Here is a 72,089-nt window from a genome sequence, read left to right on the forward strand (position 1 = left end):
TTATTATTATTAATATGTACATTTGTATATACACATATGTATAGTAATAAATAATCAATAAATAATCAAAGATCACTAATTCGTAGTTAGAAATCACTAATTAATAAGTTCAGTTCAGTTCAGTTCAGCTCAGTTCAGTTCAGTTCAGTTCAACCGAGTTCAGTCAATCGGAACAGGCCCTTAAAGTAAGCTAGCAAATAAACTTCTTATTGTGAAAGGTAAAACTATAAAAGCAATCAAACCATTCTTTTCTCACAAGCCACAAGCCACACAAGGTACACTACTTTTTTCTCTTGAACTGATGAAAATGACCCATAAAAATATATTTTTCATTTTATTCTGCAATCTAACTGCTTCATTATATGTTAGTTGGAGGATGAAAGTTACACAAGTGACTCACCACTATATTCCTAATTTTGACATTATATAAAGACCTTATAAATTTTATCTTCATTTTATTATTTAAATGGCTGAAATTTTTCATCCCATCTACTTCAAGATGAATCATGCCAAGAGACTAATAATGCATCTAAGATATTCTAATATTCAATTGAATCAATTCTTTAATTTTGACATGTGTCCTATTATTACTAAAATGAACTAGAAGTATTTATCTACTTACGCTGAAAATCCCAATATGCAAAAAGAAGCACGAGGATCAAATTGACTTAAAGGTGAGAGAGGCAGAGGAGTGATAAGTCTATTATGCGTAGTCTATTATTTTTTTAACCATCGTATTATGGTTATATTTGTGCTTATTTGAGCTTTGCGATGCTATTTTTATTATTGATACACAGTTTTTAGTGTTTTTATAGATTTTGTATTGTTATATAAGAATTGGTAGATTTACGACAATTCTTGAACTTATTAAAACTACAATTAAATACAAATTATATTTTTGACCGAAGATTAAAAGCTCCAGAATGAATAATTTGGTCCGGTGATTAAAGGCTGGATTGAATTGGTTACAAAGCTCCAAGCTGAACCAATTAAATGAAAGTTCGGCCCAAAAAAGATGAGTCCATGATAAATGAGAAGCAAAGGAGCGCAAATGTTTAGATAGACTTTTGTCCAGCCACCACTTATTGGTCCATTTACTGTTTAGGATGAGCATTTGGATTTGACAATGAGTAATTGATTATCTATTGATTTAAAAATTAACATTTATTAATTTGGAAATGAACATATTGTATACACCTCTTTGTGTTTTTTAAGTGTTACAATTTAACCGGCACATAGTTTTAGGCAATTTAATTGACTTAAATAAAATAAGAGGTAAGTGGGGTAGTTAGAGTATTAAAAAATTGTAAAAGAAAGATAGTGGAGTTAATAGTTTATTAAAAAGTAATGAATGTAAAAGAAAAGATATAATAAAAAAAAACAGTAGTGGGTTTGGGTAAGGACCATGAGAGGAGAGAGATATAATATTTTAATGTATCTTTTTGCCAAAAAAAAGGAAGTGTAACACTTAAAAAAACACGGTCGGAAATGACAAGTGTAACACTTAAAAAAACACGGAGGGAGTAATTATATTAGGGCTGGTAAAAGCTGACCCAACCTGACAACACCACTCGAATTCAACTTGAAATAAATGGGTTTTGATTGAGATTTTCAACCTGTTTATCTAATTGGGTCACTCACTCGATTTGAAAATAAATGGGTTAGGTTCAAATTTATATGTGTTTTAAAAAATGAATATTTACAAATTTGGAAATGATCATTATATATATAAAGTACATGATTTAAAATTGAATATATATAGATTAGAAAATGAACATATTGTATAATTATACAATTAAATGGATTAAAATAAATTTTACGCAAATGAAGTATATCTTTAATACGAAGTATGTTTTATAACAAATTTCCCTATTAGAAATTCTCAAATAAAATGAAATTTTATTGAACAAAAGAAATGGCATACAGATTACTGTACAATTGGTTTAAGCTGCACCCGGGTGCAGCTTAGATATGTGCAACATCGGCCCAAAAGCCCAATTACACACGCTCCATTAAAAAAAGCCCTAAAACAAAACTAGACAACACAGAATTGCTGCCCTCCACACCCAATTAAAAACTGCTATAGTTTTATTTCAAAAAATTAAAAAAAAATTGTCAATTCATTTTTCTATGTCTTCAACTTTTCCCAATATCTTTAATTCTTTATACTTCACTTCTCTCTCCTCTTATAATTTTCTCTCTCTAAAAAACTAAAAATTGTCATGGTATTTGAAATGAGGTAAAAAAATCAACCGAATTTCCCAAAAAAAACTGTTTAGTTATTTCAAACATTTTTACAATTAATTTATGCTTTTATTTTCTCACTCTAACAAAGATCCTTCTCGCTCCTCTACATGATTTCACTTCACTAAAAAACTGAAAAATAACAATGAATATTAGAGAAGAATGAAAAATAAAATGATTCTCTCAGTAAAAGGAGAATTTTTATGAATATCAGTGACTTTCGTCGTTAACTTTCGTCCGAATTTTTCGATGCTCTATTCGAATTGTTTGTTTCGTAATTATATTTGGAAACCAATGCATGTCCATATTTTGATTGGTTATGTTCACTCTTTGAAATGCATATGTTCATATTTTTTATGCCTATTTTCACTTTCTGAAAAGCTAATGTTCACGTTTAAAGGAACCTATGCATATGCTCATATTTTGCATGATTATGTTCATTTTCTGGAATTCATATATTCACTTTTTTTTTTTTTGAATATGTTCATATTTTTAATACTTATAATGCATATGTTTCATAATCATATTATTTTTTATTTTTTCAAATTTTTATGCTCATAATTAAATGCATTATATTCATAATAATATTTTATATGTTCATAGATAATTTCAAGGAAAAATTGCCCGGAATAATCCGACCTTTGCCTCATCCGCCCAAAATAATCCCACCTATCGATTATTTTTTAATAATCCGACCTTTATAGCTCTTCCGCTTTAAATGGTCCCAACCGGTTGTTTCTTAGCACATTATGCGAAACAATGAACATTGCTCAGGTCAGGAAGCTAAGCAAGTATGCAATGTTTCTTCTACTGAATGTTGTCTTTAAATATGATGAAGCATGCACAGTGTTGAAACAAGATTTCATGATAAAGGGCTCTTAAAGGGAAGGATGATTGATATGGATATGGATGTGTGAGTGAAATGTGTGAATGTGATACTAAGGCTGGCTGCAAGGGTTATAGCGATGGAAAGAGATGTGAGAAGAGTTAAAGATGATGACTCTTCAGGCTGGGTAAGCTAATGTGATTTGGGTTCAAGCCCCCAAGTCTAGCTCTAAATGGGTAGGGATAAGCATTGGATATTCTTTGACTCGATCATGCATGGATATGAATATGAATGTGGCCGCACCTCGATGTGAGGTTGCCTACGTATCCGTTAGGAATCAGGCCGAACGTAGCTCTAACCGAACTTTGCACAAGTGTATGTACACCTCAAAGAGGTCTTTCAAGGGTTGTAATGTGGTTAAGTTGATGGTTTAAGGAAGAAAGGGGTAAAAGGATCAAGACCCGAGAGAATCCCCAAGATATGCAATTGTGTATTTGAAAATTTTGAATTTTGCAAGTTTATTTTCAACATATTTTTTTTGCTTTGAACTTTTTTTTTTCATTCTTTTGAATCAATGTAGGCAATCTCAGATCATGCGGTCCATCACTCACTTAGCATTCATGTTTCTCAGGCACGGTACCGAGCACTCGATGAGAGACGCAATTTGAGACGTGTTCATATCAAAGACATTGGAACACTTGCCTTTAGACATTGTTTTATTGTTGCTTTGCTGCTTTCTTTTTTTTTTTTTTACTTGCTTTTTGAATGTTATACTATTACACATCTTCCAATCCCAGGGTTAAGTGAATGTGGGTTGAAGAAATGAAGGCCAAACGTTAGACGAGGCTCAAAATGGTTGATGAATAAATGGAATGTGATTGAACGGTTAACAGGGAATGACATGGTTGCAAAGGTGCCTCAAGTCATTGGTGTACCTTGGGTTTAGTTCGGTAATTGAATTATTATTTTTTTTTTTTTTTTTTTGAGAATGAATGAATGAATGAAAAATTCTATGATCGAGATGTAAAGGAAAATTGCTCATTTTATTAATGGAAAAGGTGAACGAAACACATGAAACATATAAAAAAAATTCAAAGTGGAAAACCTATGCTAGACATGAATGGGGGAGTGGAGAAGAATGATAAAGAAAGAAATCATGAAATCTTGCACGAAAGATCTGTGTGCCTTGTATTCATTACTTCTTGCCGCCTGGAGGGACAGGAAGTTTGTTTGCATCCATCAAGTCTTGAATGACGTCCTTCAAATTCCAACATTGCTCCGTAGTGTGGCCCCTTCCTTGATGGTACTTGCAATAGGCATTGGGATTCCATTTGGCGCTCCTTTCTTCAGGTTTTGGCTCTGGAAATGGCCCAATAGGTGTGATCAAGCCTTGACTGTAAAGGCGATCAAAGGCCGCATCATAAGTCATTCCTAAAGGAGTGTAAGTTCTTTTCTTCTTGGGCAATGGAGTATCAAGAGCTAACACTTCATTGAGATCAACTTGACTTATATTGTTGGTAGTATTTTCGTGCTTAGAAGACGAAGAAGAAGGATGGTCGTTCTTCTTGTTTTTCCAAGTGTTATTATTGTTACTACCAGCAGTCTTTATTAACTCATCCTCGATATTGATGCCGATGTCGTATACAGCTTCGAAAGTGTTCAGTGGAAGAAATTTGAGATGTTCCCTATATTTATGAGTCAGATTTTGAATAAAGAGGCGAACAATCTCTCTTTCTTTGGGTGGATCTACCAAGAGTGAAGCTGTTTCCCTCCACCTGTTCAGGTAAGCGGTGAAGCCATCATTCTCTTTCTGTTTGAGAATGGAGAGTTCACGTTCAGAAGTTTTAGTTTGAATGTTACATTTGTAACGATTCATGAAACTGTCGGTGACATCTTGCCAAGTCGCAGTATGCTTGACATCTAAGGAATAAAACCATTGTTGGCAAGCATGTTCTAAGGAGAGAGGGAACACCGTAGGGAAGAGTGTTACGTCCAATCCCTTAAGAGCCATGGTTGCAGAGAACGCCTTCAAATGGAATATTGGATTGTCAGTAGGCTTGAACTTTGGAATATCAGCAGTGGAGAACTTTTCAGGGAGTCTATCATTCACATCCAAAGGAGTAGGAGGCCGTTCCACATAAGTGAAATCCTCAGAGATCTTACTCATTTGTTCCTTCAGTTTGTCAAGGGTGGAAACAGTGACCTTGTTTTGTTCCATGGTAGTGACCCTAGTGGTAAGGGTTTGCATCATGGAACACAGTGCCTCAATGGATTTGTTGATGTTCTCAATGTCTTCTTTAGTGGCCATTGAAAGGTGATGAGTAACGGAGATGGCAAAGTTCTCTTTGAACGCCTATTAGATCTGAGAGATTGTTGCGGTAATGGCTCGAACCGTATTGATCTATCCCTGTTCCTTGACCAAGTACTGTGAAATAAAATAATTCACTTAATTGTTTGACTCATTGCTCAAGATAGGAAAGGAAGGAAAAAAAAAATAGACATTTGAAAACAGGTGAGAAAACTCCACTCATTTTTTATTATGACGAAAAAAGGGTGCATGAACCTAATATACGATCATAAACGACCTAGTGCACGACTCGAGTCGGAACATAAAGAGAGTGTGTGGACTATACTTGACTCGTGAGTGACTAAGTGATGTTATAAGACTCGTGGTATGATCGTATGGCTAGACATGTGAACAATAACCAAAATGACTGACGCGAGGACCAAATTAACACGGAAGACTTGACTGACGCTTTCTTTTTTTTTTTTTTTTTTGGAAAATCCACCGTGTCACGGTGGAAATTGCCACGACACGGTAGAGTTTCCCGTGACACGGCAATTTTTTTTTTTTTTTTTTTGGAAAATCCACCGTGTCACGGTGGAAATTGCCACGACACGGTGAACTTTCCCGTGCCACGGTAAACATTCCCGTGCCACGGTACGGTACACCGTCAGACGGTGCCCTGTACCGTGACACGACAATTATTTATTTATTTATTTTATTTTTTTTTTTGGAAAATCTACCGTGTCACGGTGGAAATTGCCACGACACGGTGAACTTTCCCGTGCCACGGTACGGCACACCGTCAGACGGTGCCCTGTACCGTGACACGACAATTTTATTATTATTATTATTTTTTTTTTTTTGGAAAATCCACCGTGTCACGGTGGAAATTGCCGTGCCACGGTACGGCACACCGTCAGACGGTGCCCTGTACCGTGACACGACAATTTTTTTTTTTTTTTTTTTGGAAAATCCACCGTGTCACGGTGGAAATTGCCGTGCCACGGTGAACATTCCCGTGCCACGGTACGGCACACCGTCAGACGGTGCACTGTACCGTGACACGACATTTTTTTTTTTAAAAAAAAATCCATAATTTTGAAATTCTACTTGTTTATTTTTAAAGGGAGGATACCATCCGACTTACTCCGAAAAAAAAACGACACAAAAAACAAGACTACCCTAAAATACGGTCAAAAAGTAGTGCACGACTAAAGAAAAAAGTGTGTGAACACGATATGTGATTGATTAGGTGAGGTTATGGACGCGTGTTTTAACCGTACAACTAGACATGACACCAAACCGGACACAGCATCCACATACGTACGCACAAGAATAAAAAAAAGACTGACAGGACACTTTTCCTGGGCACCGTGTCACGGTGCAGACTGTCGTGACACGGTGCAGTCTACCGTCAGACGGTAGTGAGCCCCGTGTCACGGCACTGTTCACCGTGGCGCGGCAGAACATGCCGTGACACGGTGCGCAGTTCCAGGTCAGTTTTGTGGTTTTTCCAGATTTTAACCGATTTTAGGTCCGTACTAATTACTATGTGAGAATAAAAACCCTCGATCATGGGTTAAACAAAAGAGTAAACACATGAAGGTTAGCACCAAACAACCACATAGCATTTAGGCACGATGATGTAAAAAAAGTTCGCAACCTAGAGTCAAGATCTATGTTCAACTATTGGTCAAGCTTTGGGTGTCAAAAGGGTACCATGGTTAAGAGTTTGGACGCGTTAGCAAGGCAGCCTCCTTTGAGGGTGTATGCCAACGGGCGGCTCCGCGAGTTCGTGATGAAATCGAACTCGACTCCATGGTTTGGGTGGATTTAATAACTCGGATGAACCCTTATTGCCATGAGCGTTTTTGGGTCGATAGAGCTTAAATCCCCCGGGGCTAAGACGCATGTAGAACACATACGTTTTTTCAGAAAAATCGAAGGAAGTCGATTGTGAGGAAAGAAAATAAGCCACCGGACTGATTTTAGGACTGCCGTGACACGGCAAAAATTCCCGTGTCATGGTACTGTGCACCGTCAGACGGTGCGCTGTACCGTGACACGACAGATTCTTCCGTGGCACGACAGTCAGAAAATCTGACTAGTGCCCTGTTTTCCTTCGCGCGCAACCAAGTTATCCAATTTTTCCTACGGGACAGACCTGAACGCGACGTTAAAACGTCTATGCAGATGCAAAAATGCCAAATTAATCACAGGAATATTTTTTCAAGAATCTTTTAAGTCTCATCCACTCATCTTAATTAAATACCGATCACTCAAATCGATAAATAATTAAGAATCCTCCCCAGTGGAGTCGCCAAATTGTAGGCGTCGTTTGAAGTGCGCCTACGTTTAAGCATGTGGTGAATATGCTTGGCACTCATAGGAAGTGGGAATTGACATTACGATTAGGGACACCGATTAGGGACAAATAAAGAAGGGAGCCGCCAACAAGTTTTTAAGGAACTTATAAACCGTTCACGGATCATAAAAGGCAACCACGATAAAGGGACAACGAAGGCAACAACGATTGACCCGTGAAGGTTACACCCCATTCATAATCCATGAGATTACTAACTCCATATGGTTCGGAACCACGAAAGGAGGATCGAGGATGATGGTACGAAGTGAGTCATGGAGTCACATTCGCCCGTATTGGCCTCTACTCGATTCTTATAGTGAAAAGCATTCCTGTGATCTCAAAGGCATACAAACAAAGATTCAATTCGCTCCAAACTATTATTTAACTAAATTGGTTTAATATTAATGCACACATAATTCTAAATATATTGGTGATCACTTCAATTAATAATAAGATTAAAAGGGATCCTAAACCGGTTGTCCAAATTATCTTATTAGGCGTGATTTTCAATTACATATTCCCTTTAAACATGCAATATGGTGATCAATAAAAAAATAATAGAACAACATTAATATTAAAATCAATTTAATCACAATTCCAACAACATAAAACCGTTAGAAAAATAATAAAAATAAAAGGAGCATGATCCTTACTTTGATTATGTTTGTTTGCAACTACAAAATAATAAACGAGTTAGTAACTTCAAGGAAATAACTAAACAATAATTAAATTAAATTAAATAAGATAAAGTTGATTTTGGGGCCAAACCCTCAAACAGTTCTACCTTTCACGCCTTGGCTTAAGGACAGAACCTCGAGTAAAATATGGACTCCTTTGAGTGCTTGAAGAAGGAATTTTGAAGTGAAAAGGGTAGGCTAGTGTTTAGGCTAAAGCATAGAAGAGAGAGAATAAAATAAGAGAATTACTCGGTGCCCCGTTCATCAGAAATGAGGGGGTATTTATAGGGAAAATGTGCTGAGGGAGCACACGGAACCCTAAAATGATAAAAACCCTAAAAAAGTATCCCGTGACACGATCAAACTGTACCGTGACACGGGAAGCTCCACCGTCAGACGGTACACTTTCCCGTGACACGGTACATAATTGATGTGACGCGGGAAATTTTCAGAAAACGGGATAAAAAACGCGTTAAGGGTTTACGCGGAAAAGACACAGAATGTCCCGTGTCACGGCAGACCTCCCGTGTCACGGGAAATCCCACCGTCAGACGGGAAGGATTCCCGTGACACGGTAGGTACCTGCCGTGGCGCGGGAAATTCCAGCCTGTTTTTCCGTCTAAATACATTTTTAACCCTAATTTCCTTCGGCATTTTAAGTGCCGATTGATAATTTCGGGCCTTTTATGACTTTTTATTATTCGGGCTAAAATAAGAAAATAATCAAATAAAAATAAATAAAGGGTTTGGGCCAAAAATAAATAATAAAATAATAAAATAAAAAAGGTTTGGGCTAAAAATTAATTAATAAGTTTGGGCTGAAATTAAAACTATGCTTTTACCAAACATCAAGACTAATCCATGGACTGTTCAAAAATATGAATTTAATAAAATACGATTTTTTAAGCACTCTCGGGATTAAATACTAAACCCGACCAATAGTGACGGTGAAAGGTTGTTCATCATCGGGTTTGGTTTTGGGGAGACATTTTTAGGTGTCTACAATTGGGAAGAAGGAAACCAAGAATTTAAAAAAGGAAACAAACTAATGCGGAAGAATGTTAGCTAGGTTTTTTTGATATGACTTTGGGCTGCGTGCGTTTCATGCGGAATATCTTGTGTTTCATGGTTGTTGCATCTAATCCTATATACATGAGGTTGCAACTATCCTATATACATGAGGTTGCAGCTAAGAATATGTGACAAACATAATAAAAAAATCACATATTGTAGACTTAGACCTGTCAATTTGGGTCAATGAGTCAGGTTCGAGTCATATTTTGGATTATTTAGTTTGAATCGATTGGATCATTACAGAATACGAAATTGTGCCGGATGAAGTTATCGGGTCAGGTAAGAAATTAACAAGTTTAAACGTAGCCTTTTTTTTTTTTTTTTGAAAAGAAGTCTAAATGTAGCCTATTGACTCTATTCCTTAAGTCCATTACCCAATGAATCCAAAAAGTGTAATGGGCTGGGCTAGTAACACAACCCCTCAACAAAACCCTAATTTCCCCCAAATAAAAACCCAATCAATCCCCAAAAACCCTAACCCTCACCCTCCTCCCTCATTTCATCAGCAGCCTGAAAAACCAGAGGAGAGAGAAAGAGAGCACAAAAATGCAGATCTTCGTGAAAACCCTAACGGGTAAAACCATAACCCTAGAAGTCGAATCCTCTGACACAATCGACAATGTGAAAGCCAAGATCCAAGACAAAGAAGGCATCCCACCCGACCAACAACGCCTCATCTTCGCCGGAAAACAGCTCGAAGATGGCCGCACTTTAGCCGACTACAACATCCAGAAGGAGTCAACCCTTCACCTTGTTCTTCGCCTTCGTGGTGGTGCCAAGAAGAGGAAGAAGAAGACTTACACCAAGCCTAAGAAGATTAAGCACAAGAAGAAGAAGGTTAAGCTCGCTGTTCTTCAGTTTTACAAGGTTGATGATTCTGCTAAGGTTCAGAGGTTGAGGAAGGAGTGCCCTAATGCTGAGTGTGGTGCTGGTACTTTTATGGCTAATCATTTTGATCGCCATTATTGTGGTAAGTGTGGTCTTACCTATGTTTACCAGAAAGCTGGAGGTGATTGATTTCATTCATTCATTCATTTCCAGTTTTTGGAGTTTAATCCAATGAATTCTGTTAACTAGTTTTTAGTTTTTGTTATCAAACCTATGTTTTGTTGAGGATTGGTTATTATAATTACTCTTATTTGGAAATGTTGAATCTACAATTTTGAATCTTTGTGTTTTCTTATTATGTGTTTGATTGTTGATTGTTTTTAGCATATTTTTTAAAATGTACACCCTCCGCCCCCAAAACTTCGACCTTTTGGCCTAATTTTAGTCCCAAAATGATACCCATTTGCATTAAAATACCCACCAATTTACAACAATATTTGTGCAAAATTAGCTTTCTCATATAAAAATTTGTTTTTTTTTAATGTATTTTTAATACTTTATTTGGGGACGGAGGGAGTAGTAAAATGGCTTATGTACAGTTCTAAGCACATTATTTCATACAGATTGTTGGTTGTTTATTGTTTTTATCAAAGTTGAGGGAGTATAAAAGTAAAGTGTTCATCCCATGTTTTGACTACAAAAATTGAAAGAAACTGAATTTAGGAAAATGAATTTTGAGTTTTTGACAATACCAACAGTAGTTGAGCAACTGTTATACATTGTGCTCTGCAACAAAATATTTAAAGCAGTTGAATTTGAGTATAACCCAGCTTATATTTGTGTAAAACATCATGGCCTGCCAGAATTTCTAAGTTAGGGGCCAAGATTATACCTCCGTATTACATTTACTTTAAAAAAAACAATTTAAGATTTGATCCTTGACAACTTGCATATTACTACACCAAAATTAATGACAATGAACAGCAAATTTAATTAACCCCTTGGCTCCGCCCCTGCATGGCCTGACTGCCCCGCCCTCCGATACAAAGCACAGTTTAAATTCTCCACACTAATATATTTGAACCCTATAGCATTTTAATGCATCAACTCGAGTAAATAGTTTTGCTCGGGGACACTTTTCAGATACTGAAACATAATCTTATACATGGGAGGTTATCATCAGAGTAATCAAGAATTTGTAAGGAACTCACCTTTGTTTTCTTTATTTTACCTCTGAACAGTCTAATTTGCATCAATATGAAAAATTATACTAGTATATAAAAAACTATATATATACAGACTTGCATTTTGATCTATTGGAATGAACACAAAATACTATTAGTGGAGTCCAATTTTGGCCACACACGAACTCGTGTAAACAACAGATAGAATTTGATACTTTTTTTTAAGACTAATAATAACAATATGGACTTGTAAAGTTGAAAGCAAATCTCACTCCCTTGTCAAGGCCTTCAATGTAAGTATTGGTTCTCCAGTAGTGAAATCAATTAATCAGTTGTGCAGTACATGTATCAATGGAATATGATGTACAGCTCCAAATACTTTATTTTCGCTTGTAACAAATTGATCAATGGACAAAAAATCAACCACGGGAAGTTTTTGGATAGGATAATCCTGTCAAGACTTGGATCATTTTATTGAAATCTATACTTTACCATCTTTTTGTTGAGGTTGTCGAGATTTCATGGCCTCACAAGGCAAAATGTATGTACGATAACGTTTGTTGTTCGAGTAAATTTTTTGAAATCATATCGTCTGCCACACCAACTTAACATGGACGATTCCGTACTCAGAATCAATCAGATTGTATTTCTCATTGACACGTCCATTGTTCACTACATCAGCCAGACTGATCTCCACAAACCCAGCTGAATCCTGCACAATATAAAGTTTCACAGTTAATCAACAAGAAATAGTATTAGCAGATGGCTTTAAGATACTATAAATGGGGCAATTGAGGAGCATATTTTTACTTTTCTTGTAAAACCACAAGTTCTACATTCGCTGAAAATTTTGATGTACAACTTTTCATGCAAAAGTGGCTCATCAACTATATATGTAAAGTGTTCATCCCACCATGGATTCCGATTTCTCTTGATAGTCTGCAAAAACATTGATGAATCAGAAACAAATTGAGTTTCTGACTATAAAAATTAGTGAGAGATGAATTTTGATAATACGATGAATATAGGTGAGCAGTTGAGCAACTGTAATACATTTCTACAATGAAAAACAACTTTAATATAAACAATTCGTATTAACGAGCACTTAAGCCATTTCAGAAAGAAATGATGAATTCAGATGAACTTCAGTATAACGCCACTTAAACTTGTCTGAAACTTCTTACATTGAATGATTTGATGATTCAGAAAAATTATGAATACCAAGAAGCTTACGAAGAAGTACATTGTTTATATTTCATCCATCATAAAAAATACTCCGTACATTTTCAATTGCACCATGCAAACTGTCTGAACTCTGAAGGCAGAAACATAGCCAAGCTGCCCTCAGTCAGTGTTACAATACTTTGAAGTATAAAGCAAGTTGTTCACAGAAGTAATACAAGGTATAATACACACTTATTTGCATTATGCAAAATAGTTGCTGGGGTTTTTATGTATAAATCCAGTAACTTTTTTTTCCTATGAAAACCACTCCATCCGTCATCCGGATTGAATTGTCACATTAACAATTTAAATCACAGTTCTATAGTAAATATCAATTTTAGGCAGTGGAAGTACAACATTGACTTCTTGTTGAGCACAATGCAACACCTTGCCTAACCGCCTCTGACGGAAGATCCTTGAGCTGAATCTGTCCACCAGGAGCCTAAGAATCCTCCAAAATCAGAGGCTAGTGGAAGTCGATTGTTCTAATGCCTCCAAACATTATACGAATTGCTAGGGCTTAAAAGCAATTCTCTTGCTGGTTACAAATACATTGAAAATCACATATAATAAATCGACTCAAGTAAATATTTTTGCTTGGCAACACTTTTAGATACTGAAATATTTTCATGTACATCTTCGTTATCATGAGAGAGAAGCTTCAATAAAAAATTGTGAGTAACTCACCCTTGTTTTCTTTATTTCACCTCTGAACACAATCTGAGCATAAGCGTTGGTGTGCTGCTCTCCCTCTACATCTTTCGCTGATATGACGTTAACCAAAAGTGCTCCACTTTCACAAATAATTGAGGCATCAGATAAAGATCTATCTATGCTGTCACTCCCCTGTCTCCCCAACTTGAAAGGATCAAAAGTGAGCTCGACTACAAGCTGCCCCCTTGGCTTCTTATCAGGAGAATCGTTCACATCAAAACTCTTGAGTAAGTCGAGGGTAAAAATCTTTTTCTCGTGGGGAGTTAGTTGATTCAAAGGTACTACTTGCATCCCCATATAATCATCTCCTCCAAACTGCATGCAAAAGCATTAATTGTGAGATAATTAAAGCTATATATAATTACATATTTACAATGCCTTCAATGTGGTCATGTAATGTTGTAAACATTAGCAAACTCATAAATGTGAGGGAACCCAACTATGAAAACATAACCCAATAATGTTCTTCCAACAAGGGATGTGAAAGTAGCAAGAAGGTGATTTTTTATTTTTTATTTTTTATTTTTTTTTTCAACAAGCTAAATCAACCATGGGGTAAAGTGTGAAACCACATTTCATACAGATATACACATCTAATAAAAGGGTTCCAAATTTGTAAGCAACTCATACAGATTAACAGATAGATGTTTAGTGTCTACTTCTAGGATTATCTTCTAAAGCTGTGATTTCTTATTTTCAACAGGTCATCTGATGGAATAGATTATGTCTGATTAATGATCAATTGATCATTGACAGTACTCCTGCAGAGATATTTTCTTTGTAGAAGCCAAGGGTATTCAATACGTCTAAAGCCTAAAATTGGACCATAATTAGGTGATAATTGATGACTGAAAGTCAGTCTAAGAGAGTAAGAGGAGTTTAAAAAGAAAACCTTGTCCCAGTCATAAACTTGTAGCTCAAGAACTTGGGTTTCAGAATCCTTGACGAATAGTTTAAAATCCTCATTCCACTTTGGATTCAAGGTCCTGTTCTTGATAGATGTTTTCCCAATGTCCTTTTTACATTGCTCAACCTTAATTTAACATATAGATCAGATGTTCCTAAAAGATCTATCTTCCAAAGCCTCATTGCCCGGATAACTTTTACATATAATATGCCGCCAACAAGCTTGGCAACTCTGCATGGACGTACAACACACAAAATAATAAAAAGGCGGTAAATGGATGAAAACATATCCTGAGCAAAGAGGGGGAGGGGGAGGGTGGGGGGGGGGGGGGATAGTATACAAATAAGGTGTGATTATCAGTCATTTAATACGGACTGCTGGTGTAAACTTTGATAACCAACACCACATCTGTAGTCTGTATAGTGCTTCAAAATGCATCAAAGTCTAATATAATTTGTGTGTCTCTAATATCTATATACATGTATATATATACAGCTCACCCATCTATGAAGTAAATCTTACGTTGACTGATCAAAAATGGGAAATTTATACGATTTGGGCTAGTGATAAAGGCTTGTAACTTGTTTCTTGATAGTTTCCTGCACATAAACAGCCTAGTCAGTCAGCTATACGATATATCTACAATTTGGACTGCTGACCTCTATCCATTAAACTAATCCTATGGTTTTACCTGAATTAAGCGATAAAGACCAGGTATAGACATGACATCTCCTCCAAGAACTTTTAGTCCAAAATCCACATGCGGCTGCAAAAAGCTTTTAAGATCAACAGTAGGAGTTGCTAACAAATTTTGATGCAACATACAAAAACTGATTTAAATAGGACAATACCTGTTCCAATAATGAGACCACTAAGCTTTCGAAACATGGGAATGTTGGAACAAGGGGTTACAGGTGTATCCTAAGACTAGCGAATACTTGTACGTCCACAAGCTGAAAAAAGAGGACATTTGGTTTTCAGTATGAATTAGATTTTAGTATGGACTAAACTATACCTGCATTGAGTCGATTCTTACTTGAATCCTGATTTTTGCTGACATAAACTTGACAGCAAACACTATATTGGGATTTCCTGCCCATCTAATAGCTGGTTCCAAGACCAGTTGCTTTTCATTCGTCTCATATACTTTCATACCTGCAAAAGGTGGTATCAGTAAAAATGAAAGGTTCAGATGAAACTCAAGAAATAAAACTTAAGCTGGTTCTAAACTTCACAAGTCACTGCAGACATTGAAAAGATATCAATTGTAGTTAAGCAGGACTGCTGGAGTAAACAAAATATGTTTCTTGTCCAAAAGATTACACAAATGTAACAGAATTATCCTTGATCACCACAAGAAATAAAGAATAAGCCTATAACTAAAGATATCAAAGGTAATATGAAGTATACATTTGCAAAACAAGATTTTTAGAGGGATTAAATTCCGATGAATGAACATTTTCTTTTGGCCACTAAGATTTAGAAAATTAAAGTATCATGATCCTCAAAATAAATTAAAAAAAAAAAAAAAAAAAAAAAAAAAAAACCAAACAAAGGCATAAAATTGTCCAAGTTAAATTATTTTTACCATGAGTATACTCACCAAGTCACTGATAAATAAGAAAATAATATTGTCTAATAATTAGCTTTACAATTATTAATTACATGTAATTGAAGATATTGTTAGCCAGAGATATGTTTTGAATATTGTACAAAAAGTGAATGAGATAAACATTAAGGATTGAACAGCAGTTGTACAGCCACTTAATATCAGTCTAGAATAGTCAAACTAAACCAACAAGCAGGCCTTTGAGAAACTAGTTCATGAACAAAAAACTTTTTCCAACACATGATTTATGGAAAATTGACAATATAATTGAATCTAGTCTGAGACCAAGCTAAAGACAGCATAAACGAAAAAATAGAAGCAGAAGACAGGAAAGTAAACTACTGCAGTAGCTTTAAAAGCCAAATTTCTAATCTGACATTCTGACATAACATAGGTTAAAGCCGCTTCTGGAGTTCAGGAAACTAAGAGTTAAACTGTTATAATAAGCCTGGAATGACTAAAATTAGCAGACCCAGATTCACAAAATTGAAACCAGGACTTTATTAAGCTAGAAATCAACTAAATGTATTGTTGAACACCAAGGCTGAGAATCCAGACAGAAGTAGTTTGAATCAGAAATATCTTCAACAGAAAACACTACAGCAGTGTTGTTTTACAAAAAAGAATTACTCTTGACTGGTATTGTAGAGATCTCTAATCATGTTATTAAGAGTTGCCTCAAAGATTCAGAGTGCCTGCTATACATAGTAAACAACTATACACGACTTCCCCAAACAGGTTCCTTTTAGAGGTTCTTTTCCACTAAATTAGAGAAGACTTTACAGTTTATTTTCAACCGAATTCAATATAAAAAGAATTAGTGATGAGCATAGTGTCAGGCTGAGCCACATTTGAATTCTCTCCTGTATGAGACGAATGAACATTAGAAAGAGTTGTACTTCATCATGCATTATTACTCAAGGACTATGTCGAAATTAGAACCATAGGCAGAATATTTTTGATATATTAGCCAATACCATCTCCTCCTTATCTGAAAATGCTATTTCTCAAAATTAGGTGAAAAATTACAAGGTCCTTGAAAGATTTGTTCTTCCACACAAAATATAAAATACATGTACCATATATTAATATATGTGTACTAGTAGCTAAAAATCAAACTGGTAAAGCATACTCACCATAGAATGTAGGTGGAAGGGTTCCAAGACTTGGATTCTCTAAATTAATGTCTAGCTTATATTTTCCTATGAAATCAAATTGTTTAGGCTTTGCCTTGCTTTTGATCATGTTGCAGATTGCCTGTTCATATTGATAAATTGAACATCAGAGTTTACTCAAATAGTAGTTTCACACTTTTGCCAAGAAAAACTCACCCCATCAAGGTAAGGCCACATATTTAACACAAACTTGTTCAGCCAATCCACCTGATTCATTGAAGCCGGCTTAGGATATCTTCATCTAGATCTTAAAGGTAATTAATAAGAAATCTGAAAACTACTACTTACTCGATCATGATCGGGACTCTTTACCCAATTTGGAATATAGGGTAAAGCACTCAACAGAATATCTCTATCGAATTCCTGAAGTGGTATAACAACTGGCACCTGCGTCCATATTTAACAAGCTCATGAGTAAAAAAATTTAAAGAAACCTTCTTGATGCAAACACAAAATAAAATTTTTAACTTATAGTCAGACTAAGCAATTGAATTAGTTTGTTCATATGTTGCATCTGAGCAATTTGCCATCCTGTTAGTCTAAGTAGTATTGCCATGGCTGCAGAGCTTCTTAATCCAGAACATTGAGATAAATCACACTGAATGGTTAATTTCAAATGCCCATTTAGTACGTTCGAAAAACAGATGCTCCAAAGTCATCATAATTAGCTAGAAAGAATTCAACACTTATGGAAAGTAGATTAAGAGATCATAGCATAACCAAAATGCCCACTAGACCCTTGCTCAAAGATACTATTTTACATTATAGAGATGTAGAGAGACCCTTAATTGAGAATAGGCTACAATGTATTATCAAATATTTAGGTGTATCAAGATCATCAAAGGTGGTGGCTCAAACAGGATCAAAAGCATTGTATCGATAGTATTCAATTTTAAAGTCAAGGATATCACCCCCAAACTTTTACCAACTAAGCTAGTACACACCCATTAGGTACATTCGATAGGGGGAGGGGGCGATCTTTATTCTGCTTTTACTACAACCATATGTACATTATAAAAATAAACAAGATCAATTTAATTTCTCAGAATCACCATCATAGTATTGAAGATCTTCCAGTAATTTTATTTGATATCAGGCCATTCAAAGAGAGATACAAAAAGACAGCATCAATCCATTTTCTTTCAATTTATATGATTATCACAGTTTCACTCCTCTATCGATCCAGATATAGTCTAAGAATTTTAGCAACTTAGCATGGAGGGGAGGAAGACTAATATCTTGTCAACCCTCCTACTCAACATGACATTGCTGCCAACTATCAAACAAACAAGAACTTAACTATTTAATGAACCAACTTAGCCCAAATCAGTGAATGCACCTTAGCTAATTCTGGTGCAAGAAATTCAGTGAATGAACCAACTTAATCAAAAACCTTAGCTCCAGAATCCCATTGAATGTTTACACAATGACCAAATCCTATTTATCTCTTTTTTCGAGATTTTGCAACGAATTATAGCAAACTTAAAGGTTGGAAGTATTCAACTATATAAATCAAATTAAAGCACAATTGCACAAATGCTATAGTTTATCCATAATGATAATCATTCATTTGACATAATACTAAAAATTCAGCTGAAAGAACTAAAACCCCAAGAATAATATAATACCATTATATCAAGCAAAAAAAAAAACACAAATAACATGACAAAGAATTGAAAATGAACACAAAGTACATTAACAAAGAAAAGATTATACAATTATCATAAGTATAAAACAATCATCAATCAGTCAAACATTTTATCAAACAGTAAATGTGCATTACCACACCATCTTTAGGCTCAGAATATATGAAGAAGAAAAACCCAACAGCAAGTCCAATTGGGACACCAATGCAAAAACCCAGAATTCCTATAAAAGTAATCACAAAACCCATAACTTTTTTCTTTGACATAATCAGTCTTTAACTATGATATGATATACAGTGTTCATAAATGCTTTGTTTTTTGGTTTATAAGTATAATAGTACAACATATTAGAATTTATGGCTTTATATACTAGGCAGTTAAGCTAGAGAAATTTGAATTTATATATCCAATGGCTTCAGAAATATTGATGTGATGATTATATGTATATTGTTGAGAATAATATAAAAGCTACAAAAATAATCTATCAAGTTATTCTCTTTTTTCTTTTTTTGGTAAGTAAACATATACAAGTATTATTCAATTACTTTTCTTTTGGTAATCTTTATGAAAGTGACTAATAAATACTCCCTTCCTCAATTAATAGTCACTTTTGCTATTTTTGTTGATTCAAAATGTTAGTCATATTTGTTTTTTCTTTTAAGTACCATTAATATTTTTTTTTACTAAAATTCTCTAATATTTGCAAAAATATTTGTGCAAATTTAACTTTTCCATGTAAATTTTACTTTCCCATGTACTTTAATTACTTTCACTCTCTACTTTTTTGCATACCCAATGTAAATACATTTTTCAATGTACTATTTTTCTTTAAAAGTGACTATCAATCAGGGACGGAGGAAATATGTTTTTCATTTTATAAATTTGCAACCCAGTAGATTCTTTAATTTGTTTGTTGGAGGATGAATAGTTGTACACGTGATTCACCTTTATAACCTACATAAGTCATGTTTGACGGTAGCTTTTCAGGTAATGATTAGTGTGTTGGCCAAGTTAAAACATTAGAAAAAACAATAAGAGTATTTTTATACTTTATGTAAGTACGTAACGATCAGTGGTAGAGGTAATGTATTGGTAGCTTAGCTTTCCTCACACGTTAATAATGTTAGCAATTGGAAGGTACTCCATACTTATTAATTATTACGTATAGACGCATAGTCAAATAATCCCAACTTTCACCTGTGTTTTCTTCAAACAATCTCAAACCGGTCAACAACTTAATATTTAAGGTTACTTGACCGCGAGTGGCCAAATAATAATAAAAAATTCATTTTTTTTTTTTTTTTTTTTTTTGCATGCATGGTTTGGTTTGGGTTGGTAGCCTAGCACGGTGTCTGTGTGACATCCTCCTGCAGTCCTGCATCCAGAATTTCTCAAATTTCAAAGAAAAAAACCTGAATTCGTACTACACAATAAACACAAGCTAAATTTTCATTAATACCACCCAATTTTACTCTGCTTCTCACCCATTTTCACTCTCAGAAGTGCAATTTTGCTCTTACAGGACTCAATTACTGCTACTTCTGGTATATTTATTTATCTACCTTCTTTCTCTTCTACCCTTTTTATTCATCATAATCCCCTTTTCTTCAACTTTTTGGGGTTTTTTTTGCTGATATTTTTTATTGGTTTGGTTCTGAAATGGTTTATTTCTTCAATTGTTAGTGGGTGTTTTGGATGCATTGAATGAGTAAATACAAATGAAATTAGTTGACTATCATATTTTACTGTGGTTTTTGTATTTATCTTTGTATATAATTTATAGCTTTATACTTTGTGATTATTTGTGTGAGTAGCTCACAAGTCACAACTATTCATTGTCTTTTGTACGTTTGTGTTTTAGGGATTCAAGGGTTTTTATTTTTCTGTGTAAAATATGATTAAATTAAAGAATTTGTTGGTCAATTGCACTTCTTTTAAGGTTTTAATAATTGTTAGGGTTTGAAATTTATGTATGAGAGGAAGTGCTGACTGACTGCTGAGAGTTTGGGATGTGTGTATGAGAGGAGGTGCTGATTGCTGAGGGTTTATCAATGTGATGGAGTAAATTCACTTGAGTCCTACATCGAGTTGAAAAAGAAAAAGGCGGTGTATTGGGTTGTGTTCTTGTGTATGCTGGTGATTTTGAAATTTGGTGGGTTGATATTTCGGTCTTTTGGGTTTTGTTGATGCAGTAATAAAGATGAGGTTTGCTGGGTTATTATCAAAGTATGGGGAAAACTTGTCATCATTTTGTGTGTTGAGTCCTCAGTTTTAACTTGATTTTGCATTGTCCTGTATAGCAAGGGTTGATTTACTTTCGTTAGTAGTTAAATCGTGATTAATATTGCTTTGGGTTATTGAATTGGTGTATTCTTGAATACAACACGAGTAGTTGAATGGTTGTTTGTCTGTCTAAGTCTTTCGAGTGAATTGAATGTTGTCTATCGGTCTATTTGTTTATTTCATCTTTTGTTGCTTGGCTTCTTGCGATATTTGCTTTTAATTGCAGCTAGTCTGTTGGTCTTTGGCCTTTGTCCATAGTAGTTTTATTGGGTGGAAGTCTTGATTGCTGATCATAGTAGAGTGTACTATTAAGATTGCAGATTGGATTTTCTTAACTAATGTATCAGAATATTCACTATGATTTTAAATGGGGGCTTGTAAACTGTGTTGTTCAGGTTGTATCTATTGCCTTTAATACTTTGTGCTGAAGGTGCTGATGTTTTTTCTTCAGCAATTATTATGAAGTGTATCATCTAGCTTCATCTGGCAGACATGTTTTGAGATTTTATGCACTAATTTATTGTTTGGCTTGATTCTGTTTTCTGAATTTCTTTATTTTGTTGAATCTTAAATTCTCTCTGTCTTTCGTATATCAGTAGAGATTAATAGTAAATCTGAATGGAGTATTTCAATGCAGCTTCTTTTCCTTCCACTTTCTTCAATGGCCCTCCATAAGATGAAGATATTCAATTCTGTTGCCAGCAAGATTCTGTGCATCGTGAAATCTTCTCAACACTTCAGCAAACGTGGATTCTGCAGCTTCTACGGTGAGTCAACAGAAGCCAAGAACGTGAACGTCTTCATGAAACAGGGCCCACAGAAATCCATGGAGTCATGGGAAGAAGATGGATCGCTTCGATTTCGGTTTGATGTTCCAGGAGTCCCAAAAGAGAAAGTAAAGCTGGAGGTTGTAGGGAATACATTGACTTTTGAAGCTGAAGCAGTGGAGATTCCATGTGATGAGGGAATTCGGGCTTACCACACTTCCATTGAGCTGAACCCAATATTTTACAATCTAGCCAAAGTCCAGGTAGAACTACTTCATGGAGTTCTGTACATTGACATTCCTATCCATTCCTCTCCCTAGATTTTATCGTGTCATGAGTTTGTGAAATGGTAGCCTATCATCTATTCATTTCTTGAAATGTAAATACACAACAAAATATTTCTGTAATCAGAGTTAAAACTGAAAATTCTGTCTCATAGACCCTATTAGAACCCCAGAATTTTATGCTCCTCTTCTAAAACATTTCTGTAGCACATTCTCTGCATTACGAAATAGTAGTTTAGCTCCCCATTGCTGGACTGTTCTTCTTGTACCGTTGTACGTACATTGATTTAGGGAAATCTTTCAGTCAGCAGTAACCTAATTTGGAAGCTGATGCTGGAAAATGAAAAGAAATTTTGAAATCAGAGTGAAACTGTCTCATACATCAACAGATTATTTTGTATATGATGTTTAATCTGAACCTGTTCCTAATGCTGTGCCGTTTTAATTTATGTTTCCTGCATAAGATAATGGTTTTTGAGCTTTAAATGTTATGAGCAGTATCGTAGTTTTATCTGACCAAGAAGGTAAGAAGTATACATGGCTCGTACAATACTTTGTGTGATGTTACATACATTACTGTCAGTTTTGTGTAACATAGGAATATATGAACATGTGTAACTAAACAACATGCGCTAGAGTTGTTCCATAGAGAAACACACAAGCAAGTTCGTGGAACCATGGAAGAGCTGCAGCCACATTCGAAGTTCAGGGGTTAGAAATGTTGGGATACCATGGTGTGAAACTGCCTGCTTGGGCAATTGATAATAACATGGTAAAATCTCTCCCTTTTCTTGTAAAGCTTCATCTTGAAGATTGCAAGGACTTGGAGCAAGTGCCACGCTTAGGAAAATTAACGTTCTGAAATTAATTAAGGGCAGTGGAATCAGACAATGTGGCCTGGCTAAACTCACTACCAGTTGAGGCTTTTAAGTGCCTATCTGAGATGCACATTAAATATGATAAAGCGGTGGAGAGTACTAATGAGAAGATTGCTTGTAACGTGACTGTTCGAGGTGATAAGGCAGTGCAGCTACTCGAAAGTGGTTTAAACTTTAAAGGTCAAGGAGTACGAGTTGCTCAACAAAAACTTCAGTCACACTGGCTGCTTTGGTTTTGGTATTCAAGAACACATTGATATTGGAATTAAGTATGTTATCTTGACTATTAGCTTTCTTTCTTTCATTAATTATTGCTAGTGTTGCTTCAAATATGGTCGATTGTTTGTTTATTTGCTAGTTGATATTAAGTTGATCATCAATCTTAATTATATTTCCTCTTTTCAGGTATGACTTTTCTACTGGTATCTACGGTATGGACTTCTATGTTGTTCTCGAGCGTCCTGGATACCGTGTTGGCAGTCACAAAAGGTGTAAGGCTCGAGTTGGAAATCAGCACAGAGTTACCAAGGACGATGCCATGATGTGGTTCCAGAGCAAATATGAAGGAGTTATTCTCAACAACGCCCATAATATTGCTGCTTAAACTTGGCCAGCACCAGCATTCAAAAGGATATCTATCATTTTAGCTCTCCTTTTATGTACTTTTTAGTTTCCTCTTGATTGCTAGATTAGCTAAAAGGGCCTCTCTTGATTAGGAAACTAATATTTCCTTTTTGTGGAAAGAAAACAATGCCTCGACCCATGTGCCAAAGCAAACAAAAGAAAAAGAAAAAAAAAGAAAAAGTATCCATTGGGAGCAGAATGACAAACCAACGTCAAAGAAGAACGGTCAAATGATAAAGCATGCACAAGTTAAGTTGTGACACTTGTCACAACTTTAGAGGTCACATATTTTTTGTGACTTAAATCTCTAAAACGGCTATAACTTGTTAACGATAACTTATTTCAGAAAACCAAAAACACCAACGACTATAATTATGAGTTGTATGTTTTATTATTATTGTAACTTTGCAGAATTATTGTCAATGTACCTTTTTTAATATGAATGTAATTTCTAATTTTTTATGTATTAATATGAACTTTATGTTTAAATTGAGTTCAAGTCTATTAATGTTACTTTATATTATTGTGATAATGTACAAGATTGCTACTCATGACATTTCATCTAACCAAACTCTTATCTTCTGACATCCTTTGTTTTATGACCACATATCATTATCTGAAATCTTATCTTCTGATTAACCTTATCGTTTTTTTGTGTAGATAATTTATCAGATTGCTCCCATGACATTTCATCTAACCAAAATCTTATCATCTGACTCGATAATTTATCAGATTGCTCCCAAAATCTTATTAGTTGACGAGCATTCAATAATATTAATTTTTCTTTATAGCATATTGAACCATTAAATGTGTAGCCAAGCATAACATCCTCGATCTCTTCTAGATATATATTTGCCTGAGCATGTAGCTGGCATGTTTATGGATTTGATGCTTTCGCTTAGCATTAACGCGACAAGTTTGATCGGGCAGCATGCTGGTTGTGGGAAATTATAATCTACCATTACCGAATGTCATTTACAGTAAGTACATGTAGGCGCAAAAGTCACTCGAATTCGTTGTTGACCTCGGTTGTGAACGTTGAATTGTCAAAACCAAAAAAAAAAACAAAGAAACTCATTTATTGAATATATAATAAAATTTTCATTACTTCAACAACAAAGTCGTTGTAGTATAGTGGTAAGTATTCCCGCCTGTCACGCGGGTGACCCGGGTTCGATCCCCGGCAACGGCGTTTAACTTTTTAATGATTTTTGCTATACATTTTAAATAGACAAAATCAAATCCTTGAAAATCACCTTCTTTTTTTTTTTTTTTTTTTTTTGATAATTAGCTTAACCGTTGTGGAATAAATAAGTTAAAAGGAAAAATAGCTTTGCAATCCTAGGTGGCATGGCAACTTTTTTTTTTTTTTGATAATTAGCTTAACCGTTGTGGAATAAATAAGTTAAAAGGAAAAATAGCTTTGCAATCCTAGGTGGCATGGCAAGCTAATTTGGCAATAAGCTTGCCGTTGGAGTTGCTCTAAGATTTTATTTCTTAAAAACCTTCAACGCTGTAAAAAAAAAACAGTAAGTAGAAAACTAAGAAGTGAAACAGTAAATGTGACCCAGGTTCGATTCCCATTGACAGCGGCGTAAAATCAAGAAGTAAAAAAATAAAGGGAAGCATAAAGGAGATGATTCCAAGCATCAGGCACACCAGGAAGACACCAATGACTACAATCAGGAAGTCTATGTCTACCAATTCCGTAAACTCCAGGATGTCCATCTCTTCTTAATTGAGAAAGTGGTGTTACTCTTAACAATTCTACTGGCTTTTCCATTTTCTTGATCACCTTTTCTACTATCCTTTCTGCTGGGTGTTCTTCTACTACTCCATTGTTTGTTGCTCCTAGTAACGGTCGCTTTACTCCTATACATGTTCTTGCATTTGGAGCTGTCCAGTTCAGGGCACTGCAACACATACAATACTATACTTTGATCAACATGTATAATGGTAAGTGTCGCGTAATTCAGTAATCAGGTTGAAACTATCTTATATATAATCAGTTTTGGAAATTATTTATTTGGATTACTAAATATTATGTACTTGTATGTTAGTATTATAATATAAGGTGAGGACTTATTTCAGTTTCATAAATTCAGGTTATATTTATTATGTTTCAGATAGAATTTCTACAAAAAAAAAACAGAGTTTATAAGAGAAAGTGTCTTACTTCATATGATCAGGGGAGACTCCTTGAAAAAACACCCTGATATCAGAAGAGCTCAAATGTAAGTCTACCCATCTAGTCCATGTCTTCAACCCCTTTTCGTATGCAACGAGTCGGTCCATGTCTTTATACAATTTATTCCCATCTTCAATGAAATCCCACCTGCATTTACATACAATTTACTTAATTACTTGCAAATTTCTTTATTATAAACTTGTGTGAGAAAAATTAAAAACAAATGTTACGTCTTAAATTAATGTCATTCTAGTACTTACGGCTGTTTCCTCCCGGTATGAAGCCACCAATGCCAAGTATTGAAGATCAAAATGTCGAAACCCTTCCACGACTTACCTTGGCTTACTGAATTCAGAACTAACACTCTGCCAGCCTTCTTATTCACAATCTTTATAAGGAATCCGTCTCTCAACAACGTCAAAGATGTATTATAGTCCTGCATCCGTGTATAAGTTTCCATTATTACATCATTTTCTTTTGTTGAAATTACCAATTAATTAACTTGGAACGTCTCATATTAGCTATATATAGAACTCTCTTGGTCTCTAAAGATAAGAAGTATATATTTTTCATACGCAAAGTAGTTTAGGTTATTCAAAAGGATTATTAATGGAACGTAAACTAACCGGGAAAGTGAACTCAGAGAGGCCTCCATTCCTAGCTAAGGTGTACTTAGATTTTGGCACGGCCGTGTGGAGCATGCATGCAAGAGATTGCCATTGATTCAGGCTTATTGAATCTCCCACAAATAGTATTTTCTTTCCTCTTAATCTTCTTAAAAAATCAGCACCATCAAACCTAAAGGTTGAAGAAAAAAGGTCATATTTTCTAGGGAAAAAAATGGATATCCTAATGCAACATATTTATCTATCACTAAACAAATCATTATGAAAACATGCCTCATTTGGGTACTGTTGTCACGTTACTAGTTCAAAAATGAATACGTGACAAAAGAAATTCGGCATTTAAGGCGAATGTTACCTTGGAAAAAAGCAATGAGAAGGCTTCCATCTAAACTTGAGATAATTTTTGTCAGGTCTTCCATTTTTTTCACAACCAAATTGTTTCTCAAAGAAGGGACAACTTGATGCATCATAAAGAGGATATGAACTATCATAAACCCATTTTCCTGTATATAAATCACATGAGTTTGTACTAATCTCTTTCTTTCTACTAGTAATATTCCAATTTTGCCCTTCTCCACTCAACACCATAACCAGCATAAGAAGCATAGCAAAAGCAGTTGAGTTTTTCATGATGAAGAATGAGTTGGTTATGAGTTGCAAATGGTGTGAAAAGTTGGGCATTTAAAGTGGTAAATTTTATTAATGGGTGGTTATATTTTAGAAATACCAAAAAAAAAAAAAAAAAAAAGAGTTAGGGCATGTTCGGCAAAATGTAGCTGTGAAGGTAGCTGTAGCTGTGGAGATAGCTGTGAGCTGTGGAGATAGCTGTTAGCTATCAACAAGCTGTTAGCTGTGAAAAAAGATAATTTAGGTATGATTGTTCGGTAAAGTAGTGGTTGACTAGCTGTTACATTTAAGAATTAATATTTTATTTTTAAAACTATACATTAAATTTTCAAAAGCTACTTCAAAAGCTACCTCTAACTTCAAAAGCTAATAATCCTATCTTTTAATAAAAGCTACCTCCACCACTAAAAGCTACTTGAACCATTACTTTGCTAAACACTCACATTTTTTGTTGTCAAACCACTAAAAGCTACCTAAAAGCTACTCAAAAGCTAGCGCTGAACACGCCCTTAGTGGGGGGTTATTTTAAGGGTAGTGTACACAAGAAAGGGGAAAAAAATCAAATGTTTTGAAGTTTACATATTTTCAAAATTAAAAATAAGGGAATTAATTTTACGAGCATTATTATCTTGTGTATTAGCACGGATACATTCTAATATAGGGTATGGAAAAGTATAGGTATGTTGCTTAGCTACCGTGTGCGAGCAAAGTGAAGCAAGTAACGGATGAGAAACTGAGGGAGAGAAAAAGAATGTGTGTTAACTGCTTAATTAGTTTAGATGATGAAGATGGATGGCAACTTTTTGCTTACTTTAATACCATTTCATAAGAGAATTATAATTGATCCAAGAGTGCATATTTTTATGAGATGATTGATTGGGGTAAGCTTTAATTTTCATGTTTGTGTTGTTTATTTGAAAGTCCGCTTTCAGTTACAACAAAATTGATAGAGCTAGGTTTCCCTTAGGACTCTAATGAGAAAGCCAACTTGTTACGCTACGACCACTAATTGATATGTGACTAAACATGAACATAACCTGTTTACTCGAATTGTCATCTCTTTTTTTTCAACTCCGAGAACAATTTAGTTTTGTTTCTAGTAGCTTAGTAGTTAATGGCTAACATAGGTAGTATTGATGCAATGTAAGCATAAAAAGGACAATTTTTAAAAGTATAGACCATGTAATAAAAAGAGCAAGCTGTAGATCTAATCTTGATCAATTTATGTGTACATCGACATCACTTAATAGAGTATCGGATACAAGACATGCATGTTATAATCACTATTTATTCGTGTGATGGCACACATATTACTTAGATGTGGTAATCGATTTAAGAAATTAAGTTAAAGAAAAATGGTCTCCAAGGAGTATGACATTTGAGAGTTAGTGATTAATGGTAGTCATAAGCCACGAGCCCACGAAAAACCTAGTCATGCAAGGGCGCAAGGTTCTTAATAATTAAATAGCTTCCACAGCATGGCTAGGTCGAGGCACCTCCAAAGCGAGTTCACAGCCTCCCTATCAGTACAAAATTAGTACTATTGTGCACAACTGATCTAATCTGAATATGGTTATAATCCACCCTATTTCATCACCTAGCCATCGATTTATTGTGGGCATTAGGTTTTGAACTCTAAACACAAGTATTACATGGTCAGTGATCCAACCAACTCAACCAAGTTATTTCCAACATATATATGTGCAACGTGAACTAATTATACTTATTTTGGATCATGGGGCGGGCCATAGCCTGGGCTGGCCACCCTCTGGATCCGTCATTGCATACTTGTTCTAATCATACAAGATATGGCATTCAAGTGTAATGGTAGTAATAATGTAATGGCAGTCTAACGATATAGTGAGAATTGGCTGTAATTCAAAAATCACAGCTTAGTTAAGCTTAAAGGCTAGTAAAAATGCAAATTATTAATACTATGAACAGTCGAACAGGGGGATATACGTATATAACACAAGGGTGCACATAGTAATACGTAATATTGTCCGTCATCTTTTGATGTATACGTACAAATACAGGTATCTATAAGGGTACAAGTAGACATATCTTTTTTGGATGGTAAGATGGATGGACTTGACCCCTCAAGGGTCATCTCAAACACATGATAGCAGTCCAGGCCTTTGAAAAGAAGGGGTGTAATGCTAGATCAAGCAACCTTAGTTACGACTTTGATATATACATACATCGATATTAGGGGTATATAGAATCCTCTGTGCTCATATGTGAGCCCTTTGTTTCCAAATCATCGGTCTCAGAATTTTGGGATTGTGATGTGAAGTATTCCCTCCCTGCATCAAAATGAATTTATGATGAATGTTTGTGAATATACTGATAAATTGTAGTATCAAGAGTATGCTGCTCTTTTTAGTTCTCTAAATTTGGTCTTATACTTACACAAGCTCTGCAGACACAGAGTTCTTGTTTGCACTAGGTGGAAGTGGCAAAATGATTTGGTATGGTCCTTGCGCGATTTCCCTCCTGTGGTAAGTGGTGAAAGAATCATTTGAACAACCTCCTGCTTTCAGCCACTTCATTGACCGCTTACCTCTCACAATTAAGCTGCAATATGTCAATAACACAAAGGTTGGATGGTTTGATAGATTGAAAATGACATTAACAGAAGATTTGACAAGTTACAAGTGCTTAGGTTATGTCATACTTTTTGTCGTCCATTTCCACTCTAATATCATTGATCTCAACCCCAGGAAGCTCAACTGTGATGACATGACTGCGTTTGGATTCAACAATATTTATCCTTGGCGACCATCCCATCCCTACAACAAATCGTAGGTAACTTAAATCAGAGCAAATAGTATGATTGCTCAGGGAGTAAATAATGATTTATATACTCAAGACTAATACTACAACAGTGAAATTTGCAAACTACATACCATTGATTTGAGAAGAAAACATCTGTCTCGTGCAACTGCTTTGCTTCTCTTGTGGAACAACAGATGTGTGGCATTCTGATGCAGGTAACACTTCATCTTGTTTACAGGATTCAGTCACCCCAATGTCGGAACAGTTCAATTCTTCTTGAACAGGTCTAGAATAAAGAGGATCTTTAGAGGCAGGACGAGAAAATAATGGTGACTCAAGGACAGTAGTCTTTTTCTCATTTTCACGCTTTGCAGAACAATCTTTGCATTTGGAAACCTGATTTCCCTGGAATGTAAAAGAAGTCATTCGAGAAAATAGATTGAATTCAATAATACCGTTTCAGTGTAAGAAAGAAAGGATATAATGTCCAATGCCAAAATTAATCAAACTTGGGATCGGAAGGTATGTACATTATGTTTAGTACCTGTTCAGTAGAATTCAGCATAGCCTGCCTCATAAAATACCCTTGAGAGGCAGATGCTTGCCGTCCAAATAGCATTCTGTTATCAAGCCTTCTAAATGAAGTGCTTATATTGCTGCTGCAGTTCTGAAACATTGGATACATTCACATTCTTATTATAACTATGCATAAAAAATGAAAGCAAAATGGAAAGAAAATAGAGAAATCATTCAAAAAATTACATCACAAAGCGAATTGTTGAAAATTAATCAATGGGTTTTTATATCAGCAGCTACTCAGCTAATGTACTGCACTGTCAATTAATTTTACAGCCAAAAATGACAACGAATTTACGGTCTCTTTCATCCACAGTTTGGTAAATTATTACAGGCAGTTCTATATAGGATTATTTAAGGTCTTATTGGATTCTTTAATCTTGGGGGTTATTGTTTGCCTAATATGAAGTCTAAACTCTAAAGTGACGAACTACCTTGGTTTCAAAATTTTTTGTCAAAGTTAGCGAACATTGAACATAAATTTATCAAATTGTGTAGTCAAATACTCCTATAATGTAAAAAATATCATCACTGCTTCACTAGACTTGATATGCATAAGAGCTATTTTCCCAATGTATTCATTTTATAGTATTTGCTAAGACAAAAAATATAATACACAAAATAGTCAATATTTGAACAAAAATTCTACCTCAAAAATCAATATGGTATACCACTTCAGAATTTTTACTGGTAAAATAGATAAGGGAATTAAGGAATCCAACTAATGAACACAATATGTCAATATATGATCACGTTGATAGTATAATATGAATTATAAAACGGCATTTAATATTAGATTATTAAAACACATTCCTAATTCATTGATCTTTATCCAAAAAGTTACTCCACCAGTCCCTCTTTACTTGCATTATACTTCTTTTTATGATGTCCCTTTGAGATTTTTTCCCCTCGTAATATATAGACAAGCGTGAAACCTCCAATGTTAAAGGTAAAAAGAACATGTTCCCATTATTTGATAAACTCTATTAAAAAGGGATGGATGGAGTACAAATCAACCAAATAAAAAATTCAATAACTTATGGAGGCATAACGCATGAGTAAAGATAGTACTATCATTAACTTTATAAATCACAATAGTTTGACTTTAGCAATTTCACTAACTTCACTCTTACTATCTCTAGCAATTTATAGTTTTACTTTTTGGTGAACATCTCTAGCAATTTATATGAATATATTATTAGATCCGTTATTTTAAAAGGTCACCGGTTAATAATTTTAATATTTTTGATAATTAAAATATAGTAAAGAATCAAACGATTGCAATTAAAAATGAATACATATAACAAAACAATGAAAACATCAATAAATCATGGGATAATACACCAAATTAATTAAAAAAGGGAAAAAAAATAATTACCAAAGGAATTAAGTGGGCATTAGGAGCAGTGACATCCTCAGTGACAATTCCAGCAGCAAAGTGAGCAGAAATGGTGTTGATCCTACGCCTTATCACTTCACTCTCCATTTTTTATTTTTATTTTTTTTAGTTGGGTTTGAAGGTTTATGAACAGTGGATTTGATGATTGGTGAGAGATGATAAAATAGAAGAAAAGATCACAAGATTTTTTCTTTCTTTCGGTGAGGCTTGGCGGCTAATATTGATCTCATTTCCTTTTCATTTTTTTCCCTCTAATTTTTATTTTTTATGGTCACTCATGTTACTACGTATACCTTAATTAAATAAAATTTAAAAATAAATTCGGTGCATATTTAATGCTCTCTTTATTTTATTAGGCTTGAACTTAAACGAGCTTATTTAACTTATTAGATCTTATTTAAATTGAAAACTTATTAGATCTGATTGAACTTAGGGTGTGTTATGTTTATCTTACTCCGTATTAGATTTGTTGAACTTAACTAAACTTATCTAAAATTTAAAAATTTTATTGGAACTTATTATACCTGATTGAACTTTATTGAACCTGTTTGGAACTTATTAGACCTAATTAACATTACTTGCCTTAGTGTTCAAATTAAGGGCGTGTTCTATTAACTTGATATTCACTTATCTGAACTTATGTTATCTTATCTCAAATTATCATAACTTATTATTATTAGGCCTTATGAAAACTAATTTTAGTTATAATTTGTATTTGGATAACCATTTCAAAGCTTATTTTTCCTAAACTGAAATTATTTGAACATAATAAATGAACTTATTACACTTGAAAGAAAGTGAAAATAAGATAAACAAAAAAGGCCTTTAATCAAATAGTGTTGAGACAATTTCTCCATTTAATATACGAAGTATTCATTTTGAACTCTTAAGAATATAATGTGCCAAGATTTATACTTTAAAATATTTGTTTACAATTTTCCCTTATTTATATTGGCAACAATTTAAGGTGTGGTGTGATATAAATCTATACCAAAAAAGCTGCACGGGTATAGCTGGTATGACGCGCGAGCCACCCTAGTAACTATTTTTACTTATCCAAACCCGTCCTTTTCCCGAGCTGGATGGGGTTGAGATAGTGGGTCGAGCCGTAAATCGTAACTGATCACCTCTACCTCCCAACAAACCCACACCAAACGACGCAACGTTTGAACCCATTTTGACAATCGAGTATTGACATTTCCTCAAATCAAAATCCCCACCATCCTTCTCGTAGATCCGATCTCCTCCCGCCCACCCCCCTTTTCTCCCTCTCTCTCTCTCTCTCTCTCTCTCATCGAGTCATCGATCTGCAAATTCGTCGAATTCGGGATCATGCCTCTGTAATCGGAGCTCTAATGGAAGGAGATGATACCCATTGAGTCGCCATTAGAGCACAATGAGCTGTTAACCTTCCCTTCTCTCAGTCGTGAGCCTTCGTTTTCTGGCTGGTGCGATATCAAACAAACTCATCATCTACAACGAGGCGAAGGCGATAGCGACAACGATATCGATAACGAATTTGAGCTGCCATTTGATCAGCCAGGAATTGGAATAATGGAGAAACCTGGTGATTTGGAGAGAGATGATAGGAATGGGAATGGGAATGGGAATGAGAGTTATGTTCCTTTTAATGTTGAAGATGAAGGGAATGGGATTATGAATCGGAGTATTGAGGATTTGGATTCCAAGACTGAAGTCTCACCTGCTAATGTGCTTAAGACTTTGTTCTTTATCTGTGTTTGGTACACTTTTAGCTTGTTTTTGACACTGTAAGTAAATCTTCTTGCTCTAATTTCGACTTTTGCTTTTCTATTTTTAAGAAATGTGGTTTTGTTTTGGAATTGTGAGCTTTGGGTTTAGTTTGATTCTGAATTAGGACCTGTTTTATTACTTGATTCATCTGTATCGGACCGTAAAGTAATGAAATCGAGTACTTGGTGTGGCAAGGATTTGGTATAAACTCAATGTGTACTGTGTAAATTGTCGGCAAGCAGACTTGACAATCTTATTTACGTTGACAACTGATTATGTATGCAATGTCAATTTTTATCTGAAATTTTTATTTGAAATTCTATTATTTTGGGTGTTTTTTCTTTGGTATAAGCATGATAGTAACTGCTAAGAGTTTGAATTAGTGTCTTGAAGGAATTGGAATTTGGTGTTATTAATAATAAGTGTTTTTTTGTTGATAATGTAGCGTTATAAGTTGCTTATCTGCAAGTTGGTATTGGATAGTTGCATAATTCCAGGGTACTGTGAAGGTATTGGATGGATATATAATAGTTTAGGTTTTGCAGTCAGAACAAATGGGTCAACTTTAAAAATTGGAGATTGAAGAGAACAATGATGTTGTATACGGTGATTTAAACATTGTCATGATATTTGGCACAAAGATAATGTTGCGACTTATGATGATTTAAGCAACCATCTTAGGACTAGCACAAACTATAAACATGTGTCAAAATTGAGAACTTAAGATGGTTCCACATTCCATCATATATTTGGAAGGCTTTTCATTTGAAGAATTGAAGGGGAAAAAAAGGTTATGCTTGTGATTTTGTACTTCATATACACTTTTAGTTCAAATCCGTAAATTAAAGTTGGTCATTAATTATTAATATAAAAGCACTAAATTAGCAAAAGCGCTAAATTAGCATTCTACCAAATCAGTCATAATTTAACGGTGTTTAGTTTATAGTAGAAATTAAATTTTAACAACTTAAAGAGAAAACATATGATTTAATATGATTGGTTTGGGAGTATGCTGATATTACGCTTATAGATAGGTATACATGGACCGTCTTGTAAAATAGCCTTGTTGTTTGTCCTAAGAAGAAACATGTATACAAGTTGTGCTGAGTAGACAGTAGCAAAATTGGATGTTCTAAGCTTCTTTTTATGAAGGGTATTGCACTATTGTGTAAAATAAAGATTCAACCTTAAAATCCAAGGTAAATAGGGAATTCACTTCTGGTATATTAGTGTAGTTGTCAGATAGCATTATTTGTAGTTAGGAAACTTTTTTTTCCCCTCTCTTTTTCTTGTTCTAAATATATTGAAATCATCTTTTGTTGCTTGTCAAAGCAATTGACATCCTAATACTTGTAAATTTGTTGTGACTAGGTATAATAAATCTCTATTAGGGGATCACATGGGGAAGTTCCCAGCTCCCTTGTTGATGAACACATTTCATTTTGCTATGCAAGCTGTCTTATCTAGAGCTATTACTTACATTTGGTATGAAAGATTTCATAAAGGTGTACGCATGACATGGAGGGATTATTTTTCTAAAGGTATGCCAGTTCAATTACTCTGACTTATATTCTACACAGTTTTTTTTTTTGGTTTCCAATTCGATTCAGTTATGTTCTCTTATGACATCACATGTTGGACATCTTATAAAAACTAGTAAGATGTTAATCATGATATCCCTTAAGATGTTGAAGTGTTTGAAGACAATAATTTATATTATGCCTATTCTTAAAACCTAGTCCTTTGAAGCTCTCAGATAAAAGCTCCTTTGGCTTTGGCTTAAGTTATCAATTGTTACCTTGTAGTTTTAAGCTAGGTTACACAAGACGATTATGGACATGGTACAAATGCAAAATTGACATGATAAAATGCCAACCTAAAAGTGGGGCACATAAATCATAACTTATATCATAAAAAAGGAATGTGACCATTCATTCAAAAGATCCCTCTACTCTTATTTTTTTTAAAAAAAATAAAATAAATAAAATTTATCTCATTTGGAATCTTGAGATATTACGTTGCAAATGAATTCTTTTACTGTAACAAAACATGTATTTTCAAAACAATAACTATGTGGGATCTTCCAAGATTCGTCTTGTTTTTATTTTCCTTGTACCCTTGTGGCATTTGTTTCCTAGTGTCCCGAAATATCAGTAAATCAAAACCAGACATGGTTTTCCACACATGTTTAGGTGTATCTCACATGTAACGGTGTCGGTATTGGACCCTAGTGCGACAATTACATGGATTAATTGTGATTTTTAGGTTTCAAGGACTTTGGTCTAAGATTATCTATTTTAATTTATTTTATTTTTCAATTTATTTATTGGGGCTTTGTGAATATTACCTTCCATAAGATTTCACTTTCTGTAGGGATTTCCAAGGTTTCAAAATTGATCTTCATTTACATGTATTGTTGCTCCTTTATTCGACTAGCATGTGAAAAATGTGGGTCAAGGTGAATGAAAGGGACTAAAGATGGATTGAAACTATTTGGCCAAAATTGTTCCCCCCCCCCCCAAACAAAAAAAAAAAGAGGATAATCTACACATATTATTTTATTGGAACTGTAAGGGCATGTTGTGTGCTATAATCTCTTTCAATAACTAGCAAATGGATGGATGACTTAATGTCATTATTTAAATTTTATTGTAGTAAAAGTTTCTGTTACTGTTAGACTGTTAGCAATATAGCATTGACTTATCTGATGCCTAACAATACAGATGGCCTCTGCCTTTACAGTTTTCCCTACAGCTCTTGCAACGGCATTGGATATCAATCTGAGCAATGCATCACTTGTTTTCATCTCTGTTACATTTGCCACCATGGTTCGTCTCTTATACTTGAATTTTATGTTTATGCAGTATGGTTTATGCTTCCATTTTCTAGCTTCTTGTTTAAATCTGGTGACCTTATCTTATTTGTAAAATTGTAATTGTTCGAATTTTCCTTGTAATTTGCAGTGTAAATCCGCTTCTCCGATATTTCTTCTTGTCTTTGCTTTTGCTTTCAGGTAGGCAATACCTTTTCATATCTTCCTTTCCCCCTCCAAATCGTCTTACTTCTTTTATGATTATGTCTTTGCATTTTCTCATGTTCTGCGTTGGTTTTGTTCCCTTTTTTTCATAACTTTTTTATTTTTTTTTTAAATTATAAGATGGTGAATTAAAAAAATTTGCTTTTTATTCTTTTCTAGTTTTGTAGTTGCACTATTCGCATAAAGCTATAGAGTATAGATAACACTGTAGAGGCTGATAGACAAGTTTAACTTTCATCTCTATGTATTACCTTTTGCTTTTCCAAATTGAGATATTCAAATTTTATTTTTAGTTTTGAAAATAAGATTTTTTTCTTGCTACCTTTACAACATAATTGTACTAGAATTTTCTGCCAATTTGGCTTGGTTTTTGTTGATGTGTCATTTGTATTAATAGTAGCATGGGGTGAAAATCTTAGAGTGCGCTTTTGTATCCAGGAAGAAAAGAAGAGTGAGCTGTGAATACACAAGATTTTAGGATTAGTAAAATTATCTAACATTGGATGGTCAACATTCAATTCCAATCTATCTACTATAGGGTTAACAGCTTCATGGTTTTCTACCAGTAACTCAGTAAGCTTCAGCAAGAACTTTCTGGAATTTCTAAGTTGTTCTTGTTTTCCTATGAAAAACATCTTGTTTACCCTTTTTGCCAATGCATAGAGCCTTTTTTAAAATCCTCTAAGGCAAGATTTTTCTGTGCTACACAGATTTTGAGGTGATATTGATATTTATTACTATAAAATTAGTTTCAGTAATGCTATGATAGGACAAAATCCATATATATTTTACGGTTTTTTTTTGGGTATTTTAGCAAATTTAGATAGCTGCCTCTTTTGGTAGATAGGGGATGTACTTTTGTTAGTACTCAGTTATATCAATATTAATCTTCATTCTTACTATAACTAAGAATCAAGGATGACATTCATATGCTTATTTTTGCCACTTGAATTTGACATTCTTTGTTCTTAATATAAATTTTTTATTGTATCTTGGTTGATTTAGGTTGGAGTCTCCAAGTCTTAAACTTTTTGGAATCATTCTAGTCATCTCATTTGGAATTCTATTGACGGGTATGTGCAATTTTTTTATTTTTTTATTTTTCTCTATCTTTGCAAGGCCATGGATGTAAACAAGGTCTTATAAAAGTAGAAGACCTGAAAAAAATCTAGGGATCCTAGGTTGGGTCTAATGTATTGAATTTTGTAACCTTATTTCTGCAATGCAAAGAGGCTATGACAATTTGTATTTGTCTGCGGCTGTGCCTGTTTATTGGGTTAACAGTAGCTGCAAAACAGCAGTTAGCAGTGCTTGATGTTATTGCTGATACAGTGACTAATGGAATTACTTTTGACATATTCATATTCTTTTTGACTTGCAGTTGCAAAGGAAACAGAATTTGAGTTTTGGGGATTTATCTTTGTTATGCTTGCTGCTGTTATGTCTGGATTTCGCTGGTGTATGACACAGATTCTGCTCCAGGTATTGCCACTTCCATGCATGGTTTCTCCAATATGATGCTTAGTTGTTAAGATTAGAAAGCTCAATGGTCACTATAGATTATTTCTTATGGCTGCTTGCTGCTGTAGCTTGACAATTTGATTTTGGTTTTGATGTTTCAATCCTAACTTTCCTTTTCACTCTTGCCATGGCCGGTTGATTTGCATTGTGGTTGTATTTGCTGTTAACAAAAAACTGCACTGAAGAAAGAATCCTATGGTGAGTACCGTGTTTTGTTTGCTAAACCTTTATGAACATAAGCAATTTATGACAATGTTGTGGCCATAGTCTCTTACCAAAATGCTATTATAATTCATCTTGGATATAGTAACTAATTAATTAACTAATTATGTACTCTCTTTAACTAGACTGCTGCAAGACACTAGGTTCTTTTTTTGGGGGGGATGGTTGGGGGAATAGTGGAGCTAAGCCTATTTTGTATGCCTTAATGCCATTTTGCCATCATGGAGTGACTTTCCAAACTTCATCTACTTGCTTAAAAGCCTTATGGCCAAACTACTAAAATTTGAAAATTTTCTCCCTCAGGTTTAAAGAATCCACTTACCTTCATGAGCTATGTCACCCCTATAATGGCACTGGCAACTGGTTTAATGTCACTTTTGTTGGACCCTTGGCATGAGTTCCCACAGAACGAATATTTTAACAGCTCCTGGCATATCACAAGAAGTTGTTTGCTCATGCTTTTTGGCGGTACCCTGGCTTTCTTTATGGTAACTTTTACTTTTAATTTTCTGTAGGTCACAAAAGCAAATCAGATTTTGGTTCCTTCTGATGTCTTTTTTTTTTTTTTTCCAGGTACTGACAGAGTATGTTCTGATCTCAGTAACAAGTGCCATGACTGTCACGGTAGCGGGTATTGTTAAGGAGGCTGTCACCATAATTGTATGAACTCTTCCAGAAAATTTTCCAATTAGTTGTGAAAATGTAATTGTGTCCTAATTATATTTGTTATTCTGTGTGCTGTTTCTGTGTTCACTGGGTTTTTGTAATTCTATTGGTTGTCTGCTTTCAGTTTTCCGTATACTTGTTATAGATAGCATTTCCTACATGCAATTGTAGAAGCTTAATATTTCCTCTTATTATTTTATACTTGCAACACTTGGCACGCTATTTGAGGAAGTGATTAGAAAAGGTAAACAAACAGATTAAGCTATAAATATTATAGTTTTAAGCAGTGGTAAAATTATTTCAATTAATTTTTTTGTTTACCTAGTCTAATATCTTAATTTGCTTGCCAAAAAGTATATAAATATTTACTCTGTTTTGCTTGCCAAAACAGCGTAAATATTTACTTAAGATGTCGGTAAACTTTCAGGCAATTGATGTTATGGCTTTTGTAGTATGCATGCTGCGTTCCAAAAATTCCTAGTTTTGTTTTCGGTCATGATTTTTAGATATGACAACTTGACAAGTAATTTAGGATAGTTGATAAAAGGAATATAATCTATCTTGGCTCCTAGGTTTGACTAAAAATATGTTTTGTTGCCGAATTTGATTTAGTTTCATTTCATGGACTTGTGAAGATGAAGTTGAAATGTTAATTGTACTGCTATATTAGACGTGGCTGAAATAATCTCAGTCTTGTCTCCTATGTACTGAGGTACTCATAGAAGTGTATGTTCCTGGTGTTGTGGAAAAACCCAAAAAAAATTGTATTGAAATTTATAATATGCTGAATCTGAAAATGTTTGTCCACTAAAATCATTCTTCCACTAATTCTAAACATTCAACTAAAGAGGAAGTTAGCCTCCTTCTAAAGGAACAAACAAGAATTTGCTTGATAGTGTGACACGCCTTGTTGGCCCAAATTTTTTAAATCCTTCTATTTTCTGGAGTCCTTTCCAGTTTGAATTGTATTAAATTATATATTAAGTTGGCTTTTATGATAACAGGAAATATAAGCTCTGTGCCATTCGTTTTGAACTGAAATGTTGATTATTATCTTATTAGTGCTTACTAGTGACACATCTTGGTGGCCTAAAATTTTTAATTCCTTCTGTTGTCTGGACTCTGGAGTCCTTTCCAGTTTATGCTAATTAAAGGGTAAACCAAGAAAGTCAACTTCAAAAGATTCGCAGTGGCAGGGTACCTAGTAAAAATTATCTGAAGAGGAAAGAACCCACTTTTCTTTGGCTTAAAAGAAAAGAAAAGGAATAAATAATCTCAGGAATGCGTTTTTTTTAAAAAAAAAAATTATTTTTAAAGTATGATAAGAAAACAGTGTCAATCTATTTGATCTACCTGCAAGATATGTGTATAATTGTCGTGAGTGATTTGAGATTGTCACTGCTTGGTCATGAAATATAGATGAAGACCAGGTGAGAGCTAACTCTGCTAAGATTTTGTCCTAACATCAGATGATGTTCTGTGCTTTCCGCGTCTGTTTGGGCTGTTAATTGATGATGTGAAGGACCTTTTTTGTTTTTGCATGTTAAATTTTATCTGTGATTATCCTTTTTATTTCCTGAAAGTTAATCAACCTGAAAATTTATTCTCAGAGACTTGGTGGCTGTTACTGATCTCCTATTTACTGCATTCAGGTTGCTGTCTTTTACTTCCATGATGACTTTACTTGGTTGAAAGGGATCGGTCTTCTGATAATCATGATTGGTGTCGGTTTATTTAATTGGTACAAGTAAGTACAAGCCAATATGACCTTCTTTGTTTTGATGTAGCTTACGATTTTAGTTTACGTCATTAAAATGATTTTCAATGTGCTTTTATCACTTGAAACAAAATTTTCTGATCTTTATCCACCAAATTACTAACATTGAGAACTTCATGTTGGCTTTTGAATCTAATTTTATTGTTGAAGTCCTGTGGAGTACCACATATTGACTACTGTAATGAACTGACTTAGATGAGGGTATTACGGGTAATTTAGTATGTTAGTAGCCATCAAATGTAGTACATAATAAGGGAAAATAGGCTATGAACCAAAGATGCCACCTGTGCTCACGAGATAAAAACTATAGTCTAGAATCATCCTAGATAGATATTAACCTATCTTTGTAACCCCTTTGCCATTTTCAATCAATATTCAAGCTTTAATCTTTATTTACTTGCATTGTCAAATCTGAAATATTAAGCTAGAAAACCAGTCCATTATAACTACATACCACCATTATTTACTATTACCATACTGTACATCGAATGTCTATGCTTCATGTCTCAAACTAGTGGTGAAAATATCCAGTAAAACTATACACAGTAATATGTTGCTGATAACTCTAATTAAAAAAACAAAAATTGTTGTAAAAGAAAAACAAAAAACAAAAAAACTAGTGGAAAGAATTTCAATAGAGAATTAGAGATATAACAATAAGATAGAATTTCTCACTTTTTCATGCTTAGCTTCTGCTCTTACTTTTTCTTCTTTTTTTTGTTAGATATCAGAAGCATCAGAAAGGTGAAGTCCATGAAAATGCTGGGGAACAGTTAGGAGCGACTAATATCCCTGCAAAGTATGTCATTCTTGAAGAGGCCGATGATCAACATGATGGCATTTGAGACATTTTGATTCTACGAGGTACGAATTTGCATCAATGCAGAACTTTATAGTTCATTCTTGAATGACCCCCACTCCCACAAGAGAACTTGACTGAGTTATTTTGTTGGAAGTTACAGTATTGCCAACCTTTTCCCTTGATTTTACCCCTTATTTTATTCAATCATTGCTTTGTGTAGAAATTCTGATTGTGAAAATAATCTTACTCCAGTTACACTTGGGATAGCTGGATAAGTGTGAATTTCATTAGTAAAAGTAGATTTCTGAAATGGGCATCCTGATCAATCAATGAGGTGGCTATTTATGTGCAGCTTTAATGTAGCATTGCCTGTGGTAGTGGAATCTCATTCAGGGGAGTTGTCTCTTTTATCTCATAATAAGTTGCTGTAGGGATATTAAAAGAGAGGGAAAGGGACTCATGTACTAGCTATCTGCTATCATGCTCCATTGATCTGTTTGCCTATTTGTTGTTTGGCGACTTGATTTCTTGCACATCTCCTTTTCTTTTTGAAAACTGATTGTACCTTGATTCATAAATTTCCTAATACGTATTATATTAGCTTGCATGACAAATCTCATGACCAGTTCTGTGAGCTCACAGAAAGAGGCTTGACATTTGGACAGTTGGAATTTGTTCCTGTAATCATGTGTGAGTGGAGCTATTAAACTTTTTTTTTTCCCCCAACTAATTTATTTAATTTATATTTTTGTATATTAGGGGGGATCAACTAACATTTTAACTCCTGTGATTGTGAAGTTCAATTACCTGAACCACCCATAATTGACAACCTTCTATAAACTGATACCTTGGCATCATCAATGAAGAAACCTTTATTCAGAGGCATAGTTGTTAAGGTATGTAGGGTCTGTACTTAGTTTTATATCCCCATTCCTCTTATCATATGAGTTAAAGGCCTGTCAAACATCAGAAGATACATACCCTTAGGTTTATGTCCTAGCCAGGTGAGGTTATCTGAGAATTATCTGAGAACCCAATTTTCATGTTCATGTCACCCACTGTGACACTAAATTCCATATAATCATGCTTCTTCATTCCCTTTCTTGGGACTCACCTTAGTGATTGCTAATGCAAGATATTGTGATTGGTAATGCGACAATTATATTGTTTGCTTCATGTTGGAACATACTTTTACAAAATCCTTTTTCCTTTTTACTACTCTGTAATTCATTGAGTGATCAATATCAGGATAGAAGTTTGGTAGGGAAAGTTGAAACAGAAAATAAAAAGGGACAGAGCGAGGGAGCAAGTTTCTTATTGGGTTAATATTAGTTTAATCCGTGTCCTGTCAGAAGATCCATCCCTTAATTAATAGGTGTACCTTCTGAACTATTGATGTTTCTTTCTACACCATGTTGCAGAACTTACACAATTTGTGCCCATGCCATATATAACTTATATTTCTGCTCATCATGTGACCCCCCAATTTAACTGTTCAACAATATAGAACATATTCTGTTGGTAAATCCCAATGGATAAATGCAAAAAGTCTCAGCATCTGTAGCCGAATGCGAGAAAAATTATTTTTTTTGAAGGAGTTGCTTCCTTGCACATGCATTAAAAATACTTCTTCCAGACTTCCAGTTAAAATTTTGCATCCATCCTTGAGGAACTGCATGAACAGCTTTTAATTGAGTTGAAAATTTTCCTTTCTTTCCATTTCACCTATTATTTGTTTATTTATTTTGGTCCGATTGAGCTGCAAGGACATTACAAATAACAAAGGGTAGAAGGAATTTGAACCTGTGACTTGCACTGGCCAGTCGTCTTTGCCATTAGGCCAAGACCACATTGATGTGCACCTATGTTAGTCTCGGCTATCAGTCTCTCCAAGATTTTTTTCAACAAAAAGTTTGCTTATTTTGGCACCTCCTGGTCAAAATCCTTGCTTTTTTGCCCATTACATGTATGTTTGCTTGATGGTCTGGATCTGTAGGTTTTTGACTCAATGCTTAGTGCACCTTCACATCATTGAATGTGTAGAACTCAGTTTCTTTTTTTACTTGAAAGTGAGTCAGGGAAACAATGTTCTTTACACAAATGGAACTACAACAAATTGAAGTAGAGCTATCAAACTTTGTTTTACCTCAATATTCATTTTTTTCTACAACATTGATAGAATCAAAAGTAGGTGGAAATTGATAAAAGTTTGTTTAGAAGTTCTGGTTTGCATTGCCTTCTTTTTTTTTTTTTTTTTTTTTTTTTTTTTTTTTAATTTTTATTTATTTATTTTTTTTCCATAAATGTACTAAAAGCTTGCCTTATTTTGCAGGGCTCCCTCAATGGGGACACATTCAGCTTAAAATTAACTTGTAAAAAGTGCATCAAACCTCTTCTCCAGGCAACCTGTATGTATACAACGTAACTTGTCTTCAAACTTCTTGTTGGATTGCTGCCAAAGCTACCGGTTTTGATGGCAGACACAGTTCAGGTGCATGGTCATACCATACATGAACCTTCCCAGCTAAAAGCGGCTGCTTCTGCTCGTATTATACACCGTACGCTGCTTGCTGTATCATTTTTGTACCGTTATACTAGATTGTACATGTATTACAGAAGACATTAAATTTTACTGCTTTCTCCAATTAGGCTGAAGGTGTTATTAGCTTTAGCAAACTTCTGTACATGTGTGTGGTTGCCAATTTTGTTCATTGCAAAACATTGTAGTACTCAATTTTGGATTAATTGTAAAGCATTTTTTTAACACATCACTGCGTATTATCATCAAGCCATACAAATCTGTTTGCATATACTATACTATTCCATATGTACACAAATAAGCAATGTGTACAAAAATTTAAAATTAATTGCTTTACTCATTTATTCAATTTTGTCACGCATATACATTAAAGGAAAAAACATGTTAAATTTTGAAAATAAGACAAAAGAAAATGTAAATCAAAGGACATTGAACCTTTTTTTGGGAGCTGAATCCCCACATAAACATCCAATAGATAAAAGATACCTCATCATTTTATTATAATGAATGGGAGAGAGTTGAGAGGGAGAGTAAAAAATAATGGAGCCATAGGGCCTGTTCTCTTACGTTGAAATTCAATTCAGTTCAGTTCAGTTCAGCTCAGCTCAGCTCAGTTCAGTTGAGTTCAGTTCAGCTCAGTTCAGTTCAGTTCAGCTCAGCTCCTAATTTCCTTTTCTTATAAAATATTCATTTCAGTGCAGTTCAGTTCAGTTCAGCTCAGTTCAGTTCAGTTCGCTCAATTCAGTTCAGTTCAGTTCAGCTGAGTTCAGTCAATGAGAACAGGCCCATATTCATGAAAATTATTACATTGTCATGAGCAAGCCATTTTGTGTAATTTTGGCAACCATTTGTATGACAAAGGCAATGGGAGTTCAAGATGTTCCCATAATTAAGGGCCTGTTCTCATTGACTGAACTCAGCTGAACTGAGCTGAGCTGAGCTGAGCTGAACTGAACTGAACTGAATTTCAACGTAAGAGAACATACCCTAAGTTAGATGATTAATCTTCTTGTTCGAAGCGTATTTTGGGTATCATTGAAGGTAATGTTGTAAAAAACAAGTGAACAGGTTGAATTCTTATAATTGAACAGAAATGACTTATTGAATTTGATCTATTTGATGAACTAGGTTTTTACAATGAATTACTCCACATATACGCAGTATATAATTGATTTTAAGTATTACAGGTCAAAGAGGATACTATTTTCAGTTTTGTAATGAATCTGTAAGTGTTACATTAATGGATTTGATATATGTTTGATGCATATGTGTGGGAAGATAAGGATATATGGTTTGTTGATTATCAATGGTGGGTTGTAACTAGATTAAAAGATTAATAATGTATGATTTAGCTTATTAGTGTATTTAAAAATTGTATTTAAGTTATTTTAGTGAGGTGTGAATTTTTTTAGTAACAATTTCATTTTAGTGGTTTCAAAATAAGTACAAATAATTACTTTCTCCGTTTTCTTTTATTTGCAACACTTCCTTAAAAAGAAAATGTCACAATACTTGCAACACACTATAAAAGGAAAGTTACTTTAGGGCAAAACTATATTATTTCCCTTATTTAAAGCACATGGCCCACTAAATTACACTCCTAACAACCACTCATCCCATTTTAAAGTGTATTATATCATGTGAACCCCACATTTCTTAAATACCGTGAAAAAGTGTGTGTTGCATCTAAAAGAAAATGGAGGAAGTATTACATAAACTAAATCAATGACAAATTCAAGAACTTATAGATCAATAGATGTCATTAGTTCGACTAATATGTTTATTAGAAGAATAATTAAACATAAGTAAACCCAATGGTTGCCCACAACCATTGTGGTTATAGATTGTTTTATTAATTTCTCTATCTTCCATCTCATCCATAACCACTCTTATACTTATTTAATAACCAATATATCCCAATAGTTAACCACAACTTTTTGTTTTTTTCTCTCTCTTACTCCAATCTATATCTTAAATTCTATCATATATAACTAATGCACTTGGTAATATTCAATCAACACTAATAATTATTTATTAACATACATTATATAGATAAAATGACTTATAAAAATTCACTTTGATTAACAAAAGAGTATTATTCACTTTCATAAAAACTGTTTTAAAATACCTCAATATTGGGCTCATTTTATAGAGGAAAATAAAATAGAGCAGATAGTATTTTTATGTTATTTTTTAGAATTGTATTTTAAAAATTATGGTCGTTACAAAAATTACAACGGTTATAAATTCAGAGTAAATCTCAACCGTTCATCAAATAAATGGATGTCTCAATCTCCTTGTGTCACATCACCAAGGACAAACTTAAACTCAAAAAGTGGTTTTTTTTTATTCAATAACCACCCTTCATAACCGTTTACAACAATAACCTGGTTACAAGAATTTTGCTCCAAAATTTTCTCTCTCCTCAATTTTTAATTATTTTCCTAGTTTCTCTCTCTTAATTACCATGGATAATGGTTATTCGCTGTGCATAAGAGCAAACACAATGGTTGCCCATAAGTCTACAACCATTGTGGTTATTACTTATTTTAATAATTTCTCCATCTTCCACATCACCTATAATTACTCTTATACCCAATTAATAACCAATATACCCTAATAGTTAACCACAACTTTTTGTTATACATTTTCTCTCTCCTATTTTTACCCAACCCTACCACATAATCTCTATCTTAAATCTTATCATATATAACTAATGCACTTGGTAATATTCAATCAAGACTAAAAAATTATTATTAGCATACATTACTTAAATAAAATGACTTATGTTTAAAATTAATGCATCATATTATTTAATTAGTAAGTAATTAGTCGTTAATTAAAATAATTAAGAAATACACAATAATTCGAAAACTGAGAAATTGAGATTTTGTGAACCATAATTCGAGAAATTGTTGAAAATTTGTAACTAAATCTGAGTAGAGATCAATTGAAAAGTTAGAATAGTAAGGTTGAAGATTTAGATTATTTTAGAATATTATTGGATTTCGGAATATTCATCTCTACACAATTTGATTTACTAGAGAGTAATATTCATTTTCATAAAAATTGTATCAAAATACCTCAATATTGGACTCATTTTATAGAGAAAAAAAAAATAGAGCCGTTGGTATATATATATACTAATTAGAATTATATTTTTAAAATTATGGTAGTTACAAAAATTACAACGATTATAAATTCAGAATAAATCTTAGCCATTGGTTAAATACATAAGTGTCACAATCTTCTTGTGCCATGTCATCATGGATAGTCATAAAAACTCATCCACTTGAAATATTTTATTGCATAACCAAAGACAAATAACTAGTTATAGGAATAACCTGGTTATTGCAAAATTTTCCCAAGTTTTTCTCTCTCTTCATTTTTTTAATTATTTTTTCAGTTTCTCTCTCCCAATAACCAACCCCAATGGTCAATGACTGGGCATGCTCTAAACTTCATTGGTAGGAGAGAGAAAACATGGTGGGGTATTGATAAAAGTAGGAGAGAGAAAGGTTGGGTTACTCACCATTGTAGGAAAAATAAAAAAATGACTCAAGAGAGTGAAATATGATGTGGAGGGGAAAAAGTAGGGAAGAGAAAGTTATAAGTCACCCCACCATTGTGGGTGATCTAATCAACATAAATGGAAGGGCAAGGGGTTATGGCATTTGGAGGGAAGGGTTTATATTGGGGCACATAAGTCTTTTTAGTTCTGAGCTATATCCGGTTAGTATGCCTGTAGACACCAAATTTTGATCCTACCTTTTTAATTATACTATTAATTATTTTTTAATTATTGTTTTTTTTTTTTGCAAATAATAATTATTATTTTGCTAATTATTTTTATAAACTTAATGACGTTTGTTTTATTACATAAAACGAAGGAAACGAGTAATAATGATTTTTATTCATAATTTTCAAAATACATGTTACAATTTGTACTTCTAAATTACTAAATTACAAAATATTGAAGTACAGCTCACACCACATGCATTATTACCCTGCTCTACCAAAGTAATTTTCGGGTTTTTACTTGTGGATTAACAAGTAAATTAATATGGCCATTAGGAGGACCACTAGCCCCACAATGTACATGAAATACACCTTTATCATCCTCATGTCTTCCTCAAATGTAAAGACAGACTGATCTTCTTGGTTTTCTTGAAACATGGTGGTTGAGTTTAATGGTGGTTTTTGTTTATTTTTTTCGAGTAAGGAGGAAGATGGAAGAAGATAAGAATTAAGTGGTGAGTGGAGATTTTGGATAAGGGTAATTTCTTTTTATAGTAAAAAGTAAGTATTTTAGACTGTATTTTTGTACGTATATGTATAATAATCGTATAGTATAAAGTACAATTTTTTTTTTTTTTTTGTTTCGCCAGGGGAATATGTCATTTTCCTTATAAGCAAGTATCGTTTAACCCTTTAGAGTATAGTAAGTATATCAATATGTTCACTTAGACTGTTAGAGTACTTTTTAGTAAATCTAGTAACTTTTTGTGATTTGTGCACTACCCTATTATATGACCAGTTTACTTAAGCTATAAATTCCACTACTCTAAAGACTCATGTCCAACCAATATAGGGAAATGACAAACATTCCCACACCTAAATGGGTACTATATGTTGTAGTGCTAAAGGGACCTCCTTTTATGTACGCTTGTTATAATGTCTTTGTCTTTTTGTCCCGCGGTTAATATTTGATCCGATAAATATAAGTTCGGACCAAACCCATCGATTTTTTATCTAAGGATAATTGAGTGTTGTATGGATGAGAGTAAAGAGGGATATGTATGGAGGGAATAATTGTACGTATGATTGTTAGACGAATAATATTTGCAGCTAAAAAATAGGATCATGTTTCAATGATATTTTTGCCTTTATGAGAATTCTTATCCCTTTCTGACATTCACGCTTTTTTTTTTCTTTCTTTTTTTCTTCTTTGTTGTTTTGTTCTTTTTTTTTTCTTCTGATTTGTTTCCTCATTCTAGTTTGTGTATTCTTTCGTCAGTTTTGATAGGAAATTGTCAATAGTGAATTAACATTACTTTTTTTTTATCCCCCGCGGTTGATATTGTATCCAATAAATTTCAATTTGGATCAATTGTATCGATATTTATCTGACGCTAATTAGAAAAGATGGATTTCATACGCGTCATGTATTGTATTTTACTATTCGAAACACTATTTGGCACCATGCAAACACTATTTGGCACTATTCCAAATAGTAATTTCTGTTATGATAATTTACTTTGCCGACGTGAGTATGGCTTCCGTTTTATTTGTTTTTCTGTTGTTTTGATCTAGTTTTGTATCTTTTGTCTTTTTTTTTTACGACTATGATAAATATAAATTTGTGTTTTAGTAGAGTAAAGTAAGATAAGAGTTCACCTTTTTTTTTAAGGTCATCCGGTCAAGGGAATATATTTTACTCTTGACCACCTTAAATTTATGTTGTATGGCTTAATATTGTATGATGTATTTTCACGTTGACCATGTCAATCTTATGATTTTATATGATCTACTTTTTTTAGTAAGGGTTATTATTTGAAATGCTCGTATGTATAAGGTTTTGTCGTATGTTCAGATGTTCTTGGGTAAATTTATATGTACTATCTAATAAGGGCAGGGGTTATTTCTCTTTTTACTTTTTTACTAACTCTGAGATATTTTGTCCAACCCTATTAGTATTGTAACCTAATGTCTTTGTATATCTTTTAGAGCTGACATCTCAGAGCTGGCTTTTTATTATAAGTGTTTTTTTTAACACCTTGGTGAGTATAATAGTGACTAATTAAATTTAGGCACTCTTTTATTGTATACCATGTGAGTATTATTTTTTTTTGAGTTATGACACGACTTGGTCATATATATATACCATGGCATTTGAGAACCTTTTTATTATGTGAATATTAGAGTTGATTTTATTGCGGTTTTCTTTATATTATCAGTTTAAGCGTTGCCAAACAGATTAGCAAGTTTGTTACATGTAAAACAAGAGAATTTAATATCAAGATTCTCATTATTACCAAAATCTTGATATTTACCAAAGTAATCCTTGAATTTTAACTTATTTACTTTCTTTTATTTACAAATTAACCCCTTTATTTTCCTATAAATACCCCCCTAATTCTCAAGTTTTAAACACACCAAGAATTCTTACAACTTTTCTCTCTAAAAATTCTCTCTAGAAATTCTCCTCTAATCTTTGTTTTAGTTAAAATCTCTCTAATTTAGCTTTATTATTAAGTTATTAGCTTATTAAAAAGCAACTTATAATTAAGTTGCTATTTAAGTATTGTTATTATCTTTAATTCCTATAAAAAAAAACACAAAAATATTTCAAGTTCAAGTATTGTTGTTATTATATTTGTTAAAAATATTAGTTTAATTGCTTAAGTATTCCTATTCTATCTTAAAACCAAAAAAAAAGTTTATTTCTTAAGTTTAGCTTTATTTTTCAAGTTTATTTTCTCTAATAAAAAAAAAAAAAAAAAAAAGAGTTCATTAGCTTCATTTTGCTTTAGTTTCTTTAATATATCAAAACTCCAAAAAAATTACTTAGACTTTTTAATTTCATTTTAACTAAGGAGTGATCATATTTTCATCCTTGTTAAACTAAAGAGGTTATCCAAAAATTGCTACATCTAGCTCAAGGTATTTTCTTCAATCTTTTCTTAATTTCCTTAATTATTATTATTATGCTAACTAATATGTTTGTTTCCATGTGATGTTACCAATAGGGGAAATGATGATATTAGGTGCTAAATTAGCCCTAAATCTTTCATTACTCCACATTAGAAAGCCAAGCCTATTGGTGAGGTGATAGGTTACAAAAGAGGGGGGTAATTGCATTTTGCATTGCATCTCTTTCTAATGCATTTTAAATATGAAAGGTCAATACATTCATGTGTCTGCCTAAAGCATATTTTTTAGAATGATTTATTTCTTAAAGTGAGCTTAAAGACCTAATGAATTAAGAGTTTAAGCAAAGGTTGTTCAAGAGTAAAGAACTACTTACCACGTCCCAAAGATGACCTATTAAAGAACCTTTACGACCAGAATCAGTTCAAGTTCTTTAGCTCAAGTGATAGAAATTTTCAAGAGCTTTCTAACCATATCTCACAATAATTTTTTCGATTTTTCTATGATTTTTAATGATTTTTTTAGTCCAAGCTATCAAAAAGATGAAATATGCACGTTTTTCTCTTAATTGCTTTTTTTTAAAATTTTATTAATTTATTTTTAAGAACCTAATGGTGGTACGAAACCTATATTACACTATATTATATATATATACTTCTTAACTTATGAAGTTTTAATGAAAATGTCTTTAATCTTATTTTAAAAATGATTTTAGAAGTAAGAGTTTTAACAAGCCTTAATTCTAAGTGTTATTTTAAGAAACTTTAATCTTATTTTAAAGATGACTTCAGAAATAAGAGTCTTTGATTCTAAATGTTGTTGTTTTAAAATCTTTAATCTTATTTTTTTTTAAGATGACTTTTGAAATAAATGATGTCTTAAGGACTTTAATTTTCTTTTAAGATGACTTCCGAAACAAAAGTTTTAACAAGCATTATTTTCTTTTATAATTTTGTGAACCTTCTTATTTCAAACCCTTTTGTGAACAAGAATGAATCATAACTTTGATTGTTTGTTTTTAGGTGATGATAGTTAATATGAGGTTATGGCCTCATTTCCAAACATGAGGTTAAGATTAATTATTTAGTCATATAAGGTTGTAACAATTATCCATCTCCATGAAAATAAGCTTACATCCCATTATAATTACCCGATGGATTAATTGACAATCGGATATGATTAAATAGTTTATTGTTTCCTTTTATTTGGAAGTAAGGCTTTGACAGGTGTCGTGTTTTACTTGGCCAATTCCATTAAGCCTAAACACATAACCCTTAAAACTTTACAAAAATTATCCTTGAGTGAATTTAAACCCAAAGTGAGATTATATAGTGAACCCTTACAGTTTTGCTCCAAAAAATACCTTGACCCACTAAAAAGTCGTCAATTGGGACGCATTTGTTGAATTGACTTATTCAAAAGACATTTTTGGTGATCACTAATCGGGGTGATCTTCCTCAACCAAGGTGGTTCATTTTACTTTTATGAGTGAATCCGTCAAAGATCACTAAAATCCCACTTACAAAAATGACATTTATGTCGACAACCCAAATTAAAAACCTAATGGAATTGGTTATTTAAAACATGGCATCTGTCCGAACTACGAAGGTTTTGATCCGTGAGTGAATTCAAAATCTCACTATGATCGGTACGTAGTGCAACTCTGGTGCTCAAACCTACCTTGTATTAATTATTTTTTCTTATGTGGTTTATATGTCTTAAAACTTGATTTTTGACAACGCAATAGTAAGAGCCCGTTCCATAGAACGGAAGAGAAGACGAGTTCCAGACGTTCGATTCTCTTAACCTAAACCCCGAACCATGTGCCTTATTTTCTATTATGGAGTTAGCAGTTGATTTTTATTAAGTTTTAATTTCTTAAAATTGATTGTTCTAAAATCCGTCCTTATTCGGATAAAAATAAGGTGGCGACTCTAAGTTTTGTTTATAAGTCTTATCAGACACTTAAGTGGAACCTTTTATAGACTAATTTTGTCCACTAAAAACCAGGTACCACAGTCTGACGACTCCACTGGGGAATTTTTTTTAATATAAATGTGTAGTGGTTTAAACCTGAATTTGCGTTGTTAATTTGTTTAAGTGTACGCATGTGGTCATTCATCATTCATCAATTGTCATGAGCATAAGCGTTCATTTTTTTTTTCTTTTTTAGGCCGGCACCTCTGCCTATTGGTAAGGTCGGATTTAGACAGCAAAATTAATGAATTAAGGGCGTAAACCTACATCCGTGCGCTATTGCAATCGGCTCTGTTAGGAACGTCCAACCTCGGTGTTCACAGTTGGAAGTGATACGAGGCCACTTGGTTAATAATTTCCTCAAAATGGATTGAAATTTATATTAAGAAACATGTGCATCAATACATACATGAAGTCTCTACGGCCATTTGTGTTAATGATTCATTCGTGTTGTCATGAAAGTTTTTCTTTTTTGGACAAAAACTTGTTTTAAGTGAAACTTTTTTTTTAGAAAGCTTACTTATGGACCCGATCATAAACTAAGAGTTATCCTTAGACCTTCCCTCATATGATTTCAAGAGATTTTAACTTTGTAAGACTACTAACACCACATGTGGTGCATTTTAAGCAATGCCAAAATCTCCCTCTAAAACCTTTTCAACTTAAAGAATGGTTTAATCACTATTGATGAATTAATATATGAGTTAATGTTCTTTTCAAAGGAAAGTTTTATACCCCTCAACACCTTGAAGGTTTTCTTAACCATGTTCTTGAAATTGCAGTTTACTTGTTGTTTAGAGACCGAGATATGGATACAGGAGCACAAATGTGTATTGGAGGACAACGTTGGGGTTCCATCTGCCAGATTTACTCTAGGAGGTGTGAATCACTAAGTTCTATATATCATCGGCTAAAGTTACAGGGTTTCCTCAAGTCAAAACACAATAACTACACTATGCCGTCTCCTGGGGCTGATATGGGAAAGTATTGTAACTATTGTCATGACTATGGACACAATACAAATGTTTGTAGTGATCTGAGACATGCAGTCCAACAACTCATTGATGATGGGAAAATTCCAATTCCAAGATCGTGGACTCCACCTACTCTACGATTTACCGATGCAGATTTGCCGAATGACTACAGTAATGACCGGCCCTTGTCCATTACCTTGGTATCGAATTGTTACAAGGTCTCAGGAATTTTGGTAAATAGAGAGTCCACATTCAACATCTGCAGCAAAACAATTCTCAAGAAATTAGGGTGTGAAGACGCTCCTTTAAGACCCTCAAAGAAGGTGGTTAGAACAAGCGATCACACTCTCATGTGGGCAATTGGGGAAATCACCTTACCATTAGGATATCATGATTGGGTTTGTAATGCTGAGTTTCAAGTAATCGATGACCCGGAAAGCCTCACCCTTACCCTGGGAAAATCATGGTTACAACACATAGGGGCAATTGCCTCTGCACTCCATCAGAAAGTCAGATTTTCAACCCCGGGCGGCGTAATAAACATTCATGGGGATGCAGTATTACCGCACACGGCAACCACGGTGTGTAATATGGTGAGCTTTGGGGAAGGTTCGACTTCGAGACCAAAGAAGGAGAATTGTGAAAAATCATTATGGGATTTACTGTCAAATTCCTCAATGAATCGCGGGGCTTTTAGTGATTATCTCAAAAGAACAATCATAAACGCCTCAACCCCTTTTAGATATTTGAGGGAAATCTTCAAACTTGATCCGCACCAGGTCAAAGACGATTTGATTAAAAAGGGTTTTATAAATGACTCACTGGATCATGCAATGATATGTCCTAACATCAAGTATTATCATGTTCACATTGATGAAGAATCTTCCATTAATATGTGCCTGTACCATACATTTTTGATTGGGAATTCGAGGAAGAAGAACTTAAACCTGTAACAATAGATGATTTTTGTAACAACGATTTATATGAAAATGTATGTGGTAAAATTGATGCAATTGTTAAATACAAAGGTGTAAGTTTCACCACAAGTTTCATAATTTGTGATATACCAGTTCCCTATGATATCAAACTTGGTCAACCTTGGATTTACCAATTTCATCCCCTTATGTTAGTTCAATCCCAAAAGACGCCGGCCCAACTTCGTGAATCCTTGACCTTCCATGATGGCTCTAAGAGTTTAACTTTAAGGCCTGAATCTCCAAATGATAAAAGCCCGCATCCAAAAGTTTCCACTATAGAACGATCCAAGGCCTCTCGCCAAGAAAACACTGCCCCCCATTCTCGTCAAACTAGCCCAGAATTATTATATGATGTGCCTATCCATGAATCAATGTATTCTCAAAACGTATTCAAAACCTTAGACGCTTTTCACTCTTCCTCACAAAAAGGGAAAAATTTCTAACATCACGATATTGATCCAGGACTCACCTTTACAGATAGCGATTTACCTCCTAATCACTATCATAATGAACCACTGCATATCATTCTTCGACACGGTGCAAGTTATATTAATTACATTTTGGTTGACACCGGATCTGATGTTAATCTTTGTTCCCGAGAATACCTGTACGAGATAGGGTACAACGATTTACATATCACTTACCGCTCCATTCTTCTCAGAGGTTTTGACCAATTACCCAGGGAAGTGATGGGCTCTATAGTCTTACCTTTGGTACATGAGAATGCTCTGTTCAGCATAGAGTTTATGGTAGTCTATTTTGGACTCTCATGCAACTTGTTACTAGGGAGACCATGGTTGTACGGGTGTAAAGCAGTCTCGTCTAGCTTACATCAAAAATTAAGAATGAGAGCGTCATGGGGCATCATCACTATATGTGGTGACTATAGCAGGGGAGCCTATGAAGGAGAAAGCTCGTCACAGTATGGTGGTTGGATAAACACCATAAGCACAGCAGGTTATTGCATAGAAAATAATGAAGTTGTTGAAGTAATAAGGCGCCCACCCTTTGCAAAAAGAACAGTATATTTTCCTATTCCGGAGAATGAACGGGACAAGCCAAATTGGATGCCTAATAAGGCAAAGGCCGATGATATCCGAAGAAGGTTTAAATGGCTTTACGACCAAGATATAGCAGTTCCTTGTGAGGGGGTTGAAACATCTGCAAATAAAGTCAGGCAGGTTTTTACCATTTCGCTCACGAGCAGAATCTTTTAAATTTTTCTTCATTTCTTCACCGGGCTTGGACCATGTCTCCCGAACAATCTCATAAATCATGGAACCTTACATCTTCCTCGACAACATCGACCTTTTTACAACGGAATCGTGCACAGTAGTATGTAAATCATGGGCATCATGGATCTTGGACAAAGAAGATAACCCTTTCTATGTTGCTAAACGGAAAGCTGCTTGGGAGAAGCGACTTTTGACCGGGGAAATAGATGCATGGTAGTGTCATTTTCATTAAAGTTATTTTTGTAAAAGTTTTTTTTTTGCTGCAAACTACGAGCGACTTGATCCCTAAAAAAAATGAAAAAAAAAAACAAAAACAAAAAAAATCTTGTAACAGGGTACGTAGGCAGCTCGCTTTGAGTACAGTCGCAAAAATTTAAAAGTTGGTTTCCTTATTGTGTCGAACTACGATAGGCCTGATTTCCTGAATCACATTACACTCAGCACATTTCCGCACTCAGGAATACGTAGGTAGCCTTCGGGACCGGCCACTAACAGTTTGTTATTGCTGCAGGATTCACTTATTTATTTATTTATTTATTTTGCTTTCCTTCATCATGAGGTGGAAAATAGACGAAAAAGAACATTAATTCATATTTAGATAGTGATATAACCATAATAGTAAATAAAAAAATACATAATGCAAAAGTCAAAAAGGCCCTAACTGAATCTCAGGAGACGGTGGAGCTTCGAACACCTCTGTTTGACCCCAAGTAAACCCTTGGCAATGATCAACCATAAGGCAGACTCCTCGAAGCATGTCTTGAGGGGAATGTCGAATACTAACTTCCCAACCACGAGAGCGCATTAGGAGTAGTATGTCGCATAACTTTTGCTCGGTATTTGTTGGGTAGACATCAAGCCTTGACAGAGATGAGATGAAGCGGTTAACGTCCATCACTACTTCTAATTGTTTCACCTCTAGAGAGCGAGCATTTTGCAATCCATTTTGAAGTAAACAAAGCGAGAAAAAGGAAAAGCTAGGTCCTCTAAGTCTTAAACCAAAACCAAACTTCCAAACATGCCTGGGTTCTCGCAATATATACCCACCTCTACATCAATCTGAGCCATCCGATAAGGCTGCTAGAGATAGAGTATGAGGATCTTCTTGTGACCAAGGAGTAGTCGACAATGCCTTAGTTAATCTATCTATTATTATGAAGAGACTCCTTTGACCTATTGACCATAAAGTCTCAGGGAGACGAGATACGTAACGCCTATAACGCGGAGGTAATTTTTGAAGAAAATTCTCCTTAGATTCTCGATAGTTTGAAGGACCACCCATCATCATTGTTAAGTGATTGTAGGTTATGAAGTCTGATATACCCAACCAGGGATGATTAACTGAGCTTTGGGGTAGGCCTCTCCCTTGGCGTGAGGAAGTCCCAGAATAAATACTGCGAGGGGTATTGTAAGCCGATATGGCTATTGATCCTTCAGACAATCGAGTGAGTGAAAAGAAACACGTGTCACTCCATAGGAATAGAGTTGATGGGAGAGAATTATGCTCCGCGAGAATACAAGACCTTGTTACATCTATGTTTTCAGAGACCTCCTTGCCAATTGACAAATTAGAGATGAGTAAGACCAAACAAGTAGGAATATGGGTTTTTTGTAATAGGGAGATATTATGTAATATTTGACTCATACAGTACCCACGAGCATCCCAAAACAGTAACCTGAGAGATGAGTACATAGGAAGATTAAAAGGGAAATGTGATGGCAGGTTCGGACTCTCTACGAGTTGGCTAGAGAATGGGAGGTTTTGTTGGCTTATCGTAGCTATGATAGGGTAAAACGAGTCTTCAGAGAAACGTAGAAATAGAGACATAGCCAACACCATTGTATCCGCCACAAATAAGGAAAGTGACTCTGGAGAGTTATTTATCTCGAATATCTGGGATGGACCAGTCACTAGTGCAAGTTTCACTTGAGGAACTAAAGGTGGGATAGCTGTAGAATTTTGATCATAAGGGAGAGAGAGGTTTTCCCTAGAAAATTGAGATGGATGATCTTCTGGCCGTATTGAACTAAGAATCTCGTTGCGTTCTCTTTCTCGTAACACTTGGAGGGAGGAGCGCGAAGTGTCAGAGAAGAAGTGAATTAAATCTCTAACGCGTGAGGCATTAGGATCCATAAATTAAATTTGAGCAAAGTAAGCAAAATCCCAAAAGAAAACACTTGAGATTTTAGAGAGAGAAGAAGTTTGGGTGAATAATCCTTGTTCAAGTTTTAGTTTTTTTATAAGCCAATAACCAATGGTGTGTTCAACACGCAAGGAATCTTCGTAGTAGGGTCCAATATTTTTTTATTTTATTTTACTTTTGAAGAAAAAAAAAACTTTCTTTTTTTTGGAAAAAAGGGGTGTTCATTTTTCTTTTAAAAAAAATCTTTTATTTACTTCTTTTTTTTTAGCTTGTTGAAGAAGTTTTTTTTGTAATGTTCTCTTTCTACCCAGGAAATCCACCTGGACCCGCACAGGATCTAGGCTTGTCTGGCAAACCTCTTTTCACAGTTTACAATCCGATTCAGTAGCCTTCTCACCGGGTCATTCGACGCCAAGGGAAATTCATTCTCCACCACCAAGCGAATTGTCCGAGATTCCTGGCCATGAAAGTTCGCTAAACCCTGATCCATCCAATGATCTTCGAGGAATGATGCGAGCTATCCTTGATCGTCAAGATACTATGGAACAAACAATACAGAGTTTGTTAATACAGAGTGCAAGTGCTCCTCCTCCTCACCATGATTCAGAGGTAGCTTCACCATTGCATTTGGATGATGGAAATGGTGATAGAGAAGCTCCTACCAAAATTGAGGAAGATATTCTCAGGCTCAAGGAAGTACTGAAGGGTATGACCAAAGCAGAACCTTGGTTAGATATTCATGGTCTCACCTTATTTCCGAAAGCACGACTGCCACCTGGGTTTAAGATGCCGAATCTCACGAGATTTGATGGTACAAGAAGTCCCACCAATTTCTTAAAATTATACGTAGGGGCTATGAGTCCTTGGGGTGTTGATGAACCTTTAATGGCGCAATTATTTCAGCAATATTTAGATGGGGCTGCCGCTCATTGGTTTCTTAATCTGGAAAATTCAAAGAAAACTTCGTGGGCCGATATTGTGCGAGAATTTTCTAGCCAATACAAATATAATGAAGAGATCGATGTGACAAGGAGGGATTTGGAGACAACTGCACAAAATCCTAATGAGACGTTTTCCGCCTTCATTACTAGATGGAGAAAAAAGGCTGCAAAGATGGTGAATAGGCCGAACAAGGAAGAACAATTACAGATGATAGTGAAGAATCTTCTTCCCGTCTATCAGGACGAATGGCTTTCCAGTATTTTCCGTCATTTAAAGCCCTCATATCAATAGAAACTTTGGTAGAGGATGCCATAAAAAAGGGGGATATCAAAAAGGATGAAGGGAGCAGCAGTAACACCTCTTACAATCCTAAGTTTGGGGGGAATAGGAAAACCAATAACAACGACTCAATACCCTCAAAACCAACAAACTTGATACACAATATCGGCGCCGCACCAGCATTCCAACTCAGGCCGCAGAGGAATTTTTCTCCTTTGAACATGACCTATGCTCAAGCTTTCTCCAAACTAAAAAAGGCTAACCTTGTTCAACCTTTAAACCCAAGGCCACCCCCAAGAAACCCTCCTCCCAGTTACAACCCAAACCAACACTGTGAATTCCATCAAGGGCCTGGGCATGACATTGAAAATTGCACAGCATTCAAGCACCGTATTCAAGATCTAGTAGATGGAGGAAGGCTTTTAGTTGGGGCACCCTCTGATAAATTTAAAAATACACAACCAAGAATCACTAATAATCCTCTCCCCAATCATAAGCCTCCTGTCTCTATAAACACCATATCCACTACCAATAACCAGATTGATCCAACATTACTAATGGTTCGAAATACCCCTCAAATGTATGAGATGCCATTATCCGGAAATTATGTGTGTGTTGTGTATGATCACTCCACTCAGCAAAAGGTCAAGCTTTTTCCATGCAAAGGTTTTGATGTCATCTTCAATAGAGATTCGGTCTCCGATGTCTGTGCCACTATAAGATATGATGGGGCATTTTACCTAATAGATGATGAAGAGGATGCTCTCTCGTTGTTGTCAATGGCTGAGAAAAATGTTGGGGCACACCTTAGTACCCCTAGTAATTTTCAATGTCCGATCTATCTTGATGATCTTAGTGATGATGAAGATCTACATGTGGCCCATTTGACTCGTGCAGGTCGTCATTTTAAACCTTCATATCTTGAAGATGAGAACCCTGTGGAAGCCCTGAGAAGGAAAGAAAAAGACAGGGAATTAGTAGAGGTGAATAAGGAAGAAGATGATGCTATTAAGCGCATGAAGGAGGTTAATGCAAATGTTTCTATATGGAAGTTACTAACTCATTCTCAACCTCATCGGGCCGCTAGTCTGAGACATCTCAATGAAGTTTCAATTGATGCATCCATAACATCGGATCAAATGGTAGGACTTATTCATGGAGCCGACCACACTTTAATGTTTACCGACGTTGATCTCCCAGAAAGTGTCAACCATAACAACTCTTTGCACATAACTGTGAAATGTCATGGGTGGACAATACCCCCGGGTACTTATTGACAATGGTTCTGCCATCAATGTATGTCCTTATCGAGTTATGACGAAGCTCGGTTATCAAAAAGAAGATTTGACACCTTCAAGACAGGTTGTTAGGGCTTATGACAATGCCAAAAGGGACGTTTTGGGGTCAATTGAGTTACTTTTGGAATATGGACCAATGGCTAGAAATGTTGAATTTGTGGTAATTGATATTGAAGCGTGCTTTAACCTTTTGCTCGGTAGACCTTGGCTTCATGAGAATAGGGTGGTAGCCTCTACCTTACACCAAAAGGTGAAGCTGCTCACAGATCATGGTGCAGTGACACTTGTGGGTAATCCAGAAGTTATGAATGTTTCTAGTGTTGGAAAATCAGTGCTCCATTTAGATGAAGAAGAGGGTAGTCGATTAGACGAATTCACTATTCATAATATTGGATTTGATTCAAGTAGCTCATGGAAAGAAGAAGAAGAAACGGAGGAAGATCCGAAAGAGGACTTAGAGGAAGACGAAGAAACGGAGGAAGATCCGGAAGAGGACTTAGAGGAAGACGAAGAAACTGAGGAAGATCCGAAAGAAGAAACTGAGGAAGATCCAGAAGAAGAGCTTCAAGAAAATGACAATGATTATGAGGTTAATCCCCAAGGAGCTAGAGATGGAACAAACTGGTCCAATGAAGATGGGGTAGAAGAGGAGCCTAAAACTCCAAAAGACAGCGATCCTTGTTTTAGAGGAGAATCTTGGACAAGTAATTCCTTTAAACATGATGAGGGATCTCGGAAGAGGTCTAGGGCTGAGGATTTTGATTTGGATTTTGATGTCCCGTGTTATAGAAGGTTGGTATACCCGGAGGAGTTGATTCTTTTCCCTAACTACGGGCATGTAGATCGTTATCTTAATCTTCCTCAGTTTGAGAAGTTTAATGGGTTGGGAGATCTTATTCTCCATTTATACAACTTTGTGAACACCTTATACCCTTTAAATGTTCCAGAAGAACATTTTCCTATGTTGTTTAATAGAAGTCTGGGTGGACCCGCATTATCCTGGTATTAAACCTCAGGGGTAACAAGTAAAGGCTCTTGGGGAGAAATAGCTCAAGCATTCAGTGACTGGGCATTTGAATTTCGACAGACTGACACCGAAAAACTGAAGCTAGTGAATATGGAGCAAAGTGACCGGGAATCATTTTCACATCTCTTTTCAAGATGTTCTTACATTCGGGCTCGACTTCGTTTTCCCATAACTGATCGGGAGTTTATGTTGATATTTCTAAGAAAGTTAAATGATTTTTATTATCAACATATGGTCTCCATCAAATACGCCGATCTCTCGCACATGGAGAGACATGGTTACGAAATTGATGCCTATCGACTATAGGAAAGAAGGCCTAAGGTGCACCCTCAAGGTGAAAGAGCCAACAGGAAGATATTCACTCGAATCGACAAACCATTGAGTGTGGTGTACGATCGTTTGAGAAAAAAGGGCATTCTTCGGGAAAAAAGCTATGTGTATTCGATACCACCACATGGGACCGATATGAGACAATATTGCAGTTATTGTCATCTATATGGGCATAGAACCGATACTTGTTACGACCTTAAATGTGCAATCCAGGATCTTATTGATCGTGGGATCATCACTCTAGCCCATCCTAAGTCTAGCGTACCAGAGACAAGCCCGGCACAGCCACAGGCCTCTCAAGCTGATTTGTTCCTTCAACTACTCGAAGAAGGTCGTATCAAGCCACTACCTCGTCGAGCAGGAGCTGATCCTGTTGGACCTAATCTCAACAAATATTGTCACTATCATCAGTTACATGGCCATGATACTAACGAATGTCACGCCCTCCGTTGGTGTATAAAGCGCACAACTGGAATTTCCTGCTCGAATCAGAAAGTGTCCATAAATTCCCTTTCCCTTTGGACACACGAAGATGATCCCACTCTTTTGATTGCTCGTCACTAATCGGACTACGAGAAAGACTGTTGAAAACCTTGAAGCCTAAGGAATCTATACATGGGAAAGGAAGCATCTACAACGACATGGTGACTTCTATCTTACCCTCCATCAAGAAGGATGAATAAAAGGGGTAGTATGAGCACTGTAAACCAAGCATTTTTTTTCCTCTTTATGTTTTCTTTTGGTACAAAGAACTACGTACAGCTTGATCCCCTAAAGCACTATTTCATGATCATACACAAAATTGTACTTGCACGCACATTGTTATTAGGGTACGTAGGCAACTCTGATCGAGTGCAGCTGTTTCAAAAAAAAAAAACCTCCTTCTTCCGTTTTGAACTACGAAGGGTCTGATTCTCCAAAAAAAAAAAAGAGGGAAGAAAAAAAAAAAGTGAAAATACAAAAAAATCTATCTGGAGATACGTAGGCAGCCTTTTGGCGCGACCCGAAATAATTAAAAAGTTTTTTTTTTTGGGAATGAACACCCCACTAACTTATCTAACTTAATAGACGTCCTTTAAAATTTTACCAAAATCTTTTTTTTTCCGCATGCATTTTTGCATTTATCGTTTACTTTTTTTTTTTTAATTATTTTAAAAAAAAAAAGGAGGAAATCCTAATCTTCGGTATGTAATGTTTAGGTATCCTTTGCCAACCAATTACCAACCAAACTCGAAAATCTACTCTACCCTCGGATTCCATTCAAGAAATCCAAGATCCAATACCCCAAACACTTACTAGAGGACTTCAATTGATGGTGAAAATGGGTTATGTTCCAGGAGCTGGTTTAGGACGAAACGGTGAAGGCATGAGGCACCCAATCCCAATAATCGATAAGCGAAATCGTCATGGTTTGGGCTTCGATGAGAACATGGGTTCTAAGGTTATGAAAAAGAAGTCTCTCACTTTGAATGGGCAATTTGTGTTGCAAAATGACACTGAGCCATTTTATGAGTTTCCTGAACCTTGGTATGACTTGGATAAAGAGAAAATTCTCCCTGGGTTAGAAATTTTCTTTGCAGAAGCAAGGAATGAAGAATTTATTAAGAAATGGTTTGATAAGAAACCAGTATTTAAGAAAGATTTTGATTGGGCTGACCATCTAAATCAAGGAGTTCTAAGAGGCTTGTTTTCATTAATTTCTGATTATGAAGTCCGATTGGATCCCATTACGCTTATTACTCCAATAAAAACAGAAGTTGAAAACAATATCCGATCCGAAACTCGAGAACAATTCCCTTTTTTCCCTAAACTATATCCTTTTTAATCCTCTATCTCAGACGGTTATGAAACCGATAGCTCATCATCTAGCCAATCATCTATCCATACACTGCCTGATATCCCATATCATGAAGATATCGATAAAATTACTTGTAAACATATTTGCGTACAAGAAATTGATCTTGATCATGAAGCATTTTCTAATAATGAACTTTTCAATGAACCTAAATCATGTATGACACCCATGGAAGAGTCTATAACTGTAAACATAGGTACGGATAATGATGTAAAAGAAGTCAAGATAGGATCCTCCCTTTCCCTCGATGAACAAAATGCATTTATTATTTTACTTAAAGAATATGTGGATGTGTTTGCATGGTCTTATGCTGATATGCCTGGTGTCGATCGTAGCATTGCTGAACATCGTATACCACTCTATCCCGATAGCAAGCCAAAGCAACAAAAGCTTCGTAGAATGAAACCGGAAGTTTGTCTCAAAGTTAAGGAGGAAATTCAAAAGCAGCTTGATGCCAACTTCATCAAACCAATTAAGCATCCGGAATGGCTGGCGAATGTGGTGGTAGTGCCCAAAAAAGATGGAAGGGTCAGAGTGTGCATTGATTTTAGGGATTTAAATTCAGCATCACCAAAAGACTATTTTCCTTTGCCCCACATTGATGTTCTGGTTGATAACACTGCTGGACAAACCATGTTCTCATTCATGGACGGATTCTCGGGATATAATCAGGTACTTATGTCAGAAGAGGACATGTCCAAAACTTCTTTTATTACCCCATGGGGAACCTTTTGTTATAGAGCAATGCCCTTTGGATTAAAGAATGCTGGGGCAACCTATCAACGGGCTGCAACGACGATTTTGCATGACCTCATCCACGATATTGTGGAGGTTTATGTTGATGACATGATTGTCAAAAGTCATGATCGTGAGACGCACCTTGATGCTTTAAAATCATTCTTCGATGGAATTAGGAAATACAATCTGAGATTGAATCCTCATAAATGTGTATTTGGAGTAACTTCGGGAAAACTTCTAGGCTTCGTCGTAAGTCAAGACGGAATTAAGGTTGATTCTGATAAGGTAAAGGCCATACAAGAGCTTCCTCCGCCAAGGACGGAAAAGGAGATTCGGGGATTTCTTGGTAGAATTCAATATATTAGTAGGTTCATATCGCAATTGACAACCCGGTGTGAACCTATATTCAAGTTACTTAAGAAAAATGTTCCTACAAAATGGAATGACGAATGTCAAGCCTCATTTGATTCAATGAAAGAATACCTCTCCAATCCTCCGGTTTTAATGCCGCCGAAACCAGGGCAGCCCTTGATATTATATCTTACTATTACGGAAACAGCCATGGGAGCTCTTTTGGCACAATACCAAGAGGGTACAAGGAAGGAAATAGCTATCTACTACCTCAGTAAAAAGTTCTTTGAGTATGAAACTAGATACACTCCTTTAGAGAGAGCTTGCATTGCCCTTATTTACGCAACAAAGAAGCTTCGACATTATTTGAAAGCACATACTACTTATCTGGTTTCGAGGTTAGATCCAATTAAGTACATTTTTGAGAAGCCAATCTTGAGTGAAAGAATAGCAAGGTGGCATGCGATATTGTCAGAATTTGACATTCAGTGCGTGAATCAAAAGTCTGTCAAAGGGAGGGCTATATCTGAAGCTTTGGCAGATGGACCTATATCGGGTGATGAATTTGATGATGATTTTCCAGATGAACATATTTTCTGTCTTAGTACGTCACGATGGAAGATGTATTTCGATGGAGCCTCAAATAGAAGGGGAAATGGTGCAGGGGTATTATTGATCGATCCTTATGGAGTACATATTCCTTTCGCTGTGAAGCTTAGTTTCCCAACGACGAATAACACGGCTGAATATGAAGCCTGCATCTATGGAATCAAAGCGGCATTAGCAGCTGGTGCAAAAAATCTCACAGTATACGGTGATTCTTATCTCATAATTTCCCAAACTATTGGAGCTTGGAAAGTTCGGGACGAAAGGTTGCAAATGTACACGGAGTATCTTCAACAATTTATCCCATTCTTTGAAGAAATAGAGTTCAAACATCTCCCTCGCGAACAAAACAGTTTCACCGATGCTTTGACAAATCTGGCGGTAAATTTAACTTGGGACGATGATGTGAAGGTACAGTCGGTAACAATTGTAGAAAAAGAAATTCCAATGGTTAATTTTAAACCAACAATTGCTTTATTAACCCAAGAAGATGATGAGGATGCTTGGTATACTAATGTTAAGAAGTATTTAATCAATGGAGAATATCCTGAAGGAAGTCACAAGAAGGATCAATTGGCCACTACTAGAAATAGGCTAAATTGCGACGGAATGCTTACGACGGACATGTTTTTCCGTCGTTAAGGTGGATATTTTCGACGGAAAACATTTCGTCGCAATTTAGCGACGGAAAATTTCAGTTACGAGGCATTTTCCCTCGTAAAATTTACGAAGGAAATAAATTCCGTCGTAATTTAAAACTTGCGACGGAATATTCCGTCGTAAAGTGTTTTGCGACGGAATATTCCGTCGTAAGTTTTAAATTACGAAGGAATTTATTTCCGTCGTAAATTTTACTGTCATTTTTTGAAAATTAAAATTGCGACCTTGACCTAAAAAAAAAGGGGGAAAGAATTGAAACGCAGAGAGAGAAACTGAAGCAGCGCGAGGAGAGAGAGAAAGAGAAGGAGAGAGAGAAGGAGAGAGGAGAAAGTCGCGGCGGCGGTGGTTTCCTTTTACGCCGGCGACGCCTGTAGACGATGCACATCAGCCGCCGAGAAAGAGAACGGGAAATAGAGAGGAGAAAAAGAACGGGAAAGAAAGAGAGAGGAGAAAGAGAACGGGAAAGAGAAAGATAAGGAGGAAGGGAGGAAGGGAGAGCTGTCGAGCCCTGGTGGTTTCCAGCGAGCCGCCGCGTCTAGGTAAGTGTGTGCAATTGGTCAATTAATTTTTATTATTTTTTTTTTTGCAAAAAAACTACCAACGGCTAACATATAACCACCACAACGCAGCCGCACCTCCATCCCCTAGCCGTGATTGAACCACCTGGTCGTGGTTGTTTCCGGCGATGCCACACCTCCGCCAGACAGTAAGTTGCCTTTGCTTTCCCCCTTTTTTTTCAATTTAATTTTGTTTACTTATAAACCCTTAATTATTTTTTTTTTTTAATTTTGTTGTAGGATTTGTACAATTTTGTTGGTTTAATTGTTAAAAAGAAGTGCAGATCTAAAGGTTAGTTACATTACAAACCCTAATATAATGTATATGTGTATCTTACTTTGGTTGTTAGATAGTGTGTTGGATTATAATTAGAATGTATTCAATAACTTTTAGTTTGGTTAATTTAGTGACATTGGTGATCTCTTATAAGTAATTAATTGCTCCCTTCTCTTTAAAAAAACAATATAATGTTAGTTTGGTTTAGTTTAGTTTAACATAATGTAGTTTAGTTAAGTTTATGTTAATATAATGTGTTTTAGTTTAATTTATTTTAATATAAAGTATCTTATTGTATTTTAGTTTTTTTTAGAAATATGTTAGTTTAATTTAATATATAAAACGGTAGTTTGGTTTGGTTTAGTTTAATATAATATATTAGTTTACTTTGGTTTGGTTTGATTTGGTTTATATTAATAGTATGGTGTTATGATATGTTTCTCTTGTTTAGTTTAATCTTGATATATTTGTTTAATATTATGTATGTTAGTTAAGTATATATATTTTTAAATAAATCTTATAATTAATTAATTGCTCCCTTGATCTTTAAAATAAACAATGTTAGTTTGGTTTAGTTTAGTTTAACATAATGTAGTTTAGTTAATATTATGTTAATATAATGTGTTGTAGTTTAATTTATTTTAATATAAAGTATCTTAATTTAGTTTAGTTTTTTTAGAAATATGTTAGTTTAATTTAATATATAAAACGGTAGTTTGGTTTGGTTTAGTTTAATATGATATATTAGTTTACTTTGGTTTGGTTTGATTTGTTTCTCTTGTTTAGTTTAATCTTGATATATTTGTTTAATATTATGTATGTTAGTTAAGTATATATATTTTTTAAAAAATCATTTGCATAATCATATGCCTAGATACCCGTTCAAGGCATACACATTAGGAGTATGTCTTGAATAGTCCCCGGTTGGGACTGTCCTTGTACGTTTATTCTCACTTAGGTGGTGAATGTATTCCTTTGTTTTAATTCTAAGGAAGATCCTTGCTTGTCATTTCTCTACAATGTTCTCTAGGTACATATATAGGTGTTTCTAATCGCCTATATTGTGTACTCGGGGAACTGTAGGGAGATGATGCCGGATTTTCCATAGAATTGAAATTCTGGCATACATTCACTAGTGAGATTGAACGTACAAGGATGGGTTAGGTTGGAGTGATAAGGACCCTTGGAAATCATTTCTCTTCTCATTTGCATTTCCATAACAGTTTGATCTATAATGAATATATATTGTGCTTTATGACTAATGTGATTAATGGCATATGTGTTAGTTGTGTAGAATTTGTAATCATGAAACGAAAAGAACGTAGCTGGATGTACGAAAGGAAGGTTGGGAATTCTATTAATCCTGAGTTCTTGAAGGGGGTAGATGAATTCCTTAAATATGTGGAAGATCATCCCGAGAGTAGCAACCCGAATGAAGTTAGGTGTCCATGTTTTAAATGCAAAAACAAACGTCTCTGGGATCCAGATACGGTTAAACTTCATTTGTATCGCAGCGGTTTTTTACCTAATTACTACGAGTGGATGTGTCATGGGGATGAGTTTCCAGGAACTCGTAGAAGGGAGTCAAATGAATATCGTGAAATGGTTTTGGATGCCTTTGGTCAGTCTCAAGATCAAGGCCATTCCGAAGAGCCACCTGTTTCATTAGAGGAGGAGCCTAATGCACAAGCCAAGCCATTTTTTGATTTGTTAAGGGCTTCTGAACAACCGTTATACGAAGGGAGTTCATTGTCTGTGTTAGAGATGGCTTCTAGAATCACTAGCCTAAAGTGTGAGTATAATTTTCCGCACATGTGTTGATGGATTTGCTTCTTTGGTTAATGAAGCGATTCCTAACAACAACCACATGGCCGAGACATTCTATGAGGTCAAGAAAATTGTTAAGGGGTTAGAGTTGCCCCATGAAAAGATTCATGCATGCCCGAAAGGATGTATGTTGTTTTGGAAAGATGATGCTCAATTATCTACATGTAGGGTGTGTGGCAGCGACCGATACAAGAAGACTTCTAAAGGTAGCTTAGTGCCTTTGAATGTTCTATTTTATTTCCCTATCACACCTAGGTTGCAAAGGCTTTTTGCAACTAAAAACATTTCTGAGGAAATGACATGGCATGCTAAAAATCCTCGAGTTCAAGGCACAATGGCACACCCTAGCGATAGTGAAGCGTGGAAACACCTAGATAGTTGCTTTCCTGAGTTTGCCTCTGAACCTCGTAATGTTCGACTTGGCCTATGTACGGATGGATTTGCTCCACATGGTCAGTTTGGGGGACAGTATTCATGTTGGCCTGTCATTTTGACCCCTTATAACTTGCCTCCGTCAATGTGTATGAAAAGACAGTTCATGTTTCTTTCGTTACTCGTTCATGGTCCTAAAAACCCTAAGGGCAACTTGGATGTTTACATGCAGCCGCTCATACACGAGTTGAAACAGTTGTGGGAAGTTGGGGCAAATACTTACGATATTTCGAGAAAACAAAATTTCAATCTTCGAGCAGCCATCCTATGGACCGTTAGTGACTTCCCGCCTTATGGTATGTTATCTGGTTGGACCACAGCCGGTAAGAAGGCTTGTCCATATTGCATGGAGAAAAGCAAAGCATTTTGGCTCGAAAATGGTGGTAAGGTTTCTTAGTTTGACTGCCATCGTCAATTCCTTCCGACAAATCATCCTTTTCGAAATAGTAAAAATGCATTTTGTAAAAACAAAGTCGAAAAAGGTTCACCACCTCACATCATGTCAGGAGAGGAACTTTGGGAATGTGTGAAAAACCTCCCGAAAGCAACAGATGGCCCCGAGGCACTGAAACGTCTCAAGAATGCAAAAAAAGGGTGGTTCAAGCAAAGCACTCTATGGGACCTTCCATATTGGAAACATCTGCTTGTTCGTCACAACTTAGATGTCATGCACGTTGAAAAAAACTTTTTTGATCAGTTGATTCACACTATAATGGACGTGAAAAAGCTATCTTGTGACACGCCATCAGCTCGGAATGACATTGCTAAATACTGTAAACGGCCCCAGCTACATCTTCAAGAGGATGATAGAGGAAAAGAATTCATGCCAAAGGCTCCATTTGCTCTTGACAAGGCTCAGAGAAAGGTTTTGTGTGAGTGGGTCAAACAGTTGCGGTTTCCTGATGGTTACGCTTCCAATTTGAGCCGATGCGTTGATTTGCAATCAGGTAAGTTACATGGAATGAAAAGTCATGATTGTCACGTGTTCATGGAGAGGTTGTTGCCCACTGCTTTGAGAGAGTTGCCCCCTACCCATATATGGAATGCAATTACAGAGATAAGCCAATTCTTTCGCGATTTATGTTGCTACACAATTACAGTTAGCGACATGGAGCGATTGGAAAAAAACATAGCTGAGATCCTGTGCAAGCTTGAGAAGGTTTTCCCCCCATCTTTCTTCAACTCCATGGAGCATTTACCAATTCATTTTCCATATGAGGGCAAGTTATGTGGACCTGTTCAATATCGGTGGATGTATCCTTTCGAAAGGTAAATCAAAGGTCCTTTCTCAACTCTTACTTTCATCTCTTTCATTGATTTCCGTTACTTATACTTCTACGGCTACATAAACATAATTACAGGTTCCTCAATCACCTGAAACGAAAAATTGGTAATAAGGCTCGTGTTGAAGGTTCCATATGCAACGCTTATCCCACTGAAGAGATATCAAACTTCTGCTCCAATTACTTTCAGCCCTCAGTTGACACAAAAACACGAGATCTAGGTCGAAATGTGAATGCTGATGTGGAATCCCCGGCTGACAACGATGAAATCCCAGAGCTGTTCACGGTGGATAAGGGTCGTGTGTCAAATTTGGGTAAAACTCGGTATTTAGATGACAAGGAACTCGAACGTGCTCATTTGTTCGTTTTAAGAAATACCGGCATTCTTGGTGAATACGAAAGGTATACCATGTGTCATTAATCTATTAGGCAGTTTGAGGACTACATTCTTAGTACTCGAACTTATTTGCGTCGAGAAGATGTCATGGAGAAATGCGAAAGTGAATTCCCTGATTGGTTTCATCACAAGGTGATAATACTTTTCGAACATTGCATATCGATTAATTTGTGATAATATAATATAATATATTTCATTTCAATTAGTGTGACGCTTGTATTCGTAACGGTTATAGGTGAGAGAACAAAAACCAAGTTCTGATGTGTTGCGAGCATTGTCTATGAGGCCTTTCAAGCGTGTTCGAACTTGGAACTAGATATTTGTCGGTGGCTTTAATTTCCACACACAGTCCTATGGCAAACACAAATCTACGATGAATTATGGGGTGTGTGTCTCAAGTGAGGACGGTGGAGAGTACTTTGGCATTTTAAACGACATAATTGAACTTGTCTACACCGGTCCCGAAAAAGAGTACAAGACTATTTTGTTTAGTTGTAGTTGGATGGATTGTGGTAAAGGAATGAACATTCATGAACAATACAAGCTTGTCGAAGTAAATCATACTAAGAAGTATCCCAAGTATGATCCATTTGTCTTATCTTACCAAGTGTCTCAAGTGTATTATGCATCTTACCCTAGCCTTAAACGTGATCGGGTTCAATGGTGGGCTGTATTTAGAACTCAAGCAAGGTCGGTGATTGATGCTCCGGTGGATTTAGAGTTTTTGCAGGGTCCTTCACCACAAGTACATGCAACGCTTTGTCCACCAAATGACATTCCAGACTATGAGCTTGATAGTGATGATGATGATGACGATGGCTTTATTATCTCAAGCGATGAAGAAGAAGAAGAAAGCATTGGCTCCAGTGACAGTGACGAAGAAGAGGACATCGATGTATTTTTAGATGACACTAATGATAGTAATAATGATAGTGATAATGATAGTGGTAGTAGTGATAAGAGTAATGAAGAGGAGAATATGTAGTTACTCCTTTAACTATTGTCTTCGAATGTTTAGTTTTTAATGACTACTCGGACTTGTAATATTGCATTACATTTTTGGTCTCATTTTATTATTTTAATGTCTTATGGATCTAATTTATGAATTTATAATGTGCGATTATGGTACTAACAACTTTTTCAGGTGGTCATCATGGGAGGAGGAA

At 35.1% G+C, this 72,089-nt stretch overlaps 5 protein-coding genes, 1 non-coding gene and 2 pseudogenes across 8 annotated transcripts; 5 read left to right on the forward strand and 3 right to left on the reverse strand.

Annotated features, from left to right (window-relative positions):
• The first annotated feature begins 9,935 nt into the window (after positions 1–9,935).
• On the forward strand, positions 9,936–10,640 carry LOC145558585 (ubiquitin-ribosomal protein eS31 fusion protein). Its single transcript, XM_081619872.1, has one exon. The coding sequence runs from the start codon at positions 10,020–10,022 to the stop codon at positions 10,488–10,490; it is 471 nt and encodes a 156-aa protein (XP_081475998.1). The 5' UTR covers positions 9,936–10,019; the 3' UTR covers positions 10,491–10,640.
• Positions 10,641–12,068: 1,428 nt separating this feature from the next.
• Positions 12,069–19,008, reverse strand: LOC145559900 (synaptotagmin-3-like; annotated as a pseudogene).
• A 4,029-nt stretch (positions 19,009–23,037) lies between these two features.
• LOC145557742 (large ribosomal subunit protein uL5z pseudogene) lies at positions 23,038–23,576 on the forward strand (annotated as a pseudogene).
• A 1,140-nt stretch (positions 23,577–24,716) lies between these two features.
• Positions 24,717–24,788, forward strand: TRNAD-GUC (transfer RNA aspartic acid (anticodon GUC)). Its single transcript has one exon. It is a non-coding gene; the product is annotated as a tRNA-Asp (tRNA).
• Positions 24,789–25,037: 249 nt separating this feature from the next.
• LOC145557743 (protein trichome birefringence-like 43) lies at positions 25,038–27,040 on the reverse strand. The gene is made up of 5 exons (XM_081618913.1): positions 26,766–27,040; positions 26,411–26,582; positions 26,045–26,220; positions 25,773–25,931; positions 25,038–25,509 (listed from the first exon to the last, which is right to left on the reverse strand). Exons 1-5 carry the CDS (start codon positions 27,038–27,040, stop codon positions 25,197–25,199), a joined length of 1,095 nt encoding a protein of 364 aa, XP_081475039.1. The 3' UTR covers positions 25,038–25,196.
• Positions 27,041–28,947: 1,907 nt separating this feature from the next.
• On the reverse strand, positions 28,948–32,041 carry LOC145559901 (uncharacterized). Its single transcript, XM_081621179.1, has 6 exons — positions 31,770–32,041; positions 30,360–30,482; positions 29,947–30,220; positions 29,715–29,829; positions 29,450–29,614; positions 28,948–29,343 (listed from the first exon to the last, which is right to left on the reverse strand). The coding sequence occupies exons 1-6, from the start codon at positions 31,875–31,877 to the stop codon at positions 29,307–29,309; spliced, it is 822 nt and encodes a 273-aa protein (XP_081477305.1). The 5' UTR covers positions 31,878–32,041; the 3' UTR covers positions 28,948–29,306.
• A 1,004-nt stretch (positions 32,042–33,045) lies between these two features.
• On the forward strand, positions 33,046–44,335 carry LOC145559903 (putative sugar phosphate/phosphate translocator At1g06470). Of its 3 annotated transcripts, none has more exons than XM_081621180.1 (12): positions 33,046–33,559; positions 34,914–35,083; positions 36,285–36,370; positions 36,506–36,555; positions 37,585–37,652; positions 37,961–38,061; positions 38,286–38,298; positions 38,626–38,810; positions 38,896–38,982; positions 40,641–40,735; positions 41,490–41,629; positions 43,900–44,335. In XM_081621180.1, the coding sequence occupies exons 1-11, from the start codon at positions 33,156–33,158 to the stop codon at positions 41,608–41,610; spliced, it is 1,380 nt and encodes a 459-aa protein (XP_081477306.1). In that variant the 5' UTR covers positions 33,046–33,155; the 3' UTR covers positions 41,611–41,629; positions 43,900–44,335. The 3 variants fall into 3 exon arrangements, with proteins under 3 accessions (XP_081477306.1, XP_081477307.1, XP_081477308.1); XM_081621181.1 differs by lacking the exon at positions 43,900–44,335 and adding an exon at positions 42,327–42,584; XM_081621182.1 differs by lacking the exon at positions 43,900–44,335 and adding an exon at positions 42,169–42,264.
• Positions 44,336–63,261: 18,926 nt separating this feature from the next.
• On the forward strand, positions 63,262–66,132 carry LOC145557744 (uncharacterized). Its single transcript, XM_081618914.1, has 2 exons — positions 63,262–63,622; positions 63,779–66,132. The coding sequence occupies exons 1-2, from the start codon at positions 63,262–63,264 to the stop codon at positions 66,130–66,132; spliced, it is 2,715 nt and encodes a 904-aa protein (XP_081475040.1).
• The last annotated feature ends 5,957 nt before the right edge of the window (positions 66,133–72,089 follow it).

The sequence above is a fragment of the Chenopodium album genome, chromosome 9 (genome assembly GCF_948465745.1).
Source record: "Chenopodium album chromosome 9, dcCheAlbu1.1, whole genome shotgun sequence".
In the NCBI taxonomy this organism is placed as follows: Eukaryota; Viridiplantae; Streptophyta; class Magnoliopsida; order Caryophyllales; family Amaranthaceae; genus Chenopodium; species Chenopodium album.

Excerpts from the sequence above, each read along its gene's own strand:
- LOC145558585 (XM_081619872.1), top strand. The coding sequence starts at position 10,020 with ATGCAGATCTTCGTGAAAACCCTAACGGGTAAAACCATAACCCTAGAA.
- LOC145557743 (XM_081618913.1), bottom strand. The coding sequence starts at position 27,040 with ATGAAAAACTCAACTGCTTTTGCTATGCTTCTTATGCTGGTTATGGTG. Across the intron at positions 26,221-26,410 it reads TCTCTGAGTTCACTTTCCCG|GACTATAATACATCTTTGAC; the intron begins GTTAGTTTACGT and ends ACACGGATGCAG. Across the intron at positions 25,510-25,772 it reads GTCTCCCCTGATCATATGAA|TGCCCTGAACTGGACAGCTC; the intron begins GTAAGACACTTT and ends TATGTGTTGCAG.
- LOC145559901 (XM_081621179.1), bottom strand. The coding sequence starts at position 31,877 with ATGGAGAGTGAAGTGATAAGGCGTAGGATCAACACCATTTCTGCTCAC. Across the intron at positions 30,221-30,359 it reads TGCTGAATTCTACTGAACAG|GGAAATCAGGTTTCCAAATG; the intron begins GTACTAAACATA and ends TTTACATTCCAG. Across the intron at positions 29,344-29,449 it reads TCTGTGTCTGCAGAGCTTGT|GGAGGGAATACTTCACATCA; the intron begins GTAAGTATAAGA and ends ATTTTGATGCAG.
- LOC145559903 (XM_081621180.1), top strand. The coding sequence starts at position 33,156 with ATGATACCCATTGAGTCGCCATTAGAGCACAATGAGCTGTTAACCTTC. Across the intron at positions 33,560-34,913 it reads TTTAGCTTGTTTTTGACACT|GTATAATAAATCTCTATTAG; the intron begins GTAAGTAAATCT and ends TGTTGTGACTAG. Across the intron at positions 38,983-40,640 it reads AGGAGGCTGTCACCATAATT|GTTGCTGTCTTTTACTTCCA; the intron begins GTATGAACTCTT and ends TACTGCATTCAG.
- LOC145557744 (XM_081618914.1), top strand. The coding sequence starts at position 63,262 with ATGGGTTATGTTCCAGGAGCTGGTTTAGGACGAAACGGTGAAGGCATG. Across the intron at positions 63,623-63,778 it reads AAATCAAGGAGTTCTAAGAG|ACGGTTATGAAACCGATAGC; the intron begins GCTTGTTTTCAT and ends CCTCTATCTCAG.